Source organism: Lepidochelys kempii, chromosome 5 (genome assembly GCF_965140265.1).
Source record: "Lepidochelys kempii isolate rLepKem1 chromosome 5, rLepKem1.hap2, whole genome shotgun sequence".
Taxonomy (NCBI): domain Eukaryota; kingdom Metazoa; phylum Chordata; order Testudines; family Cheloniidae; genus Lepidochelys; species Lepidochelys kempii.
The window spans coordinates 31,285,204-31,357,292 of NC_133260.1; positions in this window are offsets into that span (position 1 = coordinate 31,285,204).

The window sequence follows — 72,089 nt, forward strand, 5'->3', positions numbered from 1 at the left end:
TTTCACTGCCTTGCCCTGGTCCCGCAGTTGACTTCTGGGGGGCTCTGTGCAGACAGAGAGATCTGCCCACAGTCTTTAGGTCCTATATGTCAGTCTAAAAAAATCAGAGAGACAAGATGGGTGAGGTAATATCTTTGATTGGACCAGCTTTTGTTGGTGAGAGAGACAAGCTTTTGAGCTTATACAGAGCTCTTCTTTAGGACCAGAGAAGAGCTCTGTGTAGGTTGAAAGCTTGTCTCTCTCACCAAAAGAAGTTGTCCTATAAAAGATATTACCTCACCCATCTTGTCTCTCTAATATCCTCAGACCAACGCGGCTACAACAATACTGCAGAGTCTAAAAAATCAGCTGTTTGCTGTCTGTGAACAAGCCTGAGAAATATCGGATGTAAGTATATTAACAAACAATAAATTTTCAATATATAACATTCTTGTTTTTATCAATACCATAAATACTCTTTTTTAAAAGAAAAGATTTAAATTCTGAACTATCACAAATGTGCATTAGAGCAGAATATTATTTAGAATGTGGTGCCAACACATAATAATATGAGAAAAACACAGGACTCTTAACCTGTGTTTCTACTCTGGCTATTGAACAAAAAAGAAATGCTTGGATTTCTAGGTACACTTATTTCCTCCAGTAACTTTGTTTATATGTTGGGAACCATGCCAGCACATGAGGGAGATGAATACACTTTCAAAAGAGGGGGCAAAAAAGTAAGGAAAGATAGGTGAATTGATCCAACAGCAATATTTCCTTCTCCAAAACATTATGAAATCTTGGTTAAAGTGTTTGCGGTGTGATTACGTCAAAGGTACACTTAGGAAACCTTAGCTTGTGTGACCAACACTTACTCATCCAGTCTCACTGACCTTGGCAACGTGACCATGACCATATTTGCATATGGCCAAACTGTTTAGGAACAAAAACACCTGGAGACATCTGTCTGCAAAATGAATTTAAATAAAATTAGAACAATAAATCTTAATCAGGCAAATGCTTGAAAAGCACAAAAGGACAAGCTGACAACTTGTCAGAGTGCATAACAATATGTGTGGATGTAAGAGGGGAAAACTAGCCATCAGGAAAATCTGATTAGAACAGGAAAGAGTAAGAAGAGAAAAGATATAGAGGTATGTAATAAAGGGATGTGCCTGTTTGCTAAAGCTGTATGAAAGTTTGTAGTTTCCCAGGAGTCTCTGAGGCCCTTTTGTGGAAAGAGGGTGGTGTGTGCATATATGTGCACGAGGAGGGTCATTGGCACTCTTGTGTGGAATGGGGTCATCTCAGAGGGACAGATGTGGTAAAATCTGTTAATTTAATTAAGTGGAGGTTTTAGTGCGGGCACTCTAAGCTTTCACTTTCATACAAAAATAAGCACCAAGTGGACTTTGGAGTGAAAACTCTGTACACTAAATCCTCTTAGGTTTGCACATCTCTAAAGCTACCTAAACTCGCAGTTAGCCAGGACACCTTGGAGAACAAAAAAATCATATAGAACTTTTACAATCACAGGTGATCATAGAATTATAGAATCTCAGGGTTGGAAGGGAGCTCAGGAGGTCATCTAGTCCAACCCCCTGCTCAAAGCAGGACCAATCCCCAACTAAATCAACCCAACCAGGGCTTTGTCAAACCTGATCTTGAAAACCTAAGGAAGGAGATTCCACCACCTCCCTAGGTAACCCATTCCAGTGCTTCACCACCCTTCTAGTGAAAAAGTTTTTCCTAATATCCAACCTAAATCTCCCCCTCTGCAACCTGAGACCATTACTCCTTGTTCTGTCATCTGCTACCACTGAGAACAGTCTAGATCCATCCTCTTTGGAACCCCCTTTCAGGTAGTTGAAAGCAGCTATTAAATCCCCCCTCATTCTTCTCTTCTGCAGACTAAATAATCCGAGTACCCTCAGCCTCTCCTCATAAGTCATGTGCTCTAGTCCCCTAATCATTTTTGTTGCCCTCTGCTGAACTCTTTCCAATTTTTCCACATCCTTCTTGTAGTGTGGGGTCCAAAACTGGACACAGTACTCCAGATGAGGCCTCACCAATGCTGAATAGAGGGGAATGATCATGTCCCTCGATCTGCTGGCAATGCTCCTACTTATACAGCCCAAAATGCCATTAGCCTTCTTGGCTACAAGGGCACACTGTTGACTCATATCCAGCTTCTTGTCCACTGTAACCCTTAGGTCCTTTTCTGCAGAACTGCTGCCTAGACACTCGGTCCCTAGTCTGTAGCAGTGCATAGGATTCTTCTGTCCTAAGTGCAGAACTCTGCACTTGTCCTTGTTGAACCTCATCAGATTTCTTTTGGCCCAATCCTTTAATTTGTCCAGGTCCTTCTGTATCCTATCTCTATCCTCCAGCGTATCTACCACTCCTCCCAGTTTAGTATCATCTGCAAACTTGCGGAGGCTGCAGTCCACACCATCCTCCAGATCATTAATGAAGGTATTGAACAAAACCGTCCCCAGGACTGACCCTTGGGGCACTCCATTTGATTCCATCTGCCAACTAGACATGGAGCCATTGATCACTACCCAATGAGCCCGACAATCTAGCCAGCTTTTTATCCACCTTACAGTCCATCCATCCAGCCATACTTCTTTAAATTGATGGCAAAAATACTGTGGGAGATCATATCAAAAGCTTTGCTAAAGTCAAGGAATAACATGTCCACTGCTTTCCCCTTCTTTCACAGAGCCAGTTATCTTGTCGTAGAAGGCAATTAGGTTAGTCAGGCATGACTTGCCTTTGGTGAATCCATGCTGACTGTTCCTGATCACTTTCCTCTCCTCTAAGTGCTTCAGAATTGATTCCTTGAGGACCTGCTCCATGATTTTTCCAGGGACTGAGGTGAGGCTGACTGGCCTGTAGTTCCCCTGATCCTCCTTTTTCCCTTTTTTAAAGATGGGCATTACATTAGCCTCTTTCCAGTTATCCGGGACCTCCCCCAATTGCCATGAGTTTTCAACGATAATGGCCAATGACTCTGCAATCACATCCACCAACTCCTTTAGCACCCTCAGATGCAGTGCATCCGGCCCCATGGACTTGTGCTTGTCCAGATTTTTTAAGTAGTCCTGAACCACTTTTTTCTCCACAGAGGGCTGGTCACCTCCTCTCCATACTGTGCTGCCCAGTACAGTAGTCTGGAAGCTGACCTTGTTCATGAAGACAGAGGCAAAAAAAGCATTAAGTGCATTAGCTTTTTCCACATCCTCTGTCACTAGGTTGCCTTCTTCATTCAGTAAGGGGTCCACACTTTCCTTGACCTTCTTCTTGTTCGTAACATACCTGAAGAAACCCTTCTTGTTACTCTTAACATCCCTTGCTAGCTGCAACTCCAAGTGTGATTTGGCCTTCCTGTTCAGGACTTCAGCTTTGCATTAGGCTATTGTGCATGTCCTATGAGGAAGGAGCATTACCATTCAAAAATCCTGTTCCATAAAGCAACTGGCAATGACTATTGCTCTTCTCAAGCCCTGGGTAGCTAGGACTGAAGTCTTAGTTTTTAAATTGGAACACCCCTATACCGGGATGTGTCCTTTGGGCTGTCATATTGACAACTAGGCATCAGATGCCCATTACAGATGCCTAAATGCAGATCTGAAGGGCAAACTGTGGAGTAGGTGCCTTAAATTAAACACCAAAGTTTGGGAATTGGACTATTTAGCACTTTCAGCTTGGCATGAAACAGTGTTCCCATTTTGTATGGGGTAGCAGATAAAGATACTTATAATTTGTATAGTATTTTATATTGTCCAAGCAAAAAAACTAAATAATCCAGGGGCTGGAAGAGCAGAGTGCATCACATCCCCCGACCCTGGGCTGGTGCAGTGGTCCCAATAGTATTCTTATAGTTGGTGTAACTTAGAGCAGCCCTGCCGCTGGACTCCATTTTGCTATCAGCCAGCCCAGGATTGGGGGAATAGAAAGGTATCTTTCCTCCCCCTCCCCGATCACTCCGTTCAGGTGTGCAAAATGTAAGCACAGTGCAACTGAAGATCTGGCCTGAAGTGCCTTATGTATACGAATTTTACCTCTGAGGATTGTCCTGTATTATGGGAAGAGATCACTTTATTCCACAACTGCTTCAAGAAGAACCTGTATCAGTGTCTCATCAAAAAAAGTTTGCATAGCAGTGATGACCATGGTAGGGCTTGATTAGATAGGCCAAAATCTAGTGTGCAAAATGTAAGACTATTGAATTGGTGAAATTATTTTCCTTCAGTAAAAGCTTATGCTATTTTCTGAAGTTTTTATAGTATCAGAACATGCTAAGGAAAACAATTCAAAGTTCTTAATTTGATTAGTTCATCAAAGTTATCTTCTTCACTAAAGAAAATAACAGAAAAAACCAACAGCAGTAGTGAAGTTCAGTAATGATGCATTCATTATTGATTTCTGGGAAACAGACTCAAAAGTGACAGTGAAGTTAGTCACTGTTGGTACATTCTGTCCTAAATCCTATTCCAGTCTACTAAACAAAAGAAAGTGACTCACTTTCCATTTTGATCTCTGGGTCTCCTCTTAGCTAAACAATGATTTTTCTGGAAGCCTTTGTTAGCCCTTGCACAATGATTGTTGTGTGAAGGTTGCAAGATTTTGATTAAAGCAAGGAGGGAGTTATCATTCCATTCTTGAAGGTACTCTAGGACAGCTTGCGTCACTACCCCAATCACTCATCCTGTTTAGTACATGGTGGGAACAGAGAGGGCTTTGGTCAGGAACTGTGGGGCAAGATAAGCACAATGGTAAGTAGTGAATTAAAATATTATGTTACTGTTGAATTATCATAGTTTTAGCCAATCACCTGGGATGGAAAGCTATGATACCAAAGAGAAATAAAAGGTGAAGGTTAATTCCAGGGTCTGAGAAGATTATTTGTGTTTTACTTTGATATGTTAAGTACTTCAATACTTGCTAGGGCTCTGGGATGTGGAAGGACAAAGCTTAGATTCCCCTGGATCAGGAAGGAATTCTAGGGTTATTCCTACTTTATGAATACTGAAGTTGTTCTGTCCAATGCTAAACTGCAGTGCCATAGTTGTGTTGGTCCCAGGATATTAGAGAGACAAGGTAGGTGAGGTAATATCTTTTATTGGGCCAATTTCTGTTGGTGAGAGAGACAAGCTTTCAGGCTTAAGTGGAGCTCTTCTTCAAGTCTGGGTAAGGTACATCCCTAAATATAAGGTGGAACAGATTATTTAGTGTAAGGAGTTAACATGTTAGAGACCATTCAAGGTGAAGTGGGCAGTTAATGCCTCTGCAGTCATAGGACAAAGGTGGGTTAGTGAATTATAGATTGCTGTAATGAACTATAGATCCAGTGTCTTTGAGTCCATGATTTTTAGGGTCTAACAAAACTTATGAATTTAAGCTCCAGGCTCAACTTTGACGGGTTTCCTTTGAGGAGGAGGACTGAGAGGTCAGATATGGAGTGGCTGTTTTGTGAAAAGTGTTCGCTTGTGGGTTTTGTCTATAAATTGTTGGAGTTGGAAAGACTAGGAGTACTAAGGTATAGGGAGTCAACCTCCACTCCTCCGGCATCCTCCCCACTAGAATGATTCAAGGGGGTATGAAGAGGCAGCAGATTGGGTCCAGAAACTTTGCCCTCCTAACCTCCCACCTTGCCCCTTAACTGCTTCCAGACTCTGCTACTCTACTACTTGTGTGTGCAGCAGGGAAAGGAAATTGTAAATTTTCTAACTTTCAGTTGACTTCCACTGCTGTTTTGTAGAGCGTGCTGAGCTGGGAGCCAGCTCTGCTAGAATTCATAGCATAAGAAGTTATAAAAATGCGCCAATGCCAGTTATGCTGGCTTTCCTTCAAGCCCTGCTTATGTAGAAGAAATATCTTATTCCTGGAAAGAAAACCAGTAGTCAAAGTAAGGAAAGGCAAGAGAATGGGCATGGTAACTCATTCCTGTTGAGACCATAATCATAGTCACCTGGCCCCAGTGAGACCTAACCTTAAGTATTTCGTAGCTGGAAATAGATTCTTCCCATTTTCCAGGAGGTCTGCAGCTGTCACAGCATATTTCTTACCTGGTCAGTATTAAGCAAGGTATTTTGTTTACTGTATGTCAGATTTTATCTCAGTATTGGATTTTTCTTTTATTATCATGGGCATCTAAAGATAGGGTGTCAGTCTGTAGGCATCCACACACACACACACACACACACATGCATATCAACAGCACTCTAAGTGTGACTCTAGATTATTCCAAAATTACAGCTTTAAACCAAATGGGAGGTACACATTCCATAAATACCAATAAAGCCCCAGAAACGATAACGTTGTTTTATATAGATAAAGAGAAAATTGGAGCTTACTGCAGTAGCTTTTTGCTGAGATTACTAAGAACGGCACAGCAGACGTTTCTTCTCAAAAAGACAAGCTGGGATATTTGGAGGGGTTGTTTTTGCATACCAGACATTGTCTAAGGGCCTGATTTTGATCTCCATTAGGCTAGTGTAAAATCAGGAGTAATTCACTTGAAGTTAATATAGTTATATTGGTATAATATCATACTACCGAGATCAAAATCAGGCACTAAGGCTACAAACCTACTACAACTTCCCTTTTTTATATATGCATATGATAGCCGGCACAAGGTAGTATGCACTGTATTCAGGCTGAGTTCCAACTTCTGTATTAAGCCCCTCATTCCTTTTTTCCATTTGATTATAACTTTCTCAGACATTAATTTGGGTCTGGAATTTACCATCCTTGGTCTCAGCCCAAAGGTGGAAGTTTGAGTAAAATCAGTTGAGCATTTTGAGTTATGTGAGTGTAATAAAAAAAAAGTAGTTTATCACATAGGTTTATATCCAAGAGTGGTCTGAGTCACATCATTTGGGTCCAGATGTGGATCTAAAACATCCTGAATCAAGGCATACTCAGGAAACAATAACATTTAAGATTTCTCCCAAAGTGTTAACTTGGCCAAGCTGCACACCTTTTATTTTCTATTCCTGTTTAAATTGTTAAATGTAAATCTTAAATATCATAGTGTTATTAATGATCCACCACAAAATATACAGGATACACAATGTGGGAGAATTAAAGGTTAATATTTGTAATTTCCTGACTTTTAAGTGCTTTATTTCTCAGCCTTAATGTTGCATTATTCACATTAGCTCTTATGCATTTTATTAACTGTAGACTTAAAAAATTGTCTCCCCCCACCAAGCTTACTGTTACCTTGACATGATTTCATGCATGTTTTTAGGGTATTCTACATGTGTATCCCTTACAGTACAATAAATACATGTATATTCTGATTAACTAGTATGAAACTTGTGGTTACAAGGAAAAGGAAAAAGTTTTATTACATGATTTAGACTGAAGTATTTTTAAGTCTAAATATAGGTATGTTATAATATAATGGGGGAAAGTCCTTTGGATTCAGTCAAGTTTCTGCTTTCTTTCTGTGTGACTCGATCATTGACTGAAATTAGAAAAATAAATATTAGCTATTGTCTTGTAAGTCCCAAAGAAACAATGCTGAGCTCTCCCTCTCTTGGCTTTCAAGCAACAGTTAATAAATTGCTATTCAGAGAGCTTTGCTGACAACAGTAAGATTCTGGTTCACAAAGATGTTCTACTTAGCCTGAGAATATAGTAGATACAGTACAGAAAGTTATACAAAACAAGGCCAGTTTAATTTTGGTTCTATTCAAAACACATGGGTGGTGGGAGTGGGGGGGAGGACAGAAGAAAAAGGTACATGCCAGAGAGAAACTAACAAAATGTGTAGGGAAATGTTGATTTCAATCTCCTAAAACAATTATTAAAGTAATTAAAATGTATTTGGGGGGGGGCAGCTTTATGTACAAAACAGTTTAAGTAGAATCTTATCTTCAATGCTGATGATAGAAAATGATATTTGTGAGAATAAATTCCATATTAAATGAATATACTGAATATGCTAAGCTCACCTGAAAATAAAATAAGTCCTCTCCCACTTGTCAGAGAATAGCTCCCACTTTGGGACTATTGCAGTATCGTCTCTTCAAGCATTAGAGCAAACTAGATGGAAACAAGAAATTAGAAGGTTGGATGATAGAAACCTCAGGACAAGATTGAAACCGCGAAATGCTCATGCTTTTAAGTCAGACTGTTGTTGCATAAAATTAATGTGTCCTGCATCCCTATACGATGCCACTATCACTTTGTTTCTTTCCCCCTTGAGGGGGGCAGGGTCCTCTCAAGTCCCTTCAAACCCCACTTCAGGTTCTTATACTATCTTCCTCTTCTTCCCTCCCTCCCCGCCAGCAGATGCCCAAGGGCATTCTTCGACCAAACAAACAGTAGAAAAGTCCTCTTCCTTCTTTTCTCCCTTATGGGAGAGGGGAGTCCGTAGAACAACAAAGAGAAGTAAATATGACAAAGTTTACGGATGATACCAAGCTGGGAGGGGTTGCAAGTGCTTTGGAGGATAGGATTAAAATTCAAAATGATCTGGACAAACTGGAGAAATGGTCTGAAGTAAATAGGATGAAATTAAATAAGGATAAATTCAAAGTACTCCATGTAGAAAGGAACAATTAGTTCCACACATTCAAAATAGGAAATGGCTGCCTAGGAAGGAGTACTGAACAAAAGGATGATTCTATGATTGGAAGTTTTCCTAATGTCCAACCTAAACCTCCCTTGCTGCAATTTAAGCCCATTGCTTCTTGTTCTATCCTTTCCCTCCTCCTTGTAACAACCATTTATGTACTTTAAAACTGTTATTATGTCCCCTCTCAGCCTTCTCCTTTCCAGATTAAACAAACCAAAGTTTTTCAATCTTCCTTCATAGGTCATGTTTTTTAGAACTGTAATACTTTTTGTTGCTCTTCTCTGGATTTTATCCAATTTGTCCACATCTTTGTTAAAGTGTGGCAACTAGAACTGGACACAGAATGCCTGCTGAGTCCTAATCAATGCAGAGTAGATCGGAATTACTTCTCGTGTGTTGCTTACAACACTCCTGCTAATACATCCCAGAATGATGTTCACTTTTTCTTGCAACAGTGATACACTATTGACTCATATTTAGCTTGTGGTCCATATGATCCTCAGATCCCTTTCCACAGTACTCCTTCCTAGACATTTTGTTTGTGTGCAACTGATTGTTCCTTCCTAAATGAAGTACTTTGCATTTGTCCTTATTGAATGTCATCCTATTTACTTCAGACCATTTCTCCTATCCTCCAAAGCATTTGCAACCCCTCCCAGCTTCGTATCATCCACAAACTTTATAAGTGTACTCTCTATGCCATTATCTAAATCATTGATGAAGATATTGAACAGAACCAGACCCAGAACTGATCCCTGCGGGACCCCACTCGTTATGCCCTTCCAGCATGATTATAAACCACTGATTACTCTCTGGGAATGGTTTTCCAACCAGTTTTTCACCCAGCTTATAGTAGCTCCTTTTAGGTTGCATTTCCCTAGTTTGTTTATGAGAAGGTCATGAAAGACAATATCAAAAGCTTTACTAAAGTCAGGATATACCACGTCTACCACTTCCCCCTATCCACGAGACTTGTTACCCTGTCAAAGAAAGCTATCAAGTTGTTTTGACACAATTTGTTCTTAGACAAATCCATGCTAGCTGTTACTTATCACCATATTATCTTCTAGATGTTTGCAAATTGATTGCTTAATTATTTGCTCCATTATCTTTCCGGGTACAGAAGTTAAGCTGACTGGTCTGTAATTTCCCGGGTTGTCCTTATTTCCCTTTTTATAGATTGGCACTATATTTGCCCTTTTCCAGTCTTCTGGAATCTCTCCTGTCTTCCATGACTTTTTAAAGATAATTATTAATGGCTCAGATATCTCCTCAGTCAGCTCCTTGGGTATTCTAGGATGCACTTGATCAGGCCCTGGTGACTTGAAGACATCTAATTTGTCTAAGTAATTTTTAACTTGTTCTTTCTCTATTTTAGCCTCTGATCCCACCTCATTTTCACTGGCATTCACTATATTAGACATCCAATCACCACTAACCTTCTCGGTGAAAACCAAAACAAAGAAGTCATTAAGCACTTATACCATTTCCACATTTTCTGTTATTGTTTCCACCCCCACTCATTGAGTAACAGACCTACCCTGTCCTTGGTCTTCCTGTTGCTTCTAATGTATTTGTAGAATGTTTTCTTGTTACCTTTTATGTCTCTAGCTAATTAGATCGTTTTGTGCCTTGACCTTTCTAAATTTGTCCCTTACATACTTGTGTTATTTGTTTGTAATTTGATCTAGTTTTCACTTTTTGTAGAACTCTTTTTTGATTTTCAGATAATTGAAGATCTTCTGGCTAAACCAGGGTGGTCTCTTGCTAGCTTTCCTACCCAGTGGGATAGTTTGCTCTTGTGCCCTTAATAATGTCTCTTTGAAAAACTGCCAACTGTCTTCAATTGTTTTTTTCCCCTTAGACTTGCTTCCCATGGAATCTTACCTTCCAACTCTCTGAGTTTGCTAAAGCTTGCCTTCTTGAAATCCGTTTTGCTGTTTTTCCTCCTGTAGGGAGCCAGGGTGGCTTCCCTCTGAACCCAAGGGTAAAGAGCCACTCTCTCAGCCTGCGTGGGCAGGGCCAGACCAAGCTTACTCCAACCCCCGGAAGGGTAGGGGTAGAACAGGAAGTACAAAGAGCGGGGCCCTTAGCCCAGTTAGGACAGCACCAGGGAGGGAGATAGACACAGGTTGTTCTCTTCAGACCCTGCTGCTGAGCCAGGGGAGGCCCTGGATCAGGAGAAACCTGACCTGGAGGAAGGACTGGGGCTACCAGGTCTGCCAGCCGCTGAGTACCCGGAGGAACGCCAGGCAGTAACCCAGGCCAGCGTGAGCCCGACACAGAGTGGGAGCAGGAGCTGTCAGCAGCTGAATACCCTGACGAGCTGGAGGGACCAGAGGGACCCGCTTGAGAGACCAAGTAGGAAGTAGCCCAGGGGCAGAACTGCACAGCGTGGTGGGTCTATTTGGTCAGCATGTTGCGGATGGCTCCCTGCTGACCCAGTGGCGGGACTGTCAGGGCCCTGGGCTGGAACGCAGTGGAGTTGGGTGGGCCTGCGTTCCCCTACCCCGGCCAACCCGCCTCCGGTAGCAGAATCCTGACAATGCCGCAGACTCGTGCCGGCACTCCCCCTGCCTGAGGGGCGTACCGTAGACTCGTGCTGATGCACCTCCCTCTGCTAATTCCCTAGTGATAGAAAGGTGTGACCAAGGCCTGCCAGTGAGACAGTAGCTCCCCACCGCCCCCCAGCGACTTGGTGGACCAATTGAAACCTGTCACACCTTCTAACATTCCTTAGAATCATGAACTCTGCCATTTCATGATCACTTTCACCCAAGCTGCCTTCCACTTTCAAATTCTCAACCAGTTCCTCCCTATTTGTCAAAATCATATGTAGAACAGCCTCTCCCCTAGTAGCTTTCTCCATCTTCTGAAATAAAAAATTGGCTCCAATACATTCCAAGAACTTGTTCAATAATCTGTACCCTGCTGTGTTATTTTCCCAATAGATGTCGGAGTAGTTGAAGTCCCCCATCACCACCAAGTCATGTTCTTTGGATGATTTTGTTAGTTGTTTAAAAAAAGCCACATCCACCTCTGCTTCCTGGTTAGGTGGTCTGTAATAGACCCCTACCATGACATCATCCTTGTTATCCTTACGCAGAGACTTTCAACAAGTCTGTCTCCTATTTCCATCTCAACCGATCAGGGTAACTATCAGGGTAGTTAAGCACTGGAATAAATTGCCTAAGGAGGTTGCGGAATCTCTGTCATTGGAGATTTTTAAGAGCAGGTTAGACAAACACCTGCCAGGGATGGTCTAGATAATACTTAGTCCTGCCATGAGTGCAGGGGACTGGACTAGATGACCTCTCAAGGTCCCTTCCAGTCCTGTGATTCTTCCTGGGTCAGCCCTTGAGTTTAATCTAAAATGGGGTCCACCTCCAGCCCCTCCTCGTGGGGCATACTGCTCTGAGACTGGGTCATGCAACTTAGGGAGTGGTGAGGGTTGTTGCTGTCTCCCTCTTTGTGAGCTTGTCACAGCTGGCTGAAGCAGGGCAGCCTTCTTCCTTTTCGTTGCCTCTTTCTGGGGCAGGTTTTCCCTTTCAAGCTCTCCCCCACCCCAGGCAGAACAAGACTTTCAGATATGCCTCATGGGTGTTGAACAGGCCCAGAGGAGCATGTTAGTCTCCTCTCTGCCAGTGTGAGGGCCTGTCCCTTCGCAAATTCTCTTCCTCTTTCCTATCCTTTGTTTAATCTTTGTCCTCTTCAATCTTTACCCATCTGCATTTGTTCCTTCGCCCTGCATCATTATGTGCTCCTGCTGTTCCCATTCTTTGGGCCTCTTCTTCTGTGCCTAGCTGCTCTTTCTCCTCCTAGGGTTACCACTATTACCTCCCCATACTACAAACTATTTTTAAAATAGGTGAGATGTTTTCACAGCGGAGCATGAACAGAATGGAGGGGGAGAGAAAAAGGAAAGTTGGCAGAGTGAGAAAACACATAGCACTTCTTGCTTTATGTGGTAACTGTAGTATTTGTTCTTCATGGAACTCTGGTTTCAGTGCTGTCCAACATAAATCAAAGCATGTTACCTGCACAGACTCCATTATTATTTTTTATTTCAAACATCCCAGGGTTTAAATCATCTCACATTTTGAAACCTATAGTTACACCTTCTGACTGCATCACTGTCACAGCAAAGATGTTTTCTGGAGGAAGGTCTCCACACCACGATTTTCTGAGACCTTTTGATCTTTCTGAGATCTTATGGTCTGAACATCCCAAAACTGATTTGCAGTTATATTTAAGTGACCAGTTATTGATTAGGGCTCAAATGTAATGCTTAGTTATGTTTAGTATATAAATTCATGTGCCGTTTTCCATTCAATGTAATGTTTATTGTAAAGCTTCCTCAGAATTCTACTCTTTCAGAATTAGCTACTAAATTATAAACCAGTGTCAAACAGGAACAACTCCCCTCCTCCCCCTCCACCAGTATCGATCAATTTATGTGGAATAAAAAAGAGCACAGAGCTATATTTTGAAACGCTCAAGTGCAGTCTGCCTTTCTTTAGCCAAAATTGGTGGGACCAAGATCCTGCCCAATGGGTATTTTGCCACTGAATTCAGTGGGAGTAGAATCAGACTTTTTGCTAGTATTAAAAATACTATCATTAGGAAATGTGTTAACTGAATAAAGATTGCATAACACATTGGGTATAAAATAAAATGCAAAATACGGCATAGAAATATAAAGGAGCCAAGTCACAAATAATTCAAACCATATTGCAGCCTGCTATTGAGTGAGTACCATGCACAATCTAACATGATGAAGGACGATACAGTTGCATCTGTTTTTATTTTACTTTTTCCTAGGAGTAGGGAGTGTTGTTGGGCCTGATTCTGACTCTGTACTTGCCACATGTGACAATATTATCACAGAATTGCATAACCTAGATGAAATGTAACTGGAGTAATGGGATATAACCAAGCAAGGGAAAAATTTAGACTGACTAGCAAGAACAGCTCTCTGAATGAGAGATCTAACAGATGATGAACAGTCTCCCCAGGGTAGCAGTGGAAACCTCTTGGCAATAATCCCTTTAAAACAATGGAATGGAAAAACAATCAAGGATATGCTATATGGAATAATCTTGTATTTGCAGCAGGACTGTTCAAAAAAGCCTAAAGGTCTTGCCCTTTATCTGACTTCTGTAGGTTATATTTAATTTGATGTCTTGAAATTGTGTAACATGGTAGAGTATCCAGGGATGTGAATGTGAAGCACTGAAGGAAAGGACCTATCAAGGATTCACGGGTGCGGAACTGGGTTCTGATCATCATCAACAACCTTCTTTACTACCAGGTTAGCAAGAACTCCAAGACAAATAAAAGTCTGGAAGACTTGTAGAGCATCACTATCTTGTTACAAAAGCAAATGAAGGAGATATACATGTTGCAATTGTCCTCATTCAAAATCAATAAATATAAAGAGACAGGTAAATGTAGTGAACTTGCAACAAATAGGAGGAATATCTGAAAATATTAACCTCTGTCTGTGTCGGTAAAATTGACCGAAAAGCAAAACAAGATATTTTAAGGTCATAAGAAAACATATCAGCTCTGGTACTTGGACACCCTAGAAAGCTTGTTTTTATTGCCAATCATTAAAGACTCATGATTTATACCAACAAGATACAGTAAGAATAAGAAAACATCTATATTGGTAATTAGACATTCAGCTTTCTCATTTAGCAAAATCCAACTTCCCAACAAAATTTGACTACAAACAGAGAGCAAGCAAACATTAAAACAACGTTTTCCTCCTGTCCTAATTCTTGGAGATGCTGTCCCACCCTACATACAAAGGTTGCACTGTATCCAGGGCAAGTAAAGGAATATGTCCTTCACTGAGGACAGGCTCTGCCAAATCTATGATAACCTGTAAACTCATTGGGCTAGTATAAAAATGCCTGGTATTTAAAAAAAAAAACAAAAAAACACATTGACTCCTGTGGACTTACATCAGGGCTGAATTAGGCCCAGCAAGTAACCATCTCTGTTATTACATATAACTTAAAAATGACACAGGATTATGTCAGCTAAATATTTTCTGTTGCCACGACCCTTTGTACCAGAGCTTTGTTTTTTGGTTTTGTTTGTTTGTTAGAAGTCCTTGTGTTGGAAAAATATCTCTGGAAAGTCTCAAACATGCGAGTAAATCACTCTTTCCCTCAATTACCTCATATTATTTCCTAAGAGTAAGATTTAAGGACAGAGTCAAAAGTAATGCCTTGTTCAGCTAGGACAACCAGCAGAGAAGCAAGATCCCTACCCATTTTTCAATTCTGGGTCCCTTTGTCCACACTGGTTTCAACACCTGTCTGTTATTATTTATTTCCAATGCACTTGAAGTGTCCAAAGCTCTTTACATACAAATAATATTTCTAACCCCAGGCACATTACAGTCTAGACAATAAGCACAAACCAAAAGGCCGCACCCATGGAGTCTTCTTTTCAAGGAAACTTATGCTCTTCCTGCCAGGGTTTCCTATCCACAGACACCTGCAGTGGTTTAGCTAAGAGGTTGCAAACCTTTGCATGAATGCTGGCTTTAAAATGGTTTATTTCAGTTTAACTTAAACTTGTACCTAACTGGCTTAAATTTAACTAAAGTAACCTGGTCCACATAGCCACTTGCACCAATTTATAACTAAATTGGTATAAAATCACAATTTAAGTTAAACTAATGCATGTCTGCATGTGGATAACTCACAATCTCTTCTGTGGGGTTTTGTGGCAAAGTTTAAAACAAACATCTCCTCTCAGAGGGTTCCTTTTCCTGCTCCTAAATACAAGATGAAATTCAAATGGAAAGTAATTGTCTGCCTCTGGTAGAGACTCTTATCCTTCTTGGCTCTCCCACTGATCAGGGAGAAGACAGAATTTATGTAGTACAGTAGACACCCACTTCTACTCTGAGAGGCTTAGAACAACCCCAGAGTAGGGCTGTGGCTGGGGACAAGAAGCCTGGGTTGATTGGGGAAGGCAGCAACAGCTGGGGCCATGCCCCAATCAGGCCCAGCTGGCCCCTATAAGAGGCTGCGAACCAGGAATCTAAACAGACTCTCCCTGCCTGCAGAGAGAGAAGGGCCTGACTGTTGGAGAACTTAACCAAGTGCCCAGGGTAGAGCAGGACTAGGGGAACGCCAAGGGAGCTGGGAAGCTCCAGCCTGGAAACCACCCAGGCTGTGGCCTAGTTGAAGGCCAATTAGGTACTGGGGTTGCAGGGGGCAGCCCATGGGTAGGTAGAGGCTGCAGGTCTAAACCCCCCCTTGCCTGTGATGAGTAGCTTATATACTGCAGTCAGCCCCAGTGGCAGTAGCCAAAGACTGAGGGGAGTTGGGGACAGGGCGTGGGGGTTCCCCTGGGTGGTGAGACCCTGCAAGTGGGGGGTTACTGCCAGGGGGCAGCACCCCAGTGTACAAGGGGCACCAGGTCCAGAAGGGACACGGGGGCCTAGCGTAAGCAGGACACCAGCCTCCAGAGGGTGTGCCAAGGCTGGAAGTAGAGCTAATTTCCAGGACACCAGCAGGAGACACTGCAGGGCTGAGTCCCACACGCTTACAAGCATCTTCTCCCACCATGCCTTGCTCCAAACTATATTTTTTAGTAACATTGGGACTACAACTCCCATCATTCTCTTAGTACTCAAGGGAGGAAGAGGAGAATCTCCAGCCAACCTTACAACTTGGAGCTCTGTTTGTTCCACAGGTATTTTCCTTATAGAAAATATACAGTCTTCCCTCATCAGCCTTAAGGTGATGTTACACAACAGAAGCAAGTGACTGAGCAAGTGACATCATTTTCAGGAGGTGTTTTGCAGTTGTTGTTTCTCTTTTACCCTTTCTCAACATCACTTCATGAGGAAAGGGATTCATGGTTTTTTTTCCCCCCTTGTTCTAAGATCTCATGTCCTGCTAGTCAGAACTCTCTCTATAGCTGCTGGAGAAATAGCCCTCTTTAACATATGAAGAAGATGCTGATAACTAAAGAAGACTTCCTGTTGTGGTGTATTTGAGTGGAAGCACTCATGCACAGAAAGCCAGAGCGGAGTAATAGACCAAGAGCAGGATAGACTTCATAATGAACAAACTCTAGCACCTAACCCGAACCTAGTCTCTTAATTCTCCATTTTCCACTTCTATTGAGCCATAATGATGATGAACATAAATAGATAAATATCATGAGAAGGAAGGATAGATATGTGTGTGAAATAATAAACAGCTCCATCAGAGCACAGGATAAAGTAAACATAAGCAAACAGCATCAGCAACTATTTAATCTTTTTAATGTAGAGCGGCTTGGGATAAAGAGCTTCCTATTTTTAAAGTGAGTAAGTTATTAAAAACACACAGTCATCCATCAAAAGATTTCTTGGCCACCCTCCCTCTGATCAGACCAAGCTCTAGAGATATTAAATTTCGGAGCTTCCACTTTCTTTCAAAGTACTTCCTTTCACCTCTCCTTTCTAACCTCCTCCACTCCCATAAACCATTTCAATTACTCTGATGTGAAATAACAGTAACATCATGTCTCAGTATCTCATATGGAAAACAAACAAAGAGGATTTTTAGACATTTGGTCATAACCTAGACTTCTGGGACCAAACTCACCCCTAGTGTAACTTTATTGGTTTCAGTGGAGTTACAGCAGGGGTAAATTTGATCTTTGGGTTTTTATTATTTTAGGATAATATTTTATAAAGAAACTAAAAATATTGCTTTGTTTGTGTCTCTAAAATGTCTTACAATCCACCTAAGAAACAACTTGTACAATACAAAGTAGCCCTTTTTATCATGTAATTTGTTTACCTAAGCAAAAACTGATTTTCTACAATAAGGTAAATTCCTAAATCTAGCAGCTCTTATGCAACTAGTTGTAGATTATTGACCTGGTCTCAGTTTTAGTCATTGCTACAGAAACTCTGATATGACATTATTGGGTTAGTGTCTTAGGATAAAATGGGATAGGAAGTTTTTATTCAGGGTTTAGAAACTTGATTTCAGAAATGAAGCAATGAAGAAAGAGAAATTTAAACTAATGTGTATCTAAATACTTAACAAAATGCTTGATTGAACAGCCCTTGCCACATGTTTGGGTGGACTGTCTAGGAATAATCCCTGCTTGAGGATTGGCTGAATAGTAGCTGTGACGTTGCACTCTATATGATTTTATAAAAATATGCTAATGAGTGTGACTGTAATGTAACTGGGGTATGCTTCATGCAAAAGGTCTCTTGTAAGGTATCATTACAAATCTTACAATCTACTGAATGTGTTCATCCTATTTGTTTGAATGTATCATTCTAGTATCTGAAACTAGAAATATAAAATATAGCTCCGAGGGCCTATTGTAGTTATGCAAAGTGTGGGCCATTAATGGTGGTTTGGAATCTTGATGGCTCCCATTAACCAGGGCAATTGACTGTAGATGGCTCTGTTTTACTTGTAAGTCTTCCTGTATACGAGTGTGCTGGCAAGTGGGTAATGAAGTCTTACAATGCCATTTGATCATGTCACCTGAACTGGAATCTATCATTAATCTGGTGTTAATCTCAATTTTCCATTGAGAAGGAAGTGTGGGAACCCAGAGAGGGACAAAGGATTCCAGCCTTATACAAAAGATATATAAGTGCGTGGAACAGAACAAAGAGGGCCATCATGAGAAATCCCCTAGCTACCACCTGAGCTGGAACAAGGGTTGTACCGGGGAAAGGATTGTGCCCAGACTAGGAAGGCGTCCAGTCTGTGAAAGAAACTTATTGAAACATCTCTGAGGGTGAGATTTTATCTGTATTCAGTTTTATTACTGTACTAGGCTTAGACTTGCGTGTTTTATTTTATTTTGCTTGGTAATTCACTTTGTTCTGTCTGTTACTACTTGGAACCACTTAAGTCCTACTTTCTGTATTTAATAAAATTGCTTTTTGCTTATTAATTAACCCAGAGTATATATTAATATCGGGGCGGGCGGGGAACACCTGTGCATATCTCTCTAACAGTGTTATTGAGAGTGAACAATTTATGAGTTTACCCTGTATAAGCTTTATACACTTCTTAAGTTGCTTTCAGTTAAGCCTGCAGCTTTGGGGCACATGATTCAGACCCTGGGTCTCTGTTGGAGCAGACTGGTGTGTCTGGCTCAACAAGACAGGGTGCTGGAGTCCCAAGCTGGAAGGGAAAGCAGGGGCAGAAGTAGTCTTGGCACATCAGCTGGCAACCCCAAGGGGGTTTCCGTGATCCAACCTGTCACAGTAGCCTCACCCACATCACTTGGTCCTGTCCCAACATTTTTATAATTCTGGGAGAAAGTTATATATATATAATTGAAAAAAATCTGAGATTGACCCTGTTGGAACATTTGTTTATGCTGCATGATTTCTCTTTACCAAAGGCGGCATTCAGAATCTTTAAAGGATGACTGTCCATTACTGTCTCTTTTGTTAAAACACATGCAGATCATGTAATCAAGGACTGGTATCTAGAGTTGGCAGAGGTAACTGTTAATATATATATTTAACAGACAGAATTAATGATAACCTCAAAGATTTCAATTCCTCATGGAAGGAGTTTAATCATTTTATATATGAAACAGCTAAAGGCAGAATCAGTCAGGCCGTGGCTCCTTCATTCACTTCTGGACTGAATTTAAAAGCAGTAGAGAATCTGGCTTCAGAACTTTATGCACTCTTGGGCAAATGGGGTGTAACATGCTACTAACTTAGAATGGTAACATCTGACACCCACTTTGCGCAAGTGTAAATGACTATTGAGGGTGCAAGGTAGTTCAGAATCATGTCCCTCACTTAAAAGGTCCATTATTCACGTAGCTGGAGTTGCATAACTTAGGTCGACTTAGCCCCGTAGCATAGATCTGCCCTCAGAAAGGCCTGTTATTTCCCAATATACTAGTGAGCTATTTTCTAGTGCGGGGATACTCATGGTTGGGTCTTGATTCCTTGAGAAATGGCCTTTGCGCTGGACCTGTTCTTGGCAAATAAATGTTATAGTTTGCTACGGCACATGAAAGAGTTTCTTTATTCCTAGCTGAATTTCCTTTTGGTTTGTTAATTAAAGAAAAGAAAAGAAAGTTTTGAAAGGCTGAGCTAAGAGCAAAACTTCAATTGTTAAGGCAATTGAGAGCAGCTGTGTGCTGGATATCAGTTGTCTCTAAAATATATCACATACAAAAAAAGCACTAGTAAGAATTTAAAAGGCATCAGCTCCCAATTCAATTTGCCCATGAAACAACTGTATCAATTGTTCTTTAAGCTCCACAAAGTCTTTTGGCAATTATAATTACATGATACAAATTTCAGCTAGGCAGCAACACATTAGCTATCCAGCTAATGAATCTTGTGGGCATTCATGAGTAAATTATCTGTCAAACATGACATCTTATGTACATTTTCAGTTCTTATTGATGAAACTACCTGCTTTCCATGTGAAATGTGCATGTTTTCTGTCTCCCTTTCTTTTTCCTTGAAACCACAATGAATGTATGCTGTTTTCATTTTTGTAGAATGTTGCATTGCAGCACCTTGACAATCTTGTGTTTCTTTTGCATGTCTTCACTTCAGAAGAATCTTCACCAACATTTTATCACTATCATCATCAAACATTCACAGTGTACTGAGGACCATTGGGTCAGACAGAGCGTCTGCATTTGATGAAAATGGACCAAGCACTGTGTAGCAAAATTCCCAGATCTGTTTCAATCCTGTGAATCCACGAGTCTCTGGGTCAGCCTGGTAGAGCTGGCCACGTAAATCTGGGCATGTACCCCTTCACACAGCAGTGAAGAATTTGAGAGCATGATGTGCTGGGGCATTTTTGTCTATCCTGGCGACATGACTGAAGACCATGAATGCTTCTTTTGAACGCGAACAACTAAAGGAAGGCAAAAACTCAGACATTTTGCACTTTATGCTCAAGATTTGTTGCTGACAGTGCATATGGTATACCTGTAGCTGCTCCAAGTCTCACTGTAAGAAGGTCCAGGTTTCTGACCCGTATAGCAATACAGGTAGTACACAGGCCTGACAGATCCTGAACTTTGTCTCAGCACAAAGATGTTTTTACATCTTTAAGCAAGACATGGACTTCATGCAGGAGGTGTTGAGACCTATTCCTTGAAGAACATCCAGGTGGCTATGACCATTTGAACTCTACTTACAACTTAGGTAGATTAACTCATTAATGCTTTCCATCATACTTGACCTCATTTGCACCAGGGGGTCTGGTGACCCAACTCTAAAGTTCGGGACTTTAGTCTTCTACCATGAGACAATCAACCACATAGTGCCAGCAGCATGTTGGAAACCTTGGAGGGTGGGGCTAAAATTCTCTGACATCTCCACAAGCAGGGCAGCATCATCAGTGAAGTCTTGATCAGTAAATACTTCTTGACAAAACTTGATGCCAGCGTGTGGAGTGACAAATCCTAATATCTGGTCAATAACCTGGCAGAATAATGCAGGAGCAAGAATGCATCCCTGCTGCACTGCTGGGGTTGTGTAGCAATGGGGGCGGGGGGAAAGCCACGAACCAATGCACACTCTCACAACTGTACCAGTGTGAAGATAGCATGCCAGTTTTAGCAGCACATCTGGGACACCAACTCATTCACTTATATTTGAGCCCCTCAAATTCCACTTACAATAGCCTTGATTTCAGGGTACTGTTTGGAATCAGTGGGTTTTTAGGCAGGATGCCCATTCCAAATTCTGTTGATATAGAACAGCTGATAGTATTTTGCATCCTTTTTGACCTGCACCCTAGGAGCAGACTGGAAGTGACCTTTTCCCTTTAGTATGTCACAATCCAGTCACCATTAACCTGATCACGAGAAGTAGTACCAAATGGTGAAGAAATCGGTGCCATAAATGTGTAGGGTCCATTTTCTTGTGTGAGGCTCTTAAACTTTTTCTGTTTGCAACTCTAGTACGTCAGTGAAGGCGTTTCCATATGATGAATAGGGTGTAAAGAATGCTTTCCACATGAGGGTGTGCACTGTTACAATACTCTGTCAAAAGAGGGCTTTCTTGTGCCAGTATTTCAACACTAACATACGTATTTAGCTAACCTCCACCCAGACATTGGTACATGTTTTTTTTCATATTCTCAGATTTCTCAGTACTTAATTCTGTGCAGACAATATACCCTTTTGGTCATGTAGAAGAATTTTGTATATAAAAATATTATCTTATGAACAATATTTGGATGAGTCCTTAAACTTTAAACTTCAACCACTATGTAGCTCCTATCCAAAAGAAATGTAATGCAATATCAAAAATGGCTGCATTATATTGAAAGATCATGCAAACAATATGAAGTGTGTACCACCATCTGCTATATGTGAGGCTGAGGTAGGTGTGCAAGAACCTGGATCTGAGTTATTTATAGAGGAGGTCATTTCTTCATGATGCCTACTGCCTCCAGTCCAAACCTTCCTTCCAGCACAGGGTAATATTGTGTATATCAGCCTAGGCACTTTTCAGATTACAGGAGTGGTTTGGGTTTTGCATGAGGATGAGTGAGAAAGGACAACCAAATTAATGGAATATAGTCAACTACTTATCTGTTGCCACTTAATGGCACTTTATTAAAACAAGAAAAAAAGATGTAAAGGGCTACTGTGACAGATATGGATAAGCAGCATGAATACCATACTGAGGCTGAATCAGGCAATTCATTTGTTTAACTGCCTAGCAACTGTATGGTGATTTTGCTTTAGAAAAGATTATCAGAGTTCAAGTGGATGGTACAGTCAAATATTAAGGTCCTAAGTCACAGTAATGGAGCTCTGAGATTTGGGGTGGTTGCTACAAGTATCACTCTCTTGCATTCAGGTCCCCTTGGGGGAAACCACACAGTAATCCTCAAACTCTGAACCTAACCTATTGGATTACTTGGCAAGGTTGTCTTGATCTTATTTCCAACACAATTCTGTGAGGTGTGGAAGAACTCTGACCTGCGTACTCCCATAGCAGGAAGATAACCAAATATTACCTAGCCGTGTACAGCCTAAAAAGCTATGATGTGGAAAATAGTGGGCACATTATTATTAATTGTTTGTATTACAATTATGCCTGGGCACCCTAGTGATGGACCAGGATCCCATTGTGTGAGGTGTTGTACTATCACAGAACAAAAAGATGGTTCCTGCCCCAAAAAGCGTCCAATCTAAATATAAATGCGCATCACTTCAACTCCAATCCAGGTCCAATTAACTTGCTGAGCTGCCTCCTCCTCAAATTAAACGTTAGGTGTCTTCTTTCCTAGTCCTGCCTCCATCTTCCTGTTGTAGACCAGGAAGTGGGGCAGCAAGTACATTAGCTACTCCTCCTAGCAAGAGGTCTAAGACCATTTTACACACAGTAAACAACCAAAAGGAACTCTTCTTGGATTTGGGGAGACACTGGTGTATAGAGTTGTTGCAATGAATTGAATGCAATACAAATATCATTGCCCTCACGCAAACTTTAAGGCCAAATGGTACAGTATAGTAGTCACAGCACTGGATTTCTAAAATGCAAGAGATCTAGATATTAGTCTAGCTCTGATACTGATTCACCCTGTGACCTAATCGCTTTATCTGTGGCTCGAATGCCTTGTCTTCAACGTAGAAATAACACTTACTTCAGAGGGGTGTTGTGTATCCTAATTCATGAATGCTTGTGTAGTGCTAGGAGATACACAGACGGCTGTCACTACAATAGAAGTGCAGTAAATTATTTTCATATCTATCTGCTTGCCATTTTACTTCTATATAATATTTTAAAAGCTATAGTAGGACTGTACTTTTAAGGTGTTTCCTTGCATTCTAAAGTTATTGCAGTTGAGTAGTTCCCCAATAGGCATATAGATCCTGCTTCAGTAAACTAGGTACTATCTGATACTAAACAGTATGGAGTGTTCATTTACCAGATGCAAAGGAGAAGGGAACCTGGATCAAATAACAGATCTGACATGAATGGTGTGTGGTGTGTCCTTTCCCTTTGGTACTTCAGCAGCTCCTAAATCCTGCTGTGCTTCCTTTTACTAACCAACAAAAACCAGACATTCTCCAGATTACAGATGGCTGGTGGCAGACGGACCAAACTACTAAATATCTACTGCCTCAACTTTATCTGTTTGTTTGAAATGGGCCATATCTGTATTTCCACACTGTCTTCTCTAAAGCCATGCAATATGTGACGTTATCAACATGATTTTTTTTTTTTTTAAAAAATCATGAATTTAGATGATGTGCGTAATCCAGATTCTGGACACTACTATAGTTATAGAAAATCCAAACATATACAACTAAAAACAAAATCAAATTTTATTTAAATAAAAAAACAAACACATGAAACTAGAGACCAATAGCCAAATGCAGCTGGTGCAACAACAGTGAATTAGATCGTGGGGCAGGAACTGTCTTTTCATTATGTGTGTACAGTGCCTAGCGCAGTAGGGCCTGGATCCCTAGTTAGGAAATCTAGGTGCTATCCCAAGACAAATAATAATAGGTTTCCACAGAAATGCACCTTCTTTCATGAGGGCTGAATGTAGCTCAATATATCAAGACGGTGAACAGCCAAGTGTCAGGAAGCAGACCCAGTCTCCAGGCAATCTGGATATATATTTGGGGATGGCTCTTTCTCTGCACTACCAAGGGGAGAACCTCAGAAATTAGAGCAGTCAAAGGCTTTTTCTTTTAGGTCACCTAGATCATCCACCTGCCAGTAAGGGATTTTTACCTACAGAATATTTTCTAGGATATATTGGTCTCCTTATAATGTAGGTGGTGAGTAAGCTGTCTATTAAAAAAATCCTCCAACATAATCATAATCTATAGGGAGATCTTTAACACATGCAGGAAAATGTCAATATGCCACTTTTGACCTGGACTCACTACTGAAGAAGAGAGTAGCTGTTACTCATGCAACTAGGGTTGTTTCTGTTAGCAAGGGCCCCTGCTAGAGTTGCCAAGATCGAGCCCATCTTTTCCTAACAAGTTTCAAACAAACTGTAATTATTGAGGTTGTTCAGTGCTGAAGCAGACCAAACCCCAGAGGTGCCTGAAGCATGCCAGGTGTACTTTGACTCGGAGACAAGCATTGCAGGTTCTAGCCCTGGTGGGTCCCAGGAACCATTAAGACACGTGGCTAAGTGAAAAAGTATTTTACTAGGGTTGGCAAGAAAGGGCCAGGTTGCAAATACCCTAGGTACTGTACAGAAGCTTAAACAGTCACAATTCAAAGTGAGCAGAAGTGGTAAATGTCTGCATCCTGGGACAAGCTAACTGAATCAGGGCTCTTTAGGCCAGGATCTGTTAGTGTCTCTCATTGGAGTCCCTCTGCACAGGCTCCCTGCCCAGCTGCTGCTGCTTCCCGATAATTCCCTACACCCGGGTGTTTTGTCTGGCAGTCACAGCCCGTTCCCCATGCGGCTCGGCATACAATTCCTGGGGGTTCCTCTCTGCCTCTGACTTTGCTGCAGCTCCGGGCTTGCCATGTGGCTGCTGTTTTCGAACAGAACCCGGCCACTTCCTGGTTCGGGACCCTTCCCCTTACGTGGCTAGGGGAAAAAAGAAGTGCAGTGAGGTGGGAGCTAGTGAGAGTTGTTGTCTCCTGCTTAGCAGGTCCATCACAAAATCAGCTGAATCACTAGACATAAATAGAAGAGTATTGTCAGCTCTCATGTACACTTTCTATCTCAAATCCAAAGTATATAAAGTTTATGAGGTTTTCTAGAATCTGCATGGTTTACCTGATGCTGCTTTTACTGTACCTCTAAGCCACCCTGTTACAGCCTACTAGACCACAGAATTTAAGGGATACTATGAACTTGAAAATCGTATTTCAGCCTGAAACTTTTGTACCTACTCTAAGTAATGCCTCTAACCGCAAGAAGTGAGAAAAATATTATATTTCTCTACATTTTTAGCTTGATTACTCTGTGTGTTGACAGCCCCAGTTGTCTACAATTAGTGGTCTTGATCCCACAGTGAGCTCGTGTGGAAGATGTGAGCCAATTTCAATATATTTAATCCTGTATATCTATAAACTTCAGTGTCAGTTACTTTTTCTTTTGCTGAGAAAATCCTTATAAATATCAGCAGGAAAGCAGAAAACGCTTATTAACAATATTTAAAAATAATCAGGACAACAATTTGAGACACCTTATCAGAAAATGTATTTATTTTAAATGTCAGTAGCAAAAAATAAAGTTGATCATATCCCTTTAAATTATAGTACAATGAAGAAAGAGTAGCTGCAGTGAGCAGCTCAAAGAGAAAACCATGAGTTCTAAACTCTGTACTAGCTGCAAGTGCATTCAAATATTGTCAGCTACTGTATCCTTGGATTGATGGGTGAGCAGAGAATTATTTTTTTTTAAAGAATTACTTCTAACAACTGAAAAAATGAATCAGTCTCTGGATCCTACTCATGAGATAAATAGGCCACTGCACAGTACAGGAAATCTGCTTTGCAGTTGTACCTTTTATTGTCATATCCCATTTATCAACTTTTGGCTAGAGTTTTTTGTTTGTTTGCTTTTTTGAGAAAAGTAATTTTCTATTGATCTTTTAAACATCACTAATCATCAAAAATTTCTGTTCTAAATGAATGGTCAAAGCAAGAGTGCTGCACTGGAAACCAGTCTCAAACTTCCAATAGTACTGAGTCATAATCACAATGCACTTGCAGACTCTCACATGTGAATTTGTGACTGACTAGTAACATGGGTAATTTGGTAATCCAGTCTTGTCGGTTCCTTATCCTAAGTATTTTTATAGATGAAGTATGCTGCTTTGTGGATTGTAAGTCCCTTTTATTGCCTTCCATGATGCTAGCTACCAATGAAAGGCTGAACACATCATTGGGAGGAATCTGATGAAAAGTGGAGTAACTTCTAATATTGATGTCACTACTTTTCAGTGTGAAAAGTTACCTCAGTAAGAATAGAGTAGTGAGAATGCAGAGGTTGATGGGGGAACATCATTCAGGGTAAAGAAATGATGTCACATTTAACTAGCTCTGCTAACAAGAATCAGCCTTTATCTGTCTAATGCTATAGGATTTTATTTATGGAGTGTGTGTTCAATTTATAACCATATTCTAGGCCTTGGCAACCAGAGACTGAAATGCTTGTTAGCCCAGGATACTTTCATTCCTGAGTTGCAATATAGCTGGTAAAATACAATTCACTAAGGGCTCGGTTCTATGAGGTGTTGAGCACACTTAACTATGTGCTTTACTTTAAATATGAGTTATTCCACTGGCCTGATCTTCCCTACTGAGGCAATGCTGCTGGTTCTATTTTGGCTGGCTTTTATCCAAATGGTTACTCAGTTCAGCATGAGTCAATGAGGGGGGTTAGAACGTGTTGAAGAAGTTAGCTTGGCTTTCTACACTTGGCTTGATCTTGATTAGTCTCCAGAAGATTAATTCATTTGAGTCTCCATTCGGCATGTGAATAAAAATACAATAGGAACTAGCTACTCTCCTAGATTCCTCCCCAAGTTTTTGTCTGTTTGAAACTGGAGTCATCAAAAGTGATTGTTTGAGACAACTGTACGGTACATTCTGATGGTTAAACTAGGGATCTCATGGCCTCCATGACAATAATGGCATTATCCTGGGTGATTTTAGGCTCACCTCATACTAGTGGGCACAGTTTAGGTTTAATCTTCAACGTTGGCAGTTCAGCTACATGACCTCTTTCAGGAGCCAAGAGCAAGCAACATGAATGTTAATGTGGGTGAAGTTTGTCAGAAGCTGTTTTCACTGCTCAGCTCGAAAGCAGGCACTACTCGAACGTGTGCTGCTAATACAAAAGGAAAAAGTGTCACCTATTAAGTATACATTTTCAGATAACTGCCAGCAGTGCTAGGACAGCAGATCGGTATTCAGAGCAAGTCCGGTTAGCATCCACAACTGAGCTGGCCTCTCCTAACCTCTTACTGCTGTAAGCTTATCTACAAACAAAGACCCCAGTTATAAGTTGCTTAAGTATCCTCACATGCAGGTGTGAAAAGAAAGTTCTCATTCCCCATATCCAACCTGCTAGCTCAAAGGAACAAATATATAGGAATAAAAATAAAGAGCAACCCTCAGGCCATGTCCTCTTTAGATGTCAGAGGACTAATCACTGAGTTTCTTCCCTACAGGAAAAAAGTAACTACTGATTAATATTTTTCCCACATCTAGACAAACGGGAATGACCAGAGCTGAACTCTCCCTGTAAAAATAATGGGGAAATACAATGACACAGAATTAAAACAAAAAAGAGGAAGACAAATCAAGACATGATACTGTAAAAAAACAACAACCAACCCAACCAAACCAAATCAAACCCAAACCCCAGGATTGATTCAGACTCCTCAAAATTTGCAATATAAAAAAAAATGTATCAATGCATAAAATCCACCAGCAGACCCAGGCAGCAGGTTTCACAGCTGCCTCTGATTTGGAGAGAGACTGGAATTGTAACCCACCTGACTGAGCTGGTCTGGAGGATCCCACGGGTCACAAGGTAGCTGACCCAGCAGAGAAGTCTTTATGCCAGCTTCATTGTTTTTAAGGTACTCTCAACTCCTAGTATTGACATTACATGGTTCAAATGGCATATGCCCTTGGCTCAGCAGGGCTAGGGCACAAGAGTGGGTAAATCAGGCAGACAGAAGTTCTGGGATAGGCAGATACACCTCATATACAGTAGGTTGCATGGCTGCTATAAGCAGGTCAGGCTTATATACAACATTTACACTATCATGTTATCATTGAAGTTCAGTATGGATCAGTCTGTTAAGTGTCTCTGAGTTGTATCAGTTTTCTAATTACATGACGTGAATTTATAATAACTTGGTCATCTGGCTGTCCATTCACTGCAACACCTAGCTGTGGTTAGATTGGAATCTTTGGGTCATTGTCCTCTTGTTCTGCATCTGCCCTCTGAAGAGTTTGCTCTGTTGATTGTTCATTCCAAGGAACAAACTGTAGATGTCAGTGGTTTCTGTTGAGCTCTCCTCTGTTGGTCTCGATCACATATGATCTGGGTGCTGAATTCTCTTTCTTCATAACAGCTGCAGTTGTCCATCCTTTTTGTCCATCGAGGTTAGTACGAACACAGTTCACGGTTCACTCTTTAACTGAGTATGGTCTGTTGTAAAAGTATTTATAAGCTCTTTTTGTCTTTTTTCTGATTTGGCTACTTTCTTCGCGTTGACCACTTCAGAGATAAGTTCTTTTCCAAGTTGGAACTGTAGTTCTGAATTGACTTTCCATCAGGAGCTGTGCTGGACTATATCCAGTAGTTGGTGTTGGTGTTGATCTATAGCTCAGAAGAGCAAGGAACAGATCTTCCTGCTGTAGGATTTTCTTTGTTATCTGTACAGCTCTCTCAACCTCTTCATTTGCTTGTGGGTAATGTGGGTGGCTAGTAATATGATCAAAATCATATTTCATTCAGAGTGACTTAAATTCTGCTGCAGTGAATTGTGGTCCATGCTCTATAACAGGGGTTCTCAAACTGTGGGTCAGGACCCCAAAGTGGGTCGCAACCCCATTTTAGTGAGGTCACCAAGGCAGGTGTTGGCCCTGGACCCCAGCAAGTTTGAAGCCCAAGCTCCATCGCCCAGGACTGAAGCCCAAGCCCAAGCTACACCATCCAGGGCTAAGGTTACATGCCACCCACCCATGCCCCTTACCCAAACCCCCCACCCATGCCCCCCACTCAAGCTACACCACCCAGGGCTAAGGTTACGTACCCTCCCACCCAGGTCCCCCACCACCACATCACCACACTGACTGGCCGGCCCTTTCATGGCATTTAGTTAATCCTGGATGTCCTTTGTGGATGAGGTTTAGTATTTCTCTTCTCATTTTATTTGGAATTATGACGTATTAATCATTAGTCCATTTTACTTGGTTAATTACCCATGTTCCACAAAGTCATATCTTGTCACTTCCTTAGTGTCCTTTAGATACTAAGGCCAACTGGCCCTAATGTAACTTAGAACTTCCTGAAGTTGCATGTCTATCAAGGTTGCTTTTTGCAGCTGGTGTAGTCTCTTTTCTAACACTGGTTTGTGTGCGTACACAGCATCCATGTATGCCTTTATGTCATCTTGGAGCTCAGGGGTAGTGGAGTGCAATGTTAGGCTCCATAAGAGTATCTGCTACTACCAAACTTTTTCCTAGGACCATACTTAGCAATTGGATTAAGTTGGATTAACTTTATCAATAGATTTTGGCATCTCAGTGGTACTTGATCCAGTTTTTTTCTGTTGACGAAGATTTCAAGTGGTTTTATGGTCTGTTATCAATGTAAAGAAATCCAATTCACATAGCTGCCAAAGTTATCACATCCCATATGCTTGCCAGGTACTCCTTTTCAACCTGTGCATATCGTTTTTCTGCCTCTGTGAGTATATGTGAGCAAAATGCAGCTGGCTTCTACTCAGATTCATGTTGTTACAACAATATACTGTGTAGGCCAGAGCTGCTTGCATCGGCATTGACAATTGTGGTTCACCATTTCCAGCCCAACTTGATTATCATACACATTGTAAGGAGAGTGATCACTTTAGATATGCTATTACCAACAGGAGAGTGGGGTGGGGGGAGAGAAAACCTTTTGTAGTGGTAAACACCCATTTTTTCATGGTTTGTGTGTATAAAAAGATCTTCTGTACTTTCCACAGTATGCATCCGATGAAGTGAGCTGTAGCTCACGAAAGCTTATGCTCAAATAAATTGGTTAGTCTCTAAGGTGCCACAAGTACTCTTTCTTTTTGCGAATACAGACTAACACGGCTGTTACTCTGAAACTCCATTTGTGTTCATTAACAGTTCTGCCATCTTTCTTTGGAAGATTTCAGGTGCACTGGTAATACCAAAAGGTAATCTTCAAAGGCAAAAACTCCCAAAGGTTGTGATAAATGTAGTCAGCTTAGCACTTTCTTTGTCCAAAGGAAATTGCCAGAATCCACTTGAAGTATCCAGCTTGGAGAACACAGTAACTCCTTTCATTTTAGGGGTGGATATCTTCCGGTGTTGGGAGGATATATTTTTCTCTCACATCTTCTTCATTAAGTCTTTTAAGATAGATATGTATTTTTCTAATTTTCTTTCTATCCAGAACAATTGCTCTTTTCTCAGATTTTCTCAATTTTTCCACTCCATTCCATTCTCTTTAACTCAGTTTCCACTTTATGAAATAATGGGATAGGAATGCTGTAAGGTGTATGTTCACTACATGGTTCATCATTGTCTCTTAAGATTATTTGTATTGGATCACCTTCCAAAAGTCCAATAACACCAAATATTCCATTGAGTTCTTCCACCTTTCTCCCTACTCCCATCATGGCTGCTACACTGTGGCTGAAGGCTGTTGATAGGTGATCCTATTATTGCATACGCTTTTATTGAAAAGATTTAGTCTTTATAAGTTGTTTCTGAGGTGAACTGTCCCTTGCAGTTCAGAATACCTACAGGGCTAGTCAGGGGTGCATCAGGTGAGTTCAGCTCTGGGAGGGTTGGAAGGTCATTGTAAGTCCTGTCTGAGATGACTGTGACATCTGCTCCTGAGTCAATTTTAAACTAAATAGTCTTTTCATGAATATTCAATTTCATATCCAGGCCAGTTCTGTATCATCACATGTGATGAACCCAGAAACAATAGCTCTTGGTTGTCTATAATAGGAGTCTGCTTTGGTGCGGCAAAATGTTCCTATTTTATACATTTATTACACCTTGCACCTCTGGCTGGACATGCATCATCCCTTGGGAGAAGAATTTTTCCACATTTTGTGCATTTAGGCTGCAAGGATTTGGTGTTTGCCTGGAATTTGTCCCTCTTAGCCTGGGAGTTAGTTATCCTTGTCTCAGTGGTCTTATGGTAATGACTTGCAGCACTCATGCTGTGTCTGTTTACAGCTTGTAAGCTATTTTTTTGGTTTTCAAGTCTGGCAAGATTGCTTTTGGTTTTGCTGTCTCAACAGCTCACACTGCATTACTGTTTGAATACCTGGGTTTAGTGTTAAGTCTGTTATTAATTGTAGCTACTGTGAAAGATTTTATCTCTTAATCCAATAACAAGCCAGTCTCTGATATTTTCATGTTTTGCAGTTCCAAAATCACAGTTTTCAGCCAATGTATGTAGATCTCTTATAAAACATTCAGCATTTTCCTCTGGTCTTGAATCCTCTGGTGAAAACATGCTCTTTTCATAAACCACAATTCTAAAGTATAAAGTATGCATCAGACATAGCCAGAACCCTTTCATATTCATTTTTGTGACTGTCTTCAGTAAAGTCAAAGGATTATAAAGATATGTTCTGCCTACTTCCCCATAGCATAAATTAAAGAACCTATATATCTTCAGTTTCCTCAGGGAGTTTTGTAGCAATTTGAAATCTTGCAAAATAGTGCGTCCAGTCTGTCCATTGTGAAGGTTTGTCAAAGCTGAAGTTCACTGGGGCATTGAAGAGTGGCATATTGATGAAATCCTGCAACCTGTGTTGCTTTTTTTTTCCTGTCATGGAACTTTTGTTGCTTAGGTCCATCAGTTTGCAATGTTGGTTGTTTTTTTCTTTCTGTTGCTGTTGTCCTCTGACACCATGTCATGTACACCTTGTACATGGTGGGTTGCAGAGCTGCTACTAGCAGGTCAGGCTTCTGTACCAGATATGGACTGGCCACGCCTGTGACCCCACCCCCGATGACAGGTTTCAGAGTAGCAGCCATGTTAGTCTGTATCTGCAAAAAGAAAAGGAGGACTTGTGGCACCTTAGAGACTAACACATTTATTGGAGCATAAGCTTTCGTGAGCTAGAGCTCACGAGATACGGTAATGTTCTGTCAGGTCTGGCTGAGGTTAGCCGATGAAGTGAGCTGTAGCTCACGAAAGCTTATGCTCAAATAAATTGGTTAGTCTCTAAGGTGCCACAAGACCTCCTTTTCTTTTTGCGGATACAGACTACCACGGCTGCTACTCTGAAACCTTAAATAAGGTATGCTACACACAGTGCCACCTAGTGACTGAACAATATAGTGCAGTTTAGCATCTCGTACCATTACAGACACGATCCTGCAGGACAAAGCAAATGGGCACGCACACTGCATGGGTCGTTGCTATTTACCATCCCCACGAGGGTATTTGTTTCTCTGGGCAGTTGCTGAAATCGGACCCGGGAGCTGGAGGTACTGCTTCCCAGGAGATTCCAAATCCCTGCTGGGTTAACTCCCTAGGGAGACACAGCCCAGACCAGCCTGAACTAGTTGTATACAATCCCCCTCCTCCACTCCACCCATCTATGCCCTGCCTCTTAAACCCCCTACACACTGCTGGCCTGAGCCTGAGGCAGGCTCCATATTCTATCCCGGGCATATAAACATGGGTCCATGGTACTTTCAGATTGAGTACTATGCCCTGTCATTTTGCAGTGTGGCTGCAGGTGAAGCCACACCCCCGAGTCAGAAGGTCCATGTAGTGTAGTACGAGTGCATTAGCATGGCTCTGAAACCAGGTCCAGCAATTGTAAACCCAGATTTACAATGCAGTATGGACACTCAAGCATGGGCTTGGAAACACCAAGACCACAAGCCTAGGTCCCACAGACCTATGTTTACAATGCAGTATAGACATACTTCAAGGTCACAATAGATGTACTAACAGTCCCTGCTGGCATTAAACTCTTTGAGTTTATCTACATATAAGAGCTTTCAGTAAAGCAGACCCATGAAACACCATCTGAATCGGACAAACTCCTATAGGAACATAATAAAAAGAATAGCAAGGCACTCAATGTCTTTTGTGTGTATAAAAAGAGAAATTAAAAAGAGGCCTTTGAATGACAACACGTGTATTTTTCTGGGTAAACAGGGACGTTGAAGTAAACTTCATTAATTTCTTTAATCTGAGGAATAAAATAGTTTGAGGAAATGGAGAGAAGAAAACAAAACAAAAATAAAAAATAAACAAACAAAAGACCCAGTAGCACAATTGCACTTGTTTCTGTCTGTTCCATTCCATACGAATAGGTTCTTACACTGCCCCCTTCACTGTTGTATATGAGTACCTTCCAGAAGTGACAAACATCTGTCATTTGTTTTCTCATCCTCTCCCTAGGGGGAGAAGGATGTGTAATAGAGTGTTCTGTTTTGGAATTGTCGGTGTGTGCATTCTATATGGCTATGTTAGAGAAGGCAAGGTCAAAGAAGTGCCTTTCACTTAGAGCAGAAACCATATGATGGCCCTGGGAGAGTTCATTCCATGGCCTTGGGCTGGCCCCCAAGAAAGCTCTGGGCTTTACACTCATTGTAGAGAGTTCCACTGTGCCAGAGGAGTGAAGTTGTTGACCACGGTCATCATTCCAGAGCTGTCTTTTAGATATCCTGTGCACAGAACATAAGAATGGCCCTACTGGGTCAGACCAAAGGTCCATTTATCCCAGTATCCTGTCTTCTGATAGTGGCCAGTGCCAGGTGCCCCAGAGAGAATGAACAGAACAGGTAATCATCAAGTGATCCATCCCCTGTCGCTCATTCTCAGCTTCTGGCAAACAGAGGCTAGGGACACCATTCCTACCCACCCTGGCTAATAGCCATTGATGGACCTATCCTCCATGAATTTATCTAGTTCTTTTTTGAACCCTGTTATGGTCTTGGCCTTCACAACATCCTCTGGCAAGGAGTTCCACAGGTTGACTGTGTTTTGTGTGAAGAAATACTTCCTTTTATTTGTTTTAAATCTGCTGCCTATTAATTTCATTTGGTGTTATGAGAAGTAGTAAACAACACTTCCTTTTCTACTTTCTCTGTACCAGTTATGATTTTATAGACCTCTGTCATATCTCCCCTTAGCCATCTCTTTTCCAAGCTAAAAAGTCCCAGTCTTATTAATTGCTCCTCATACGGAAGCCGTTCCATACCCCTGATCATTTTTGTTGCCCTTTTCTGAACCTTTTCCAATTCCAATATATCTGTTTTGAGATGGGGCAACCACATCTGCACACAGTATTCAAGATCTGGGAGTACCATGGATTTATATAGAGGCAACATGATATTTTCTGTCCTATTATCTATTTCTTTCTTAATTATTCCCAGCATTCTGTTTGCTTTCTTGATTGCCACAGCACATTGCGTGGATGTTTTCAGAGAATAGGACTGGTCAGACCCCTGGGGGACACCACTATTTACCTCTCTCCATTCTGAAACCCTTTGTTTCCTATCTTTTAACCAGTTACCAATCCATGAGACCACCTTCCCTCTTATTGCGTGGCAGCTTACTTTGCGCAAGAGCCTTTGGTGAGGGAACTTGCCAAATGCTTTCTGAAAATCTAAGTACACTATATCCACTGGATCCCCTTGGTCCACATGCTTGTTGACCCCCTCAAAGAATTCTAGTAGATTGGTGAGGCACGATTTTCCTTTACTAAAAGCATGTTGACTTTTCTTCAACAAATTATGTTCATCTATATGTCTGACAATATTGTTCTTTATTATAGTTTCAGCCAGTTTGCCCAGTACTGAAGTCAGGCTTACAGGCCTGTAATTGCCAGGATCACCTCTGGAGCGCTTTTTAAAAATTGATGTCACATTAGCTATCCTCCAGTCATCTGATATGGAAGCTGATTTAAATGATAGGTTACAGACTACAGTTAGTAGTTCTGCAATTTCACATTTGAGTTGCTTCAGAACTCTTGGGTGAATACTATCTGGTCCTGGTGACTTATTCCTGTTTAATTTATCAACTTTTTCCAAAACCTCCTCTAATGATACCTCAATCTGGGACCGTTCCTCAGATCTGTCACCTAAAAAGAATGGCTCAGGTTTGGGAATCTCCCTCGCATCCTCAGCCATGAAGACCAATGCAAAGAATTCATTTAGTTTCTCCGCAATGGCCTTATCGTCCTTGAGTGCACCTTTAGCACCTTGATTGTCCCATGGCCCCACTGGTTGTTTAGCAGGCTTCCTGCTTCTGAGGTACTTAATTTTTATTTATTTATTTATTTATTTATTGCTATTGCTATTATTAAGGTCAATGAGTGCCTTATAGAGAAGGACTGAGACCTGAAACTTGATTCAATATTCTTTGGGAAGCCAGTCTAGAGAGCAGAGGACAGAAGTCTGATATTCTCTTAATAGTTAGTGCTGCTGAGGAGCTACACAGTAGTGTTCTGTACCAGTTGGAATTTCCTAAGGCTTCATGCCCAGGTATTGCTGTAGCCCAGCCAAGAGGTGATAAAGTTGTGAATTACTTGAGGCCAGGGCATTGTTCACCAAGATGGGATGGAATCTCCTAGCCAGCCAAAGATGGTGAAAAAGCATTAATCACAAATGTGGCAATGTAAAAGCTTAACATCAATGAGGAATCCAGGAACACTCCTAAATTATGGACTGAATTGACCAGTTGGGGGTGTGTACCTTCAACTAAAGGGGACTTCACTGTGGCTACAAACTCTGCCCATCAGCATCACCTCTGTCTTGCTCAGGTTCAGCTGTGCTTCATCCACAAGCTGATCTCATCCAAGCACTTCACCATCTTGGGATGGTTGTATTTGGTGAAGGATAGGTCTAACTTGCTGTGTGCTCTTCCATTTTCTGGTTGCTAGTACCCTCTGTTTTCACTTCTGTTTGAGGACTTTTTTAAAGATATCCATACACAAAAACGTGTATGCAGTTGCAGCTCTGTGTTTGAGAGCACAGTTTACTGCATTTCTGAGCAAAAATCCAGTGACTGCACATGCAAACATATCTTAATAGCCACTTGTACAGATAGTCACCTGATCTGCATAGACATGATCATAGTAATTGCATACAAAAATACAGACATGCAACTATTTGATAATTGTTTTGTATGGACTGCATGATTCCCTTCAAAAGTCCAGACAAAACTGGTTCTTAGTGACTCTGCCTGCTTTGACTTTTCTGACCTTATGATGATCCTGCTTTTCTAAACCCTTTTCTAAATACCTTTTTGCCTGCTATGACCAAGATCCTAACAGCATAAAGGATTACCTATCTGAGGGCTCTAGTGTGGGCCTTTGAAAGGGAAGCGATTGCAACCCTTCTGAATTCATGACTAGGCCACAGTAACAAAGGCCACAGAAGAACTTAAATGGTAGTCACCAATGGAAAACTCCCTAAACCAAGATCTATTGGTGAAGCAAAGTGAAATGCCTTATGAAACTCTTACTTCCATACCTCATTTGGGATGTCAGATGGGAGCTACAGTCTTCTGCTGGATAGTGTAAGTGACCCCTGATTCTTTGCTTCCAGAAGACAACCCCATAAATGTATTTGTCTGACCACCACTGTCTGGCATGCCATCATTGGATCTTTCCCTCCCTTCCCCCTGTCCTCCAAACATTTTACACTATAGCCTTTACTGTTTATTTGTGACAGCTTCATCCTGCCTTGACCTTCCCCCCATTATATACAGAGATAGGAAGAGAGACAGGATGTCAGGAAGGTTGTGTCTTGCAATGCATAACTTGCATGTAACAGCGAATCCAAGTGCTCAAGCAAAAAAAAAATGTTTCATAAATTGTACTGTTTACCCTAATTGCGTGGTATTTTCAAGTGATAATAAATGTCCTATGATAGAGCTGTTAAATATGGTGTACATGTGGAAATGATTTAATATATACAGAGAACAAAACAAGGGGAAATGTATTCATGTCAAAAAGGGCACAATGCAACTAACTGACTTTAATTAAGCCTGAAATGAGTCCATGCAACCTCAGAGTGTACATACTGCTGGAAATAATCAAGCATGGATTAATATGGTTGTTTTTATATGATACCCCAGGTTACCCTTTCCCTACATTTCAGATGTAGGAGAACACAATACCCTCCGTCCCCAGGGTCAGAACACTTGTGATAATAGGGTCAATCCCTAGATGTTTGATGCAAATAGGCTATTTAAAGGACTGTACATCTGTGGAACAAGTTGGTATAATATAGTTGTGACACAAAGGCCTATTTGTAGTTCACTACTCTGTATAAGTAACTCTTGTCAGGTCTGATATACTCACTACACCTCAAACACTGGTGTCATGATATTTATTTAAAAGGTGACACATGTATCATTTGAAATCTAATAACACAGTGGTCATTAATGTCACTGTGAAATGTTTGTAACAACTCTGGAGGTGAAATTATGGACACTCTCGTATATCATGTCCTGGAGACTGTAAACAAACAAAGGTGAAAAAACAGGTTTCTCCTTGTGTTACAAAGTTGTTTGTGGGTTGAATCCTACTCCCATATATACATGCCAAGTGTGAGCAATTGGATGCATACCATCTTGTTTGTTTACACCGTGAGTGTGAATTGTACAGAACTGATGTGTTGAATATATATAATCAGTTTCTCCCTCCTCTCCCACCACAAACAAAAAACCTGTCTGAGTGCTGCTCTACCTACAAATTTGAGAGTTCAGAACTTAGCTGGATGTGTAAAATGTATTTAGATACTTGATTTGCTGTTTATGGAATTTTACTACCTCTGGGTAGGAGGACATTAGTAGTTAAAGACTATATTTAAGATATAGTTCATGCTAAATTTGATATGCTCTGGGATGGTATTTTTTTATATGAAAATCCAGGGTGTGAAAGGAAGTGTTTGTTTTAGGGATTTTTGTCTTAGCCTTCCACATGATTTTGATGTATATATGAAAGTTCATAGTGTTGCCCTGTTCTATTACCTTCTCACTCTTCTTGGTCTCAACTTGAGAGCAGCACTCTTAAAAAAGAGGAAGATATTGAGGATCAAAATGAGTGAATGTAAACTCTGGCCCTTCAATAATAAGCACATTGGCTCTTGTAACTCTACTCTCCTGAGACGAGTCCTTCACTGGAAGTGAGAGCAGAAGTGAAACAACAACGAGCTCCTTCTGGGAGCACAACCTTTTTCTGTGTCCACCATAAAGTCCTGGGAGGGCAGCTGAGATTCCAGGGCACATTGCTAGATGGGACTGAGTAGCCTCTTTGAAAGGGTAACAGATTAGCCCTCTCATGGATGGTACCTTTACTGTTACAGCTGGTGATATTTTTTTTTTAACTGAGGTTTAGAAGACCACAACATTTTACATGGAAAATGTATTTTTCATCAAAGGTTTGTGATTAAATTTCTAAATGAAAAATTACATTTTTGAATTTTTGTCTCTAAATTATGGGAACAAACTACTTTATCACTTACTGTACTTGTTTTCCACTGGAGAAAAGAGAGGGGGGGATTTTTTTTTAAAGTGGAATTTTTTCCCACCAAAACAAAATGAACATTTTGTGCATGGTTTTTGCCTTTTTTTCCCCTTTGACCAGTTCCATTGACCAAGTAATGACTAACAAGAAGAACCTATGCAGAACTTGGAAACAGGCTTCATTTGCCTTCTGTGAACTGTGAGTTACTAAATAAGGGCTGAGATCTCTACAGATACTGCGTATTACAACACACGTACACATGTGTGAGTAATGCCAACACATATGCACGCAACTATGCACACACTGTACAGCATTAATGGAAATAACCACTCAACAGATAAGTTTGAATGTTCAATGTTAACACTGACCCCTCTGCTTATACCTTAAAGTTTTTGTTTTATTTTTGTAAAAATTTAATAATAATAATAATAATTAAAATTAATAATTAATATGGTTTCTCGCTATATAATTATATAGGGATATAATGTGATGGATCCTTCCATGGGTATGAAGTGGGGAAGGAACGGGAGTCTTCTTAATTTATGCCATTCATGCAAGGACCCAGTCATATTAGTGGTCCCTGTACACTCTCCAAACACATGGATTGGTCCCTCCCAGTGCTCCCTAGAGATACCAGCCACTCCAAAGAGGTTATAGATGTGCATGGAGGACACAGAGACATGTTTAGTCCCCTTCTCCACACTGGCCATGCTAAGTGTTGCCACAGCATCTATGCTGCCCCTGCATAGACTGAGCGTCCCAGGAGGTGGTGTGCTTCCTGAGTGAGAATGCTGCGTGTATCATCCCTGGGGCAGGGATACTCTGTACCACCATAACTGAGGCCATAAGTGGGCATAATCTTCCCATATTATGTTTTCCCCACAATATAGCTTTTTATTGAAGTCCTATTCAAATCAAACTAGTGCTCCTTTCCAGGTAATACAATGCATAATATAATCTAACCTGGCATTTCTTACAACTCCTTGTATTCATTATTACAGACTATAGCTTCCAGGCTGTACTGTTGTTTAGTTACAGTTGTCATCAAAAACTACTTAACAAATAGTTAATGTATGTATTTTACTAATACCAAGCTAACTCTTAAATATAGAAGCTGAACTCAGCCATACATTTTTTCATATAACATTTCACAGCATGCTCCATATGACAACATAACAAGACATGTACCATTCATTTCTCCTGAAAGTTTATATAACAACTTTCTATGGGACTTAACTTCAGCAGTTCAAACTTCACAATGCAGTGTAATGTGCCTCTTCCTTCATCCAGGCCCTGTGATGATATTTTGGATTTTGATTTAAAACAGAAGCATAAAAATATTTCAATTAGTTCAGTCTATTGTGTGAAAAATCTATCTGGATCGGAGCGATGTAGATTATGTGTGGAATGCTCTCACTTCTCTCCTTATTTCACGTAAAGGGAGGCCCTTTGCAAGCAGGGGGAAAAAATCAGAGTATCAGATACAGTGCAAATTGTAACCTAGACTCTGATCCTGCACCACACAGATGGACCTCTATATCCATGTGGAGCCTGCACTACAAGTTATATGATATTTACAGAGAGGGTCTTAGGCTATAAATTCCACAGTGCAGTGACTGCTACTATATGTCTTCTGCACCCAGAAAAGAGACCTGACCAGAAAAAATTTTTAAATCAATCATATAATTTTATCTAAATTGTTGTTATATGATAGTAAATATACATTATTGATTGATAAGCTTGTGTAACCCTTTATAATGAATTATTCATTTCTCTATATGAACTGTGTGTAAGGATATATAAGAACTGCTTGTTTGTGTTATTGCATATTTTATTTGACAAATAAATTATGTAAAGAGAGCATGTTTAAGGCATGTACACCTGCAGGTCAGAGTTAAGGTTAAGTGTCATTGATAACTGTAGCTGCACAGGCCTTATGAAAGTTAAGTCCAAGGTGTGTCTAACTGGGCATGCAAAAGCAGAAGCTGCTCTTGAAAAAATTGGCCAAAGTGGTCGGTTTAGGCCAGAGAGTCACTCATATGGCAGGGAACAGAACCCAGGAATTATACCTGAAGGGCAAACTTTCCACAACAAAACCTGAATCCATATAAAATGTGGTCAGTGGCAGATTCCAACATGGAATCAAAACCAGACAAGTTTAATGTGAAATGTTTTGGCCCTGCAGACCTTTCAACAAAAGTCAAAGCAAACATGATTGCCCTCTCCACATATAGTGAAATTGCTCTTTTTAAGGCTGAGATGTTTTTGTAACAAAACTTGCCTTCTGGATTTTACAAACCCTCTTGAGCCCCAAGCCTTATGTACCCTTAGAAACTTCTATGCAATATTATCATAGAATCCCAGGGTTGGAAGGGACCTCAGGAGGTCATCTACTCAATACTTTGATCTTTGTCAAGCGACCAGCTTTGCTTTGCTTCTAATCTTCACTGTATTGCGTTCAAATGAACAAAAATCTTATCAAACTCAAAGGAGGCAAAATCAATGAAGTGAAGTTTAGAAGGACCCAAATAGTTTAGAAGGACCCAAATAACTCCAGCACAGAGCTTTTGTCTTGTCTTCCAGATACCTGCTCTAACTTCTAAACATCCCCCCTGGTGTGAAAAAGGATAATGTACCTTCAGAAGACTTACAGAGTCAACAGCAATATGAGAGGCTGTCTCCTTTGGAAAATAGCATTGTCTTAGTCAGCTATATTGTTAAAGGTTGATTAATGTGAATGTCAGGGTGGGGTTCAGGAATTGCCTTTGACAGGTCTGAAAGAGGATACTGGAACATTTCAAAAGCAAAGGAAAATATGCCTTGACAGATTAAAGAGCATGGTGTCATGCTTTACCTTCCTCAAACTATCCTTTATCAGATGGATTAATGTGTAACTACCATTTAAAAAGACAGACCAGTGCATGTGAGAGAAACAAAATAGCTCACTGAATCTGGTTTGACTTTAGTAGCAAAGGAATGGGAAACATTTATTTCTCTTGTCAGTAGGCTGAAAGAAATAGACATCTTCTGGCATGTGCCTTTATCTTAAATTAGCTTCATTAATACAAGGATCAAGTGGGAAAGTTACAAAATAGATTCTATAGCAGGATGTTGCTCAGAAGAGTGGCCTCTGGATGGATTGCATTAAAAGAGAGAGATTGAAATGATACGACTATGGGTTATATAATGATGGTTCCTTTCCTAAAGCTTATTTGGCATTTGGATTGAAGTTAATCACTCTTTTCATTGACTTTACTGGACCATATGTCATTTACTGCATGCCTCTAGATGCTGATCAGATTAAATGCCCTGGCAGTTTGACACCTTTCATGTGTCTGCAACACTGGTGTTTATAGCTCTACTGACACAAAGGTAGAGGTGGGCAAAGGAACTTGGAAGGATTACATTTTAACTAGGTATTGTTTCTTCCTCTAATTCTAAGATGACAGTCCACATCCAACTGTGACCCCCCCCATCCCAATAATGAGTGAAATGTACAGAGGGGACGGTTAATAAATAATATGACATGTTGTGATTGTGGGCCTTTTTTCTATCACTCCTGTTTAGAAAATAATAGGAAAATATTATAAAATAGGATTGTCAAATATTGTTTCCAAATCTGCTATAAATCTTGACTTCTACAGTCAGTACATTTTGAATAACTTAACTGTAATCTCTGGGGATCATTTCATTTTTTGCATTTGTAGGAAATGTCATCAGAATTAAATATTTTTGAAATAAACCTCACTATAATCCATCAAAGTTAATTAAAAAAAATAACTGAAGGTCAGGAAGGGGCTTTAATAGTCACCAGCTGAGGTGAAAGTGACAATTAACTTGACTGGCCAGAACTGTGCAATATGTGAATGATTGCCACTCAGATTTACTAGGTTATGGAACATCAGTTTCAGTTCAGAGGAATACCTTGCAGAGCAGGATAATTTAGATCTGATAGCATAAACTGTCAAGCTCAGCTATGACCTGTTCATGCTATTTACCTAATTTTGTGCAATACTTTAGACCTGATTAAGTATTTTATTGCAAACAAATAATCCGATATCACATTCTGTGGACAAACATCAATCTAAAACACTATCCATGTCATGAATATACTAATGGTATCAGCTCTGTTTTCTTTTTAGGTTCAAAAATGTTATTATAGAAAACACAACATACACCACACAGTGCAACTGAGGCAATGATGTCTGCACCTAATAAAGAGAAATGAAGCAAAGAAAAAGAGGTAGGCAAAATCATATAAAACAAAATATAATCTTTCATTTTTCTCAGTCTTAATGTCAAACTCCCGCAAGTCAATGCAATGTTGTAGACACTGAAGTGGAACAGTGGATGGCTCTTCATGTATAACCATGAAGAGGTGAAAGGAGTGAAGGGAAAACACAGATTTCTCCCCCCCCACCAGTGTCAGACTTGAAGAACTGAGAATTGGCAACACAATTGATATAGATATTATTAATAAAGACCCCATTGTGGTAGGCACTGTAGAAACACATAGTAAGGAACAGTCCCCACCCCAACAATCTTACAAATTAAACAGGCAAGCATTGGGATGGATACAAAGGCATAGAGAGGTAAAGTGACTTGCCCCAGGTTGAACAGCAATGGACAGAACCCTGACTCCCAATCTAGCCCTATCCACTGGGCCACGCAGGGTCTTCACTACAGATATTTAACCTGCTTTTTAAAGGACTTTGAGAAGTGTGGAGAAAAAGTTCTGTGACAGTGCTGTAGCATAGCTTAACTTCACTGTAAAGACCAATATAGACATTTTGCTTGAGGGAAGGGGTGGCTCATGGATGGCAGGTACGGATGTCATTAGATGCTAATGAAGGAGTTACAGAAAGATTCTTGTTGAAACACAATACAGACCAACAGGGATATAGGCACAGTGTCCCATGTAACCTGAAATATTCATTATTGTTCTACCTGAGTCCTGAACTTCTCATACTGAAACAAAAAAATGAATAGGACCCTTCTAGAGAAGTGTTGTTATAGTCTCTTTTCTCACAAATTAAAGGAAGTTGTGTTCTGCACTTACCGTGTTCTGCACTTCTCCTTATTTTTAAATATGGTTCAATCTTCCTCTCAGTTCATCAGATGACCTCACAATTACTGTCCAGCACATATCACATAACTAACTACAGTATATACAAATTTTCAGCCCTAGGGAGAACTTTGTTTTTCTGGAAAATTTTAAAATAATTGCCATTTGGGAGGGTGGGGGGTTAGTTTAGGAACTCAATTTTGAGAAACGATTTTTAATGCTCCTATATTTTTAAAAAAATTCTATTTGAAGATAAAGTTCCCCGTTGTAACGATTATCATTTTGTCTTTGATATTTACATGGAAATGACTTGTAAATCTGTTAAAACTTCCTAGATAAATAAATAGATTAAAAACATAGCAGATCATTTGCAGATGCCTCTCTTTGCCTCTTGAGGAGCTTGTGTTCTTACAGAATTTAGCAGAGCCTGCAAGAGAAGTTCTATCTCCTCTCGTGTTTGATGCTAAGTGACCTCTGAATTGTTTTGTTTAATGCAAGGAGTTTTTAACAGTCCCATTAAGTGGTGATAAGGTTTACAATAGTTAAGACATTTGGACTTTGATAGGGTACATATGTAAGACTCTCACCTCACAAATCAGCTGCCTGAATTGCTTAAGACAAGTTGGTCAAGGAGGTTATTTTACAGTCTACTCCTTGGACAGTGAGCTGGCAAGCCGCCTAAATGTGAAATGGCTCTCAGTCTTTCAGAGTGTGTGTTGAAATATACTAGGGGAGCAAGTGAGAGGACCAGGTGGCCCAGGAGGTATAGGTAACAGAAGATGAAGTATTTCCCCTTTAAGTTGCTAGTTGAAATCCATTGCAGGCATATAGGACTTTATCTGAAGCCCATTGATGGCAATACAAATCTTTCAATTGATTTCAATAGGCTTTGATCCATAGTAAAAAGTAATTGAAAGTATAGCAATAATTATATGGTGTCCTTTGTACACTGGATTGCCGGTCTATGTGCATGTGTCATAAATATAAAGGGAAGGGTAAACCCCTTTGAAATCCCTCCTGGCCAGGGGAAAGCTCCTCTCACCTGTAAAGGGTTAAGAAGCTAAAGGTAACCTCGCTGGCACCTGACCAAAATGACCAATGAGGAGACAAGATACTTTCAAAAGCTGGGAGGAGGGAGAGAAACAAAGGGTCTGTGTCTGTCTGTAGTCGTCTTGGCCGGGGACAGAACAGGAATGGAGTCTTAGAACTTTTAGTAAGTAATCTAGCTAGGTATGTGTTAGATTATGATTTCTTTAAATGGCTGAGAAAAGAATTGTGCTGAATAGAATAACTATTTCTGTCTGTGTATCTTTTTTGTAACTTAAGGTTTTGCCTAGAGGGGTTCTCTATGTTTTTGAATCTAATTACCCTGTAAGATATCTACCATCCTGATTTTACAGAAGGGATTTCTTTATTTCTATTTACTTCTATTTTTTATTAAAAGTCTCCTTGTAAAACACTGAATGCTTTTTCATTGTTCTCAGATCCAAGGGTTTGGGTCTGTGGTCACCTATGCAAATTGGTGAGGCTTTTTATCCAACATTTCCCAGGAAAGGGGGGGTGCAAGTGTTGGGAGGATTGTTCATTGTTCTTAAGATCCAAGGGTCTGGGTCTGTAGTCACCTAGGCAAATTGGTGAGGCTTTTTACCAAACCTTGTCCAGGAAGTGGGGTACAAGGTTTTGGGAAGTATTTTGGGGGGAAGGACGCGTCCAAACAGCTCTTCCCCAGTAACCAGTATTAGTTTGGTGGTGGTAGTGGCCAGTCCAAGGATAACGGGGGTAATATTTTGTACCTTGGGGAAGTTTTGACCTAAGCTGGTAAAGATAAGCTTAGGAGGTTTTTCATGCAGGTCCCCACATCTGTACCCTAGAGTTCAGAGTGGGGGAGGAACCTTGACAGCATGGATTGCTGATCTCAATCTAATTCACAGTGGAGTAGAATCCACATCACAAAAAACTTGACTACACTTGGCACCCTCCTGGGGAAATTGAAGGGATCATGCCAAAGGCCAGATTTCCTCCATACTTACAACAGGTAATCCTACTTAAGTTAGTGGAATTGAATGTGGGCAGAATTGAGCCCCAGGAATTGAATGGAAACTTGAACTATTCTTTTTCCTAGGGAAAAATTCTACATAATAATTTAATAAAAATTGATACCCCCATGACAGAATTCAATAAAATGGTTTCAAAACAAAACAAACTACGGGAAGAAGAACATTCTATATTAAATGCAATAGGATTTTTAGTCTAAGGAACCATTTTGGTTGCACTCCTACTGCATTTGATAGGACCTTTTCATAAGTATTAGAGGCAAAACTTGTATTATCAGTGCCTATGCTGAACTTATTATGCCAATCCTGAGGTCAGTCCTCCTTCAGGCACAGAGCCACTGAATAAAATTCGAGGGCCAAATTGCCTCCACCTGAAACCATCCAGGGAGAAGGAAAAGGAAGGATGGAATCTCTGAGGGTCCCATTGTAGTTCCCAATGTCAGTCCATCAGATGTTCTTTCCTCTTGGAACAGATGGGAGTTCACTGCTATGGTGCCATTTTTCTGATGGTACCAGATGCAGCCAGTATCAACACTTCCTCCATCCCTCCTTTCCCCAACCCTCCTACACTTTCCATTGGGTTCCACAGAATCACAGAGTTTAAGGCGAGAAGGGAGCAACAGCCACGGGTACAAAACAGGCAACCAATACCACCACCCAGCCACCTACACACTAAAACCAACAACTGAAATTAGAGCAAAATATTACAGTCCACAGGACACAAGATTATTATGTGGGGAATAAGGAACACTTCAGAGGCTGATCTTGTTTGCATAGGCACACCCACCCTGCGTAGCATGAGCCCTCAGCAGCCCAAATGGTCACTTTGGAACTGTTTTATGACAGAGGGACTTGCCATCAACTAAGTAGCACTCGCTAGACAAGGGACATGGGTTCCAAAAACCCATGAATTGAGAGAGGCATTTGTACCTGGTGGTGTGGGCTGCTTTTGAGGGCCTGAAACATCAATTGAACCATCTCCTCTCTCCACTGTAGAATATCAGAGCTAATTTTGATTCTATTAGAAGTCTAGTTACAGGATGCTGAGCTGAATTCACTTTGGGCCAATGGTGCATCACCACTGAGGCTCCCTTACTGCAAGTTGAAATCACTAAAGAGCTAAAATTACTAAGAGCTGAAATCACTGAGTGCTGTATTAAATAGTGGGGGGGCGTGAGCTGAAGATATATTGCTGAGCGGCTGGCAGAGCAGTTTGCGGGACAGATGGAGTGGCTCATGGAACAGCTGGAGAGGAGTTGCTGGTGGAGTGGCTCACAGGCCGGCTGGTGGAGCAGAGTGGCTCGCGGTGAAGGCTGCAGCAGAACCCTACGGAGAGGGGGCAGTCGGCCTCGGACCACGTAAGGTGCCCCTTAACAGCCCCCCTCTCCCCTCATTTCCACCCAGGCTGGGAGGTAAAACTCTGCAGTTAAACTTTTGAACTCTGGGGCCGCACTGACCAGGGACAGAGATTTTTGGGTTGTTGGACTCTTGGGACTTTGGGTGATATTTTGGGTTGCTGGGTTCAAAAACCCAAGGGAAAGGACACGGCCCAATTTGCTGGGGTGGGTCTTTGCTCATGGTTTGGTTTGTGAACCCTAGTTGTGGTGTTTTCCCAATTTAATGCTGATGTCGTTTACCTCATGTTAAAGATTTTCTGCTACACCGAGACTCTGTGCTTGCGAGAGGGGAAATATTGCCTCTTTGAGGCACCCAGGGGTGTGTGTAAGATTTTCCCAGGTCACTGGGTGGGGGCTCGAGCTGGTTTTGCATTGCATTGTTGAGAAGGAACCCCTATGTACCAAACCCAGCCCTTGCTGCTATCAACTTGGCCTGGCAGAAGGGTTACATATACATATATATACATATATATATATATATATATACATATATATATATATATATATATATATATATATATATATAAAGTTAACATATAATATATAAAGTTTAATAGCAAATACCACCATGCTCCAAAGAAGATATATATGGTGAATGGTTTACTTTCCCATAGACCACCATTTTGCCTAATGCTACTCTATATAATTTAACAAAAGTATTAGAAATAAGACCTTGCTATGCAAAACTCAGCTAAGTAGAATCTAATGAGTTTATCAAATGATGTTGTGTGTTCGATCAAGGCCCAGATCTTGCAATGAATTGTTAGGAGCCACCCCCCTGTATCTGTGCAGAGCCCCATTGACATCGGGGAGGCTCAGTACAAGCAAAGGAGTTTCCCCACATGCTTCTCTGCAGAATTAAGGCCCCGTGTATAGGGGTTTGTTGTGGGGTACAGAGAGGCCCCACACTGGCAGAGAAATGGTTAAGGAGAGCCCGTAGGTCCAGCTAGCCCTGCCCAACTCATGGGTGGCACGTATAAGAGGCTGGCCATGCCAGGGGCAAGAAATACTGAATGTGGGTCACCTCCCTTTGGAGGTGCACTGGCCCACTACATCTAGAGTGCTGTCGCTGGAAGCTCCTGAGAAAGCAGGGGGCACCGGCATCCGGACTGTGGCCCAACCCACACTCTGCCCTGAGGCCCCACACCCACTCTGTCTCTTTCCCTGAGGCCTGCTGCTCGATCCTCTCTGCCCCCTCTCCCCCATCGCTTGCCCTTAAATCAGGACAAAAGTGGGAAGGCATAGCCTCCTGACCCCCCTGCCCCTTAGCTGAGATGCTCCAGCATCAGCATGCACAGCAGGAGGAGGAGTCCCATAGCTGGGCCGGCCAGTAAGAGGCTGTGCGTGCTGATACCGGAGCAACTCAGCTAAGGGGCACCAGAACAGGGGCGGCCATGAGGCCATTGCCCCATCATTATTTCCTTGACGTAAGGGCAAACGATGGGGAGGAAGGGTCAGAGAGGAGCGAAGGTGGGTGGGGAGGCCTTGGGGGAAAAAGGGGTGCATGGGTGGGAAGAGGTGTAGAGAGGGCCATGCCTCAGGGAAGAAGCCAAGCGGGGGTGGGGTGTAGTGGGGGGCTGGGGCCATGGTCTGGGTGATGGTGGCTCTCTCACTTCTAGGGAGCTTCTGGCACTCATGTAGGCCTCCTAAATGAAAGAGTCATGCACTGTTTATCTGCATAGAATCATAGAATATTAGGGTTGGAAGAGACCTCAGGAGGTCATCTAGTCCAATCCCCTGCTCAAAGCAGGACCAGCACCAACTAAATCATCCCAGCCAGGGCTTTGTCAAGCTGGGCCTTGAAAACCTCTAAGAATGGAGATTCTTGAAAAACAATGCCAAGTCTGGAGGGGAATAAACTGAGATAACAGGGCTGATTGGCCAGGGAGGAGAATGGAGCTCTGCCACTCTGTCAGAAGGAGCTTTGCCTGCAGAGCTGCAGAGAGAAGGGCCCATTAGCTGGAGTAGCCACTTGGGAGGATCAGTTAAACCCTAAGGAGTGAGTGATACACAAATCATTTTGGGGCTAAGACTCTCCAAACTACCCTACCAGCACAGGGAATCAAACTGAAGGGGCAATTAGTTAGGGGATGGGAGTGCCCCTCAGTGGATACCAGGGCACTTTCTTCTACTTTGGAAGACCTGTGGTAGCACTGGGGCACCTTGAAGATTGACAAGGCAGAGCTGCTCCAGGCACACCACTATAGGGCTCTTGGGAGTTTTAACTCAGCCCATTCAACTCCTGAATTGTATGGTCTAATTACTTGGTGCTGCAAAAGCACTGACCACTGTGGGATATTTTCCTAGGACATGTGAAGTCTCAAAAAGTCCTATGGTGTGGAAGCTGGTCAACTGAATTTACACTTGAAGATAAAGAGAAGCTAAAGATAACAATTTCAAAAGAGCGTGGAATGGTTCCAGGTTTTAAGGCCTATGCTTATATATAATCCCTAAAGCAGGTGATATTTATAGAAATTTGCTTTTATAGATGGCTATTGCCCCTGTGCTATGAATATCTTCATAAAACTAGGGCGTTTTTCCCTAGGCTTTATATACGCTTCCTTATGAAGGCTTTATTGCCAGACCTCATTAATGTTTAGAAAGAGTATACCACAGAATCGCAAATGGGATAGATATAAAAGGTGCTGGAGAGAAGACATGAAGTGTGATTTAACAGTGAAGATTTTTGGGTTATGATCCACAAAAAAGCTGCTTTCTCAGTTATTATGCTCTTGATGTAATGGAACTGAAACCAGTTGCAGAGGTCAACTATCACACCAGCCATATTGAATTTTATTAATTCTTATCTAGTTTTATCAAACTGGAGCCAAGGATCTGGAGAGAGAGAAAAACACAGTTAGTGGTTTTGCCTAAATCTTCAAGCTCTATGGAAATGAACAAATGTTTATCTCTTTGAAATAACTGAAGACCATCTAGTAATACATCTAGGATTAGACTAATTGGCCATTCTTCCCAAAGGTCATTTATCTGGTTATTAAAATGAAACTGAATGAACTACTGCTGTTGGCAGCTTACTATGGAATAATGTTGTTCTAGGAAGCAAGACAAGACTCCCACTAGGGATGATAAATGTGCTTAGAAAAAACAAAACAGGCTGAAGAGCCTTTCCATGGAAAAAGTGTCACCGTAGTTTAAAGTCAAATGGGGTAACTATTTAACAATGTGGTTACTCGTTTATTATATTTTATGGGCCTTCTAATCCCAAGTTTTTGCAGCTAGGCAGTCTGAGTAATTTTAACTGCTTCTATGCTTTTGTAAGTTGGGTGGTATGTTTATGTTCTATACTCCATGGAAAAATGTTGCCAGAGATTGACATACCTAATGATATTCTGTTGTGAGGACTCAATCTCTGAGCTGGCCTCATCTAGTTTACTTGTGAGTTGGAATATGATTAGGATTAGTTGGGAAATACAAACCCTTTGATATTTAAGGGGAACCATCCTTGGCTACCACCCTCTCATACAAGGTTGGTCTTTCAAGAGTATTTTAGTGATAGGGAAGATAGATGCTGTCTCTGAGAGGGAGAAAGAGGTATCAGGGAAGTGGTATAGATTTTATACATGCCTATTCTTCTGATCCTGGCTTTAGGGCCCTAGAGTGGAGTTCTATGAACAGGATGAGCTGGAACTCTCTTCTCTCAGTAATGAAGGACAAAGCTGGTTGTTGGTAGCTTCCACTCAATCTCTTTGAGATCCAGGAGGGAAGATTGGGATTGTAGCCTATTATGGCAGCTGCATTCACTTCCTTAGTTACCAGAAAGCCTTGATGGTTTCTGTAAATATCACCTTTTCCACACAGCAGAGACACAGACCTGGGAGGAGCAAGACTGACTGTGCAGTCTACTCTGGAAGGAGCAGGCAAGTAAGCCCATTTTTCTCATGTTTTATTTTGTAACTTTCTTTGTAATGAAGTTGGGGCAGGCACTTCCAAAGTGTGTCTGGAACAGCAGCAACATCCTGTGTGGTTTGTTCTCTTTGGGGAAGGTTACAATAAAGTTAGCTCATCTTTTCTGCTAAGAGGTTCCAAGGACTTACTCTTTTGCTGGTGGGCCCATGACAAGTGGTGTGGTCATCATGAGTGTGAATCCCCCTTTGCCTAATGGGGCAAGTGGAGGATTTGATTAAATATATTGCTTAGCAGCAACAAGCCCAAGTGGCTGCACATCAGGGGTTTATGAGGGACGACCTGGTTAGATAGGACAAGTAATACTGAGCATGCTGAGGCCTGGCTAGAAAATGGTAAGGGCAGATAACTTCACACGGGCACACAACTCCAGTTGGAAGCAAGTGAAAATGCGCCAGCTGGATCTCATGAGAACATTGGAGCCCGTGGTCAGATCATGGTCCATCTTGCCCTGTACCCTGTCTCTGACAGTGGCTCCTCCTCAAAGAAGGAGCTGTTGAGCAATGGTCCAGTAGGTTCCATGGCAGATAGGGAAGAGGGTAATACATTGTGGCCTGATCCTGTTTCCTCTAAACTCAGTGGCAGTTCTACCTCTGACTTCAGTGGCAGCAGAATGAATCCCAATGCTACTGAGACAAGACTGTGAAGATAAAAAAGCAGGTGTCAGTGCTTTGAGGAAGGAGGTTTGAGGAAGGAGGTTTGCTCCTGTTGCTGTCAGTGTCAGTTGCCGTGAAGGATATGCGGTGGTCTGTTGGCTGTTTGCCAGTTTGACCATCAGGATAATGTCCACTCCCAGAGCACTAGTGCCCCATTCAATTTGAGAGCAAGTACAGAGGAAGGAATGTTCCCAACGTGATATTCATAAAATCATAAATGGACCAGATGCTCTTCCAGGATAGATGGATAATTTAAACTCTATTGTTTTATCATCGGTTAATCAAATAAACATAGTCAGGAAATTCCAAAGTTTCTCCTGCAGTATAAGCCTGGCCACACTGAATTTATATAATATTTTCTATTCTTGTTTTATGTATTATACAGGCTTATGTACACCCATACATAACAATGGAGTACGTTATGTAATGGCATAAAATAGCTACAGTAAGTTGTGCAATGCAACTGAGTTGAAGGTATGGGGGGGGGGAATTGTGTGTGAATCTGTGTCTGTACTTATGTTCGGACCTTCCCATAAATACAATGATCAATTATTGTTCTAGGGCAGATAATTATACAATATGTGTGGTTTATACAGTAGCAGATTTTTTTTTTGGTTGATAATTCATAATGGGAACCAGAAATTGGCTTCTAAAGTTAATACTGAAAAACCTGTCAATATAAGTAATTAAATGAGGTGAAAGATTAGTAAATAGTTTATGAGAGCAATACACTATTCAATTGGTTATTACTCAGCAACTTTTTCCCCTCTGCCTCAATATTGCTGTATAAATTGTGTGTGAAACTGCACATCTGTCCCGTTACTGTTTGACTTTATCTCACGTATGACTGAAATAATGTCTTTGTTCCCATCGGCCTTTAAGCCTCAAATTTCAGTAGACTGAAGTTGCTGAGAATGTCATGAAGATGAGCTTTTGATGCAGAGGTCATTGCATTAGATGCTTTTTCTAAATGGCAAAACAAATCTAGAAGGAATAATGCATGGGGAGGAGGGAGAGATTTATGTTTTTAACTTCTGTTTTAATCCTACTCCTTCTCTTTCCTCTAGTTTAGTACTATACACACTCACAGAACACACTAAAAGAAGTGAAAAGAGCACATGACATCATCACCAAACCTCAGGAATTTTTATAGTAACTAATCTATGAAAACCATAAACAGTTGACCCTCACATTTTATTTAAACTCTTGTAAAATGTGCCAAATTAAAGTTTGGAAGCTTTTATTTACAAAGGAGAAAAGAAAACTGATTCACAATCCCAGTGGTTGAAGGCTTTAATATGTAGAGCCCAGTATTAAAATTACAAGTATAAAACCTAAGTTCAAAGCCTGGATGAGTAGTGATACTATGGGTTTATATTTCCATCTTGCTAATGGAACACCATTAAGTGCTTGTTACAAGATACCAATATTGGATCAGCAGACAATGGGGAGTTGAAAATTTCTCTGAGGATCCTACTTTTGAAGATATTCCTTTTACACCAAGTAAGGGACAATGATATTATTAGAAACATGCTCAATTTTTGCACACAAATCAAAGCACCCCAAAACCACTAATCACTTTGAAAAACGAAGGCAAATATTTATCACCTCAGACCCCTCCCTCTGGCTCAGCAGGCATGGCAGAGAGATTTTGGGCAGGTGGAAGCAGTTTGCATGTGGCACCTTGAATAATTTCCAAATAGGAGGGCTTTTCAGGGAAATAGATTTGTCTCAAACAGCTCTCAAATTTGTTCAGCTCTTTTCCTTTCCCTTCAATAGACCCTGGTTCTCCTTACTTATCATTGTCTATTGTGGGACATGCCCAGTAGTTTGCTAACTTTTCACTTTTGTGGTGTCTCTACTTTTCCCAGTACCTATTCTTCACAGGGCAACCTCTACTGAATGTTTTGAGGTAGCGATGGGGGTGGGGCAGCTAGTAGGCCTACCCTCTCTAAAATCTTTTGGTCAGGTATTTTCTAGGGGTCATGGAGCCTGCCCATTTCCTACCTCTTTTTGCAGCAACAGAGCCAGATAGGATCTTCCAGTCCTGCTTCTGCTTTTAATAGTATTTCCTCTCCCTCATTCCCCCCACTGCTACCCCGATATTGAGCCTGAATTTTTGTTTTCTTTTTTTTAAAAAAAAACAAAACTTCATCCCATTTCTCCTGGTAATTTCTCCTCAGATCATCCAAAATAATTCCACTCTCCCCTTGATGTCTGTGCCCTGTGGATCATTGTAAACAGTTAGCATGTCCCCATTAGTCATCACTTGGCCCATTTACAGCATGCATATTTAGTTTTTAAACTTTCAGTTAGTTTTTCTGGTTCTTTAGGCATGAGACCAAAGGCAGGATGATTTCAGCCACCAATGAAGTGTAATAATTACACTGATATATGCTTCTTAGTTAAGGTAATTGTAATTGGCATAAACAATAAGCTTCTCATGAAACAGGGGTTAATGCTCTATATAAATTATGGGGAAACTGTCTCTTTAGCTGGGCTTTGCTAAGACATCAATGTGGAGAGCCTGCATATCCGAGCTATACTCCTCCTTTAGTCCTGCACTCCAAGACTTTCACTATGCTGTAGCAGTGTCCACATGGAATGTTACTTCACAGTAAGATGGCGCACTGTGGATTCACACCCTTGCTTGCTGTGCACCAACTTGCTGTGTATACAGGCCCTTAGTCTAAGAGCACAGATCAGTTCTACAGCTGAACTAAGATGAGAATTTTCAAAGCCATTTGGTGGGCTTTGTCTCCTCTGGATGGTCTTGGCATTTTCAGCAAAGGGGTGTGAGGTTACCACAGAAAGTCCCTCAGCACTGAGGGGGACCAGGGAAGAAAGAAGAGGAATGGAATATGTGGTTAATAGCTTTGCCATGCCTCCAGAATTTTCAAGCGTCCAATGCAGCCCATCCTCTGCCTAAGTCATAACTAACTCAAGTTGCAGAAGCTGAGACCTCTCTGACTGTCATCACCACCCTCCATTCAAAACAGGCCTGGGAACGGACAAGGCTGAATGCATGTGGTGCTGATTCAGCCCTTTCCCTTTGCCAAATGACGTTCATGTGCTGATCACAATATCTCTGAAATGTTTGGATAACCTTGGCTAGTAACCTGCCGTCCCCTTCATGCTCTCACTTGCTTACTCCATTTAATCTTCTGTGCTCATCTTCAAAAAAAGAAAAGGAGGACTTGTGGCACCTTAGAGACTAACAAATTTATTTGAGCATAAGCTTTCGTGAGCTACAGCTAAGTGTTTTTTATTTATTTAGGTTGCTTAACCTATAAAAAGAAGGTAACAAGCTAGCAAATATTATTGGTTCGCCTATTGTGAAAGAAGAATGGAAGTGAATTTTCAAGTGGCATTTAAGAGCCTGATCCAAAGCCTATTGAAATCAAAAGAAGGATTCCAACAGATTTCAATACATTTTGGATCAGGCCCTAAATGGGAGAGAACTTGTGACGTGGTAGACTAGAAGCAGCAAGGCTTTCCATGCATAAGAGGCACCATGAAAAAAGACACGGAGATGCTCATGGAAGAAGCAAACAAATGGGGCATTGAGGCTGGTGTCCTGGGCAGAATGGCAGTGAGATGAATAGGCTACATCACTTAGCTAACCTCCGGTGAATGGAACTGCATCACTTAGCTAGCAACATTATTATTTCCACATATTTTCTGTATCTGTGGTGTAGACTTGATATAAACACAGAAGATCTAACCTCCGGTGAATGGAACTTGCTCCAACAGGTAAAAAATACATTTTGCAATTTATTTGATTTTATTGAAAATAGGGTTAAGTTGATGTCAATGTATTCGATTCTCTATAAGTCCCCTCACCCAGTCTGAAATTTTAGGGGCCTCCAGAAAACATGACTTCCCCTAGTGTGTGAAACTGAAGGTCCTCTGAAGGGCAGCTTCCCCCCTTTCAGGCAGTAAGGCCTGGGAGTTAGGCACTTAAACACCTTTGAGGACCTGGGCCTAGGACTCCTCAGTTCTCTTTACTGTAAGGCAACAAGCTTTCGACCTACAAAGAGCAGCAGATCATTTAAGATAACAAGATACCACTTGTCTATTAAGAAAACTAGTCTCAAAGGATGAAGCCAACGAGCAAACCAGGCAGCATTCTAGATTTCAACTATTAACCTTATGTCATTCTTGAAAAGTTTTGGATTTGCAGAGGAGCTGAGACCTTAACAGGTAGCACTGACTTTTGAAAATCAGGCCACTTATTTGGGCTACAAACCATGGTTGTAGGAGCCTACCTTCAGCACACAGTTTTGAAAATCTTGACCCAAGTCACCTGACTTTCAGTCCTAAGTTTTAACTGCAAAACCAGCATTTTTTTAACAGACAACTTTTCTTGCAGAAGTGGAAGAACACTAAGTTGGAAAGCAATGATTAATATCACAGCGTATATAAACAGCTGTGGCTGAGAACATAACCATAGCTTTGCTTCTGCTCTCACAGAGCAGAGCCAATAAAATGCCATACTTTAGAATAAACCCATGCTAGTATTATACTTGCTTTATTAAAGTTTTCAGAAAGCCTTTAATGTTGTTGCAGAAGGATATTACTTTTCTTCAGACAAAATGTAAATGTTCTGTTGAAAAGGAGTAAAAACATGCTATAAGGTTATATGTTAAACAAGTTTTGCATACTCCAAGCTCTATGAGTTAATCTTATCTTAGCAAACCTGTGCCCCTATTAGGCTACGGAGCAGGAAGTGAAATGTTTATACAAACCCCAGTTAAAAGAATTTCTAGGCTCAGTTCAAGAGTTTATACTTTCAAAGTTATTCCACTGGTGCTTTCATCATGACCCATACAATTGCTTTGTCCGAGATCTTTAATTCATTCATCCTTTTGAATCTCTGCGCTTAAAAAACATATCATAAAGTTCCTAAATAGACTGGGTCAACTAGGTGTGGTAATTGCATCTCTTCACTTAGAAAGCAATCTGTAATCAGCAGAGCTCTATGTTCAAAAGTTTGTAAACCATGGAGTCACATGATTATTGATGGGAAGAGTCCTATGAAAGCTTTCTGTAATGTCTAGTCTGAGGCAAATAAACTGAGTCATCATAAGAATGATGTCTCAGTCCCAATACAACAAACAACAAAGATGACACCTTCGTAGAAATTACTTTCTAAGCATGATTTACTAATAACCAACAGACTGTTCCCCGAGCACCACCCATGAATGTCAGTATTTTAAACTATTAAATGTAGTTCAGCTTTGTTCACCCAATATAATTAACACCAAATTTAAAATTTCCAGCATTGTTTGGGGAAGAGTTGTTTAGACATGATCAGTAATGCTTCCTTTATCACAAAATATTCACCTTCTTTTGTGTTGTCAAAATCACTGAAGAGAGAAGATTTCGGATTTGTGGACAGCTGAGGACTGAAACTTGTCTGGCCCGCAGCAACCTTGGGTGTGAGGGATGGAAATGTATACTATTTACATGTCAGTCTGATGTATTTTCACAATACAATAAAAGGCTGCACACTGCTTTGAGACAGAAACAGAGAGGTTAAAGTTATTTTTTTCTATGTATTATTTTCAAACCTGTGTTTAAAGAAACAAAAAAGCAAAAAAACTTCTCAGGTGCTGAACCAAAAAACCAAGAAAACAAAACAAAAAAGCAAGTGGAAATACAAAGTCCTTAAAATATTTTAGTCTAATTAACCTCATAATATTTATATCTTGAATAAGTGAGCTCTCAAAACTGGAAACTCCCATAGAAAAAACAACCTTCCACACAAACTTCCTCATGGCTGGACTTTACAAAAACTAGACAAGCCATTTACAACATACACTTTGCTTCTCTACAGAGGAAAAATGACACTAAACTATCTAAACTCCTACATGCCACAAGGGGCCACAACAGTGATTCCCTTAACTCACCCAACAGTATTGTTAATCTATCCATTTATACTCTTAGCCCGGCAGAAGAATCTGTCCTATCTCGGGACCTTTCCTTCTGCCCCACCACCACCACGAACATGATGCAGTTCTGTGGTGACCTAGAATCTGACTTTGAACCTCTCTGACTCAAGGAATATTTCCAAAACACCACTGAACAGCACACAAACCAACAGAAACCTTCCCACCAATGCTATGAAAAGAAGGATTTTGCATGGACTCCTCCTGAAGGTCAAAACAACAGACTGAACTTCTACATAGAGTGCTTCCACCAACGTGCATGGGCTGAAATTGTGGAAAAGCAGCATCACTTGCCCCATAACCTCAGCTGTGCAGAACACAATGCCATTCACAGCCTCAGAAACAACTCTGACATCATAATCAAAAAGGCTGACAAAGGAGGTGCTGTAGTCATCATGAATAGGTCGGAGTATGAACGAGAGGCTGCTAGGCAAATCTTGACACCACATTCTACAGGCCATTACCCTCTGATCCCAGGGAGGGTTACCAAAAGAAACTACACCATCTGCTCAAGAAACTCTCTGAAGAAGCACAGGAACAAATCTACACAGCCACACCCCTAGAGCCCCGACCAGGGGTATTCTATCTGCTACCCAAGATCCATAAACCCGGGAATCCTAGATGCCCCATCATCTCAGGCATTGGCACCCTGACAGCAGGATTGTCTGGCTAGTAGACTCTCTCCTCAGGCCTTCGCTACCAGCACTCCCAGCTGTCTTCGAGACACCACTGACTTCCTGAGGAAACTACAATACTTTGGTGATCCAGAAAACACCATCCCAGCCACTATGGATATAGAAGCTCTCTACACCAACATTCCACACAAAGATGGAGTACAAGCCATCAGGAACAGTATCCCCAATAATGTCATGGCAAACCTGGTGGCTGAACTTTGTGACTTTGTCCTCACCCACAACTATTTCAAATTTGGGAACAATTTATACCTTCAAATCAGCAGGACTGCTATGGGTACCCACATGGCCCTACAGTATGCCAACATTTTTGTGGCTGACTTAGAACAACGCTTCCTCAGCTCTTGTCCCCCAATGCCTCTACTCTACTTGTGCTACATTGATGACATCTTCATCATCTGGACCCATGAGAAGGAGGTCCTTGAGGAATTCCACCATGATTTCAACAATTTCCACCACACCATCAACCTCAGCCTGGACCAGTCCACACAAGAGATCCACTTCCTAGACACTACAGTGAAAATAAGCGATGTTCACGGAAACCGACTGACTGCTATACTTACCTACATGACTCCAGCTTTCATCCAGACCACACCACATGATCCATTGTCTACAGCCAAGCTCTAAGATACAACCTCATTTGCTCCAATCCCTCAGATAGAGACAAACACCTACAGGATCTGTAACAAGCATTCTTAAAACTACAGTACGCCCCTGGTGAAGTGAAGAAACAGATTGACAGAGCCAGAAGCGTACCCAGAAGTCACCTACTACAAGACAGGCCCAATAAAGAAAGTAACAGAATGCCACTAGCCATCACCAACAGCCCCCAACTAAAACCTCTCCAGTGCATCGTCGAGGATCTACAACCTATCCTGAAGGACCATCCCTCACAGACCTTGGGAGACAGGCCAGTCCTCACAGGCCAGCCCCCCAACCTAAAACAAATATTCACCAGCAACTACACACCACACAACAAAAACACTAACTCAGGAACCAAACTCTGCAACAAAGCCTGGTGCCAACTCTGTCAGCATATCTATTCAAGGGACATCATCATAGGGCCTAAACACATGAGCCACATCATCAGGGGCTCATTCACCTGCACATCTACCAATATGATATGTGCCAGCAGTGCCCCTCTGCCATGTACATTGGCCAAATGAGACAGACTCTACGCAAAAGAATAAATGGACACAAATCTGACATCAAGAATTGTAACGTTCGAAAACCAGTAGGAGAACACTTCAATCTCCCTGGACACTCAATAACAGACTTAAAATAACAGACTTAAAATTCAACAAAAAAACTTCAAAAACAGACTCCAACAAGAAACTGTAGAACTAGAATTCATTTGCAAACTGGACACCTTCAAATTAGGCCTGAATAAAGACTGGGAGTGGATGGGTCACTACAAAAACTAATTTTCCTCTGCTGATACTCACACCTTCTTGTCAACAATTTGAAATGGGCCACCTTGATTACATTGGCCTCATTAGCACTACAAAAGTGATTTCCACCCCTTCTTGTCAACGGTTGAGAATAACCCACATCCACCTAGTTAGCACTGACCCCCCACTTGGTAAGGCAACTCCCATCTTTTCATATGCTATGTATTTATACCTCCCTACTGTATTTTCCACTCCATGCATCTGATGAAGTGGGTTTTAGCCCATGAAAGCTTATGCCCAAATAAATTTGTCAGTCTCTAAAGTGCCCAAGGACTCCTCATTGTTTTTGCTGATACAGACTAACACGGCTACCACTCTTAAATAAGTGGGTTACTGAAGAAAATTTTAAGAAAAAAGAAGAGTGATTTCTCTCTGGCAAATATTTATCTGTTCATCCAGACAACTCTTACTATAGTCACCTGTCTTTAGATCACGAACCACACTAAACTGAGGTTTTGGACTTTTTCCTCCATGCCTCAAAAGTTGGAGAGCGGATAAGGTTGTTTTACTATGTGCATTGAAATGTGATTTGCCTGTCTGCTTGTTCAGAAAGACTTATTTCCAGGCTCACTGAATCTCTCTTGTGCAGTATCTACCTCAAACAAAAAATTCTCTGATGGGGCCTTAACCCAAATAGGCTATTAGGTATTTTAAGGTAGATAATGTGTATTTTAAAAGTACTTGGTAGTAATGAATTAATGCAAGAACTGATAGCTGATACTATAGAACCCTTATTGACTTCTGTTGACTCACTTTCCAAAGCAAATTAGAAAACAAAACCATTGCTAGAGTAAAGTTAACACATCTAACACTGAATAAGGTGCCAGATACTGTAATGTATTTCCCAGAGAGATATAATTTGTTTTGAAGTTTCAGTAAAATGAATGAATGTCTCATTAGCCACCCACACATATTCTAGCATCAAAGGGATTACACCAGTACTATTTTTCTTAAGTACACTTAATTTCTAAATCTGGTTTTCAAAACTCAGGCTGTTGTGCCTTTTTATAATGAATTAAAGGGAGTTAAAGACAAACAACTAAATTCTGCTCCCTATTATACTGGTGTAAATCCAGAATAATTCTGACTTCATCTAGAAATTTCTACACATGGAAGACTTTCTCTGCAGCAGGATTAATGAAGACAGTTTGATCTTCTAACTGAGCAATTCTGGTTCCTCAATGGTTCTAGTTAGTCATTTCCCCAATGAAGGGCCAGCTGCAGGTCCCTACAAGTAGAACTGCTTAGGGCAGGAGAAGAGATGGAGAACGACATAATGAGATCTGTCTGGAGGCATTGTTTTAACATAAGGTAAGTGCAGGCACAGGATCTCCAGGAATACTGAGGATAAGCAATCTCTACTATACTTTAGCACAGATTTCCAGGTACAGCTGTTGCACAATGAAACAGCTGTGCCCATCATGGGCACACAGCCTATCTCACCTACACACAGCTTATTTGACCTGTTCAGTGCTGCCAGCAGAAATGCAAGCAGTGGGGTTATGGGCTCCTCCTGTATGGGAGCACTGGAGTGGATAGAAGAGGAAAGGCTTTCTGTGCCCTCTCCCCATCCCAAAATACTTTATGATGGGACAGCTATAACTTACCCTAACAAGTCTAATCCAAGATCTATAGAAATCATATGATGTGTAAAGGATCAGAACCCATAAAATGGTAAATGGCTTTAATATGTGCAAAGTGCACAAATGTTTGATTGTTGTATAAATCCTGGAATCCTACTTTATCCCACTGTTGGAAGAAATTGCCCCTGAGATTACCTCTGGCATTTGGGGATTATAGATTAGCATCCAGCGAAGAGTGATTTCCAGTTTCTGAATGCTTTGTGTCAAATAATAAATTCTGTTTGAGTTGCATTATCTCTAGTAACAGGAGATCTCCTAGACAGAAATTGATATACTAACAAGATAAAATACATCAACCTGCCTTAAATTAAATCAAAACAGCAGTATCTTTTGAAATCAGAGTCTTCATGTTTCAGCTGCAATGATCATGAATGCAGTAACTTTTAATGACCAATTAATATAAGATTTCAGGGAGCACAAGGTCTTAAGGGCCCGATCCTGAGAAGTGCTTCCAAATTGTATCACTTAAGGTAAAATGTTAAAAGGTGCTTAGTTAGTTAGGAGCCTAAATCACATTTTCAAAAGTGACAAACACTTAGGGCCAGATTTGCAAAGGTAGCTAGGCACCTAAAGCGTTTGACACATAGTAGAATTTACAAAAGCCCCTACATTAGCTAGGGTACCTAACTCTCATTTCAGAGTAACAGCCGTGTTAGTCTGTATTCGCAAAAAGAAAAGGAGGACTTGTGGCACCTTAGAGACTAACCAATTTATTAGAGCATAAGCTTTCGTGAGCTACAGCTCACTTCCTCAGATGCATATCGTGGAAACTGCAGCAGGCTTTATATATACACAGAGAATATGAAACAATACCTATTCCCACCCCACTGTCCTGCTATGAATAATAGCACCCCACTGTCCTGCTCTAATAAATTGGTTAGTCTCTAAGGTGCCACAAGTCCTCCTTTTCTTTTTGCAATTTATTTGAGCATGAGCTTTCGTGAGCTACAGCTCACTTCATCGCATGCATACCATGGAAACTGCAGCAGACTTTATATACACACAGAGAATATGAAACAATACCTCCTCCCACCCCACTATTCATATTCTCTGTGTATAAATAAAGTCTGCTGCAGTTTCCACGGTATGCATCCGATGAAGTGAGCTGTAGCTCACGAAAGCTCATGCTCAAATAAATTGGTTAGTCTCTAAGGTGCCACAAGTACTCCTTTTCTTTTTGCTAACTCTCATTGAAATCAATATGTTAGTTGCCTCATCTTCTTAGGCACTTTTGGAAATTCTACTAAGTATCTACTTGTATCTTTAGGTACCTAAATACCTTTGCAAATCTGCCCTTAGGTTCCTAAGTCCCATTGACTGTCCATGAAATTTAGTCTACTAAATCAACTTTGAAAATTCTACATAGGCTCCTAAATCAGAAAACGAGTACTTGTGGCACCTTAGCTCACGAAAGCTTATGTTCAAATAAATTTGTTAGTCTCTAAGGTGCCACAAGTACTCCTTTTCTTTTTGTGAATACAGACTAACATGGCTGCTACTCTGAAACTGCTCCTAAATCAGTTATGCATTGCAGCACTGTATGTAGAAACACCTGAATACCTTTAAAAATCTGGTTCTAAATCATCTATACTTTTGAAAATGTTACCCTTTGGCTTTCAACTGTTTGCTTATGTTCAACTCATCTTTGTCATCATTTTCCTTCACTAATAACCACCTCCTGTGGAGCAGAAAGACCTGAGGCCAAGGGATGGAGGAAATAGGAGAAAAGAATTAAAAGGAAAGATTAAAAAAACTGCAAAAACAATTGATGATATCAACAGGGCTCTATAGAGGCCCTTTATTTTGAGTCTGCAGTTACGAAGAGACACAAAACAGCACCCAGAAAACCAGAGACAAGGTTTAAAGGTTCTTATTAAAACTGGGTTCTAAAGATGAATTGAAAAGGGTTTTAACTTGTTGTGATGGTGTATACTACCTTTAAGGGCCAGCCAAAAGCTGCATTCAGAAACACCTGCATATAATCAGGGAGGCTTCCTGGTCCATCTGGAGGACTATCATTTAAAACAGGAAGAGAAAGCTGAGTGAGAGGGTATGGAGACTAGAAGTTGCATAAGTGGCAAGGTGGCCAATGTTCTGGTCTGACCAGACTCAGAGACTTTGTAAATTGTGGGTAATCTGAACCTGGGCTCAAAGGTGAGAGCCTTTAAACTGTTGTTCAAGTGCTCAGAGCCAACATGCTTGTTAACAGCTAATTGTGGCAAAGTAAGGCCAAGCATACCTGTAGGGCCACACCTGGCTATGAGAGGAGGCAGAAAGGTAGCCTATCCTTTTATACCTGCCAAAAAAATTCCCAGGGTTATATGTCCCTCGTGCATGAGGAGATAACCTCTCTCTTGGTAGAGAGGATCATATTGCACATGCTGCTGTGGTTGTGCTCAACTAGTTTAAAGAAGAATACATGCTTCATCCCCAAAATTGGTAAACCACAGAGCGGGAAATGTTTTATTTTTTTTTTAAATAAAACATATTTGACTTTTTAAACTATTTCTTGTAATATGAGCAGTTAAAACGTCTGAGGTCTTTTTCTTAAACATGTAGAGACAACTTCTGTTATCACTTTCACTTCTCTAGAATTGCATAGTTAAGGATTTTCAAAAGTGTCTGTTCAGGAAGTTAGGCCTAACCTGTTTAGGAACTTTTGAAAATCTTACTGTGCATATATTTGCATTTTAGGAGCCTAAATACCTTTGAAAGTCTGACCCATAGTCCTTAATTTGTAAGTGTAGTTCCTGTTTTTTGCTGAAGGACAGCTTTTAACAAAAGTCTGATCATGTGGGCCTGATTGTTATTTACACAAAGGCCCTCTTAGATTCCTTTTATGCCCATTTTAAGACCCCTTTGCACTAATGGACCCATGTAAAGATGCTTTATATAACTGAGAATCTGGGCCAATGTGTGTTCTAAATTATACATAGAAGGAAACCCTTTTAATGAACTGATCTCTCTCTGCTAAGGTAAAAACAAAATAGTTTTATTATTGATTAAAACCTCATTTGCTTTTGCTCTTCTTGATAGAAATTTGTTGAAAATTTTACTAATATAAACATGTCAAACTGTTTTTCCATTACGCAACAACATTTGCATCTAGGAAATAGCCTTAGAAATCTTTCTACAGCTATAACATTGGCAGACACTATAAATGACAACACTCTGAGAATAAGGTTTGGAAAATACAATGTTCTTAGTTTCCATGGCTTGCCAAACTTTTCTAAAGGTGACTTTAATTAACGGTCCAAAATGTTATGAATTAAACTGTACTTAACTTAGTTATACGGAAAGGAGTTATCTGAGGTACATTTTTGGGTGTTCTATAAGTAATGAAAACAGTTCCCAGTATAATCTCAGTTCAATTAGTATATTAGGAGTTCTCTTGCAGACCAAGAGAAGGATAATCTTTCATTATGGTGTGGTTGTAAGTTATTGTCTTTCAATGGGTTCAAATTAAAGGACTAAATTCTGATCTCACACCCACTCAGGCCCACTGAGGTTTCATGGAGAGCATAAGAGCACAATTTGTCCCAGTTACGCTATTCTGATCTTTTCCGTTTATATGTGTGAATCTTGAATTAAACATAGTGGGCTAAATTCTGTGCTGCTTTACATACTGCAGAATCCCATCAGCTTCCAGTGCAGTTTTCCAGGCTGTAAATCATCACATAACTTGGTGCTATTTTTTCTGATAAGATGAAGGGGTGAATGTTGTCTCTTTCAATTTGTGTTTCTGACAGCCAGAATGCAGGGTTGTTAATGAATAAGAATAATTTTTAAAAATTAGCTGTGTCATAAATATAAAGGGAAGGGTAAACCCCTTTGAAATCCCTCCTGGCCAGGGGAAAGCTCCTCTCACCTGTAAAGGGTTAAGAAGCTAAAGGTAACCTCGCTGGCACCTGACCAAAATGACCAATGAGGAGACAAGATACTTTCAAAAGGTGGGAGGAGGGAGAGAAACAAAGGGTCTGTGTGTCTGTCTATATGCTGTTTTCTGCCGGGGATAGACCAGGAATGGAGTCTTAGAACTTTTAGTAAGTAATCTAGCTAGGTATGTGTTAGATTATGATTTCTTTAAATGGCTGAGAAAAGAATTGTGCTGAATAGAATAACTATTTCTGTCTGTGTATCTTTTTTGTAACTTAAGGTTTTGCCTAGAGTGGTTCTCTATGTTTTTGAATCTAATTACCCTGTAAGATATCTACCATCCTGATTTTACAGGGGGGATTTCTTTATTTCTATTTACTTCTATTTTTATTAAAAGTCTTCTTGTAAGAAAACTGAATGCTTTTTCATTGTTCTGGGATCCAAGGGTTTGGGTCTGTGGTCACCTAGGCAAATTGGTGAAGCTTTTTACCAAACCTTGTCCAGGAAGTGGGGTGCAAGGTTTTGGGAAGTATTTTGGGGGGAAAGATGCGTCCAAACAGCTCTTCCCCAGAAACCAGTATTAGTTTGGTGGTGGTAGCGGCCAATCCAAGGACAACGGGTGGAATATTTTGTACCTTGGGGAAGTTTTGATCTAAGCTGGTAAAGATAAGCTTAGGAGGTTTTTCATGCAGGTCCCCACATCTGTACCCTAGAGTTCAGAGTGGGGGAGGAACCTTGACAAGCTGTTATATAGTGCTTTTCATCAGCAGATCTAAACCTTACGAAAGAGGTCAGTATCATTATCTACACTTACATACACATAATATCAAAGATTTGCTTATGTTGAATTTATTGCCAATTGTATATTTTCTTAGAACATGCCTTTTTTTTTAACAAATATGATGACATGCACATCTAATAGGTTTAGTGTATATGGCAGTTGTGGGCAACCTGCGGGCTGTGTGCGGCCTGGCAGGGTAATCCGCTGGCGGGCTGCAAGACAGTTTGTTTACATTGATCGTCCACAGCTCCCAGTGGCCGTGGTTCGCCATTCCCAGCCCATGGGAGCTGCGGGAAGCAGAGGCCAGCAAGTTCCTGTCGCCCGCATCACTTCCCGCAGCTCCCATTAGTCAGGAACAGTGAACCATGGCCACTGGGAGCTGCGGGCGGCTGTGCCTGTGGATGGTCAAGGTAAACAAACTGTCTTGTGGCCCGCCAGCAGATTACCCTGACAGGCTGCAAGTTGCTCACCACTGGCATGTGGTATATACAGTAACTTATTGTTTTGCTCCAACATCTGGATTTGAAGACTCTAAGGCTTTGTCTACACTAGACTTTTGTCGGTAAAACTTTTGTCGTTCAGGGGTGTGAAAAAAACACACACCCCCCAAAAGACAAAAGTTTTACCAACGAAAAGCACTGGTGTGAACAGTACTTTGTCGGTGACAGAGTTCTCCTGCTGACAAAGCCACCCCCGCTCGTTGGGGGTGGAATTTTTTTTGTCAGCTCTTTCCTGCTAATAAAGAGCGGCTACCCTGCGCACCTTTTAGCGGTACGGCTGTAGCAGCACGGCTGTGTCGCTAAAAGGTGCGTAGTGTAGACATAGCCTAAGAATGCTGTTTAACTACAGAGACATCCAGAGTTTGTTCTAAAACTTTACTACAGACCTGGGAAATTCCTGATTTGCTGTATCTTTCAGTCTTCAAATGATTTCTTTTTAACATCAGCTTCTATTTCACTTTCAAAACTTTTTGATTGAGTATCTTGATGCTTCTATCCTCTACATTTGTTTGTTCCTGGGAGCGCACAACTACCATAGCATTCCACATAACGTACAGGTTTTCCAGATTCTAAACTATGAGTCTTCATGTGGATTTTACATGTACTACATGTTTCCCACAGAATTCTACAATGGATGCTGGCTTTTTATTTTTAAGTGAATTCATTGGGCCAAAGTCATTGCTTGTGTAAGTAGATGCAACTGGATTTGATCTTTTAGAAGTAATTTGCATATCTAAGGGATTGTAGTCATTAATAAAAAATTGGTAAATTTCTTCTATTCTCTCTTTATATTCCCATAATTTAAACAATAATCTTCCTGAAATGCATTCTTACAATTAATCACAACTGAGTTTCATCAACTGAACATTTGCAGACCTGTCTTAGCTGTCTAAATTTGAGATGACCCAGGATATTTCACTAGCAGACTAGTGGTAGTGTTTCTGTCCGTCAGAGGTTACCTCTGTGCTCATACTGTGAAAATGTTTCCTGTTTCTGGATATCCCCTCGTTCTAAGCAGGTGCTTCCATGGGAATATTAGTGCAGTCAATCATTCTCCAGGTGATGGGGAAACTACTGGTCCTGTTTAATATGGATATGAGAAGTGATTAGGTTCCCTAAAAGAAGGTGAAACATTTTTTCTGGTAACATGCATTTTAGATAAGCATCTTTACTGATCAAAACCTTTCTTTTAAAACTGATGTAATCTTCTCTCTTATGCTTCTATTAATTTCTGGGGAACCCATAATATCTCAAGCCTTGTTCTATATTTACTTCAAAGTAAAAACTAAACAAAGCCAACCAACCAAAAACAAAAACAAAAAAAAAAACCAAAAACCCCAACAAAACCCATCTGCTCAAAATTGAGTTCTATGGGTGCAGTTCAGCTACTCTTTTCTCCTTATTTAGCCACCTTTCTCTTCCTTAAGGAATATAACATTGGAAAAGTGAACTGTCTCTTTAGCATCTGAGAAGTCTCCTTAGAATCCGAGTACTGGACATAGTTCTTCATGCCAGTGGGGAAACTTCCACAAATATTTTAAGATTTAGAGTAACTGGAACTATTGTGCAGTGGTTGTAGTCAACTCGGGCAATCACCATCATTTTTGGTCTTACTAAATAAAGAATTGTTTCGGAGGGCTAGTTTTTTCCTTCTAGGCACTGCCCCGCTTTGGGCGCTGTAGCATATGGCCGCACCTACCCCTGGGAGAGCTCTGAAGAGTGCTGTACCTTCTGACGCATAATCCCTCCCTGCTTCTTCCAGAATTGAGGGGATTGTCCACACCACTCCCTCCTTTGCATGCTTAGCCTGCAGCATGGTCAAGAATGTTTGCAGAAAGCAAACTTTGAATTCATTTTTCCAAGTATCCATGCCAGAGACCTTATTGTTTATCCTGTCATGGACCAGAAATGTTATGTGACCCATGTGCCAAATAAAAGTAGCTTTCATTCAACTATCAGCAACTGTTGCTGGGCAAATATCAGGAATATGTATCCATGGATGTAGTTACTAAATCTGCCTCACAATTCAATTCAAAATTGATAATTCTCTTTGCTGGTCAGAATGATCAGCATTGGCTTGCAAAAAAATAAGGAGCCTTTCTTCATGCAAGTACAGGTATCTATGCAGGAACAAGGGAATTCTTATGTGAACAAATATTTGCATAAGAATAGTCCTACCTGTAGTACTCCCCGGGTCATTATATCTACCTATAGCTCTCTCTCTCTCACAGAGAAACATAAGAGGCATGAACAGAAGTTGGGTATCTAACTCCTCTTTGTGGCTATGAAAATCCCCACCCACACCACCAAAAATTAGCTGGTGTAACTGTTAGGAGAGAACTGAAAGTAAATTATGCCAGTCAACCAGTATAGCTGTCTTTTATAACTTTCCATGTATTAGCCAAACATAATGTTTGTTCTTGTGCAAAAGAGCACAAGAAAAAATAGTTAGACATTTGAGGTCTTCCTAAAAATTGATCGTTGCTGTGTCTTTCTTCCTAAAATGCTCCCTATTCCATTCCTGAGAGATACAATGCCCTAAATATGCTTCAGGTACTAATCCTGCTTGTGGAGGATAGTTATCCAAACAGTGGCCTTAAATGATAAAATGTGACCTTTTTTTAGGTGACCAATCCTGGGGGCTGAATACCAGCTATTCAAATGAGTACTTGTTTACAAAGTTAGTGAAATTCCATAGTTATGAATGTGTTCATAAAAACTAATCGTTGGTGAATTGCAAATAGAAAAAAAAACAGGTCAGTATGATCTTGAATTTTGTTCCTAATTAATCATTTGGCAAGCTCTGCTTGCACCAAAGTGCTTACAAATTTATTACAGAGCTAGAATTAGCCACAGATTATTCAGCAATTAATTTGAAATAACAAATGAATTTGAGAATCACAATATTCAGACAATTCACAGAGTGGAAAATTCACTGAATAAATTATTCTTTACAAATTATTCACACAGCTACAGCAAACAATGAGAGATCCATCTTTCGCGAGTGCTACTGTAACACTGTCAACACCGTTCTCAAATTAGATTCATTTGATGAAGAAGTGCAGATGTCAAACAGATGCCAGCACTTAACTTAAATGCCAAATCAGCACTTTTTTGCATCCCCCTAGTGAGGATCTTGAAAAGTTTAAGAATGGTAACCAAATTGGCTATCGTATTCCAGTTACTGGATGTTAGGGTATCTTTATTGCAAACTCCTGGACCTTCTAAGGCTGCATAATTATACACAGGTTTCTGTTGTTCATTAAATTATTTGAGTATATAATGAGTTTCAAGTAGTTTAAACTTGAACTGATGGTGAGCTTTAATTTACTGCAGCCATTTCCTTGTTTCAGTTCAAACAGAAGTCTTTCAGAGTTGACAGAATGGCTAAAAGGGAACAGTTTTAGGGGCCAAAATCCATCCCTGGTTTTAACTCCACTGAAGTCAATGTGAACCCTTAAGATTTTTAGCCTCAAGGTTGTTTTCTGTTTCTCTCAATTGTATATTAGGTAAAAAGCCAAAACCTCATGTTTCCCATCTATCGCTCTCACTTGTTAAATGCACATCTAGAAGACCAATACAACTTCCATCTTAAAAGCCATATTTGAGATTATACAATTTCAAAAATTAAAAATTATACTATTTTTCACTAACTGCTGTAGACCTTTATAGGGGATTAAATCATTTTAATCAGAGTAGCAACATTTGTTTGAAGTGAGGTTGAAATGTAGGGAGGAAGGAGAAGCTAATGGTTGGGGCACTTGGCTGGGTCCTGGGAGACCTTGATTCAGTTACCTGTTCTGCCACAGACTTACTATGTGACCTTGGCCAAGTAACTTAACCTCTCTGTGCTTCAGTTCCCCACCTGTCAGGGGCCCTGGAGAGGAGACAGGCACCAAGAAGATAATACTACACATTGAAATGTCATGATATGATGTCCCTACAACTGAGTTGGTCACAGGATTTGTAGTCATAGATTTGAGATGTCCATTTGCATGGACCTCATTGGATTATCTTCATACATTTTACTAGACCTGGCTGAAAGTTTTCAAATTTGGACAAAATTTCTCATTTTTTCCAACCAACTAGTCATAAAATATACAGTATAACTTGAGCTTATCCAAAGCAAATGAACAAGTTTGAGAGAGCTGTATAAGCATAAAGTACTGCTCCAAAGGATCTTAGAAATATTTTGTGGAATTTTAATCTCCAGCAGCCTCTTGAGGTGTGAGTTCCATTCACAAACTATTTCTTTTCATACTTGAGGGTGGGAGGAAGTGTGACTGATTGCTAACTCACTCTAGTAAGTGGCTTAGACAGCAATGGGGAACAAACCAAAGGAAGCAGTGGCTTGCAAGTGGTGTCAGTAAACAGGTGGTTAAATGGCTGGACGCGGTGTGTTTAGAGTTCAAAGATTAGGAGGTGGTAAGTGAAGTCCAATGTGGAGAAATGTAATATGGAGGGAGTGGAAACTGCTGAGTTGTTGATTTAACTTATATTGGCATCTACTGAGAGAAAAAAATCAAAATGTTCAGAGATTGTTTGGTTTTAAGCATCTGAAAGTTCACAAACCTGGTGCAATTCAGGAGTGATGCCATTGAATTCAATGGAGTTATATCACTGTGTAAAACTGGTGTAAGTGAGAGCATCCATCCCTCTCATCCAGTAATATAGTGGAGACCGATATGAAAGACCTACATATGAGTCAAGCCTCAAGAAGATTTATAAATCACCTCCATGTGGATCTGACCTGTATTCATGAACCGACAATAGTTCACCCAAATTGTTAATGTCGGAATTTTTGTGGTGGAGTGGAAGGTGACATTTTTGCTCTAACCAAATAACCACAAACATTTTGAAGCTGTTGTTCACTGTTACATTTTGATCTTTATCCATATTCAGCAAGAAAAGAGATCTGGGTAATGACATTATATCTGTGTCACTTCACTGGCAGATTCCACTCCATGTGGTCATGAGAGTCCAAGACATCTGCACTCCATTTCCCAGAGAAAGAGCTCTAGTTGGTGATATATCACAAACACGGGTATCAGTAACTGGAGTTGGGGCAGGGAAAAAGAGAAGTTTCAAAGGAGAGATCTTGTTTCTAGTTCTGCTTTTTGCAACACCCCATAACAATCTTGCTTTAAGTAAAGAGATATATTTTTGTATATTTTAGGTCCCTCCTCTTAGCTGGACTCAATCTGTGGGGCTGGGAACCCACCTCTCTGTGGATCACCCCTCTGCGATCTTTACAGCCTCATCCTCTTGTTGTACTGTGGACTGGACAGAGGATACCCAAATTCCTGTTTTCATT